Here is a 72089-nt window from a genome sequence, read left to right on the forward strand (position 1 = left end):
TTAATGAAGTCAACTACAAAGCCAAAAGAGGGAAGCATGTAGATACAGAACTTCCAAATAGTCAGGAAGTCAAGTAGATTTCAAAACAAAACAGATGATTTTAAATGGGGAAGAAAAAGACCTAAATTATAGGACATGCTCAAAGAAAATTAATAAACCTTCACATCAAAAGAAAAAATGATCATATTATATTCCTGAGTGTTTTGTGTACATCAAAAAACAAAACAAAACAAAAACAGAGGGACTAGAAGCAAATACTGTTGAATGATGATGCACGGAGGAGACTGTAATCATTGCAATAAAACGGTGAGTGTAGAACTGATGTTCTTCCATGTAAACTATCACTCAATTCACAAAAGTTAAAAAAATAAAAGAATAAACCAGAAAGATTTAGTAAACATTAACAGAAATGAAAATGAAAAGAAAATGCACAAACAAAATGAGCAGTGCAGAAAATTATATGAACAAAGAAACAAGCGGTACCATGAAAAAACACAGCAAAATGACAGCAATCAATTCATAACTATTGAGAATTACCTTGAACGTCAAGGGATTAAATGCACCAGTTGAGAGCCAGAAAGTAGTAGAATGGATAAGAAAAGAGTATCCTTCAATATGCTGTCTACAAGAGACACATCTTATACACAGACAGAAATAGATGAATAATTAAAGAATGGAAAGAAATATATCAACCTAATGGCAATCAAAAATGAGTAGGAATAGCAATTTTAATTTGATAAAATAGACTTTAAGGCAAAAACCAGTATAAGAGACAATGAAGGATAGAATATCATGACTAAAGTGTCAATTGGAGTCCTGGTGTGGTGCTGTGGGTTAATGCACCAGACTGCAAAGCCATTTGAACTGCAAGTTTGGCAGTTCAAGCTCACCAGCCACTCCTTGGAAACCTACAGGGTCGCTGTGGGTCGGAACCAATTCAACAGCACTTGACAACAACAAAAGGGTCAATTGAATAAGAGGAAATACCATAATATCTATGTCCCGACTCAGAGAGCCTCAAAATACATAAATCAAATAGCACTGAAGAAAGAAATACACAACTCTACAATAGTAATGTTGTTGTTTGTTGTTGTTAAGTGCCATCGAGTCGGGTCCGACCCATAGCGACCCTGTACAGGGTTTCCGAGGGTGTAAATCTTTACGGGAGTAGAAAGCCTCATCTTTCTCCCGCGGAGCGGCTGGTAGTTTCGAACCGCTGACCTTAAGGTTCGCAGCCCGATTCGTAACCACTACGCTACCAGAGCAATAGTAATAGGAGATTTTAATACACCACTTTTGATGAAGGACAGAACAACAAGAAAACTCAACAAAGACACAGAACTAAACAACACAATCTACCAACTTGACCTCATAGACATATATAGAAAATTCAACCCAACAATAGCACAGTATATTCTTTTCTAGTATACATGGAACATTCTATGCAATGTTGAAGAATTAACAATGAATCTGCAAAACACTTTACAACATGGATGGACCTGGAGGACTTCATGCTGAACGAAATTATAGTCAATCACAAAAGGGCAAATATTGTAGGAGACCACTGTTGTAAAAAGTTACAAATAGGTTTTCTTGATAAAAGAAACATTCTATGATGGTTACAGTGGGGAGGAGAGGGAAAATTATTCAAGGGCTAGAGGGTAGGCACATGTTAGTGTAGGTGATGGGGCAGGCAATATACAATAAGGAGTTTGGCAAAGATGAAGTTAGTGGGAGACACAGGGAGGAATGCAAGAGTTAAAGTGAATAGAGGTCAACACTGTTAACTTTGGTACATGGAGGGGATTACAATCATTGTAATGAAGCAAAATATATGATTTGTTGAATACAAAACTGGACATTCTCTATAAACCTTCACTCAATTTACAATAAGAAATCATAATAAAAATCTCCAAAGATAACCATACTACAATGCAGGGCTGAAATGAAAATTTACCAACATAGAATACTGCATGTCACATACCAACAATGCAATTGTGGGCAGCAGGAATAGCCATCTCTGAGTGTTCACAGAATATTCAGAGTCCAGGGTCCAACTGACTCAAGAGTGGTTGAGGACGATCATCCAGTTGGAAAACACATATCTCTATTAAAAGCTTCCAGATGACTGACTTTCTAGAGACAGTGTGAAGCTTCCAGGGATATGATAATCAGGTGAGGAAGATATGAAGTAACAGTTTAACCACACGGATCAAAATGCTTATATCCTCGGGTATGACTCAAAATTATCTTAGTTGTAAAAGTGCATATGGGGTGAATCTTGACATCAGTACCCAACTTGTTTCCTTCAGAGCAATTATCACAATTTGTAATTATTTTGTTTGCTTGTCTTTGTCTTTCGCTAGAATTAGGTTCTCTATTCACTGTTGTTTCCCTAGCAACTGGCAGGGCGCCCGCAGCTGAGTAAGCACATAGTGAACACTGAGGCAGAAAAACAGCACGTTTCTGGGGTGTTGTACAGCGACTCACAGGCGAAAGGATTTGAAGTGTTTTTCATTACAGAAATGATTAGACTCAAAACTTGCGATATAGTTATACAAATATAATATGCTACAGTTAGTTTTTAAGAAACAGAATTATGTGATTTTTTTTTTTTCCCTGAGGCAAATAAATCAGATTTACAGATATTATTTGGTGTTTAACTTTTACGATTTGGCAGTCTCTGACTCAATGGCATAACAGAATCAAGGAAATAGTGTAAATGTAAATGATCTATGTTGTTGTTAAGTGCCGTGGAGTCGGTTCCGACTCATAGAGACCCTGCACAGGGTTTCCGAGGATGTAAATCTTTACGGGAGCAGAACACCTCATCTTTCTCCCTCGAACTGCTGGTAGTTTCGAACTGCTGACCTTGCGGTTCACAGCCCGATTCGTAACCACTACGCTACCAAATGATCTATGTATAATTTAAAATTTTATATCAGTTATTTTCATACTTGGGGATTTCGTTGAGTAATTCTCCCATTATCTCCTCTCTAATCCATTAAATGAAAATCCTCACTAGATAATGTGAACTTTTCAAATAATCTTAAAATCACTTTTACATAACTTGTAGACAAGTTATCCCCTGACTAGAAAGTTGTTGTTGCTAAGTGCCATAGAGTTGGTTCAAATGGATTCTCAGCAACTCAGTATAGTGTTTCTAAGGAGCGACTGGTGAGTTTGAACTGCCGACCTTGAGGTCCAGTGCTTATGCTACAGGCCTCTACTCTGGGTGATGAGGAAAGAAAGTAGCCAGCCTGATATGATCAAATGTAGCTCTAATGTGCTACAAGGGGCTGGCCTGGGTGGCCATCTTCCTACATCAATGAGTGTTCGTGGGTAGCATTGGCTTTGGAGGAGTCCCTGGATGGTTGTTTGAAGCGTTATTAACCATGGGCGAGTCCTGCCTACATTTCAGATTCCAGCTTCGTATCTGTAAAGTGAGAAAGATCACTGTTGATGCTTAGGGATTCGGAGCATCTGGTACTATGTCTCATTCTCACCCTCAGTAGGAACCCAGTATGAGGCACCTCTTACTTCCTTCTGGAACTTCTGTACCAACCCTACATCCCTTGGGAGGCTGGGGAGAGCAGCACTGTACCACACTCAGACCCTAACAAAAGCTCTGCCTCGTCCTCTGCTGCTTCTATTCCATCCACACGACTTCACATACCCTTTAGCTAAACTTCGTGCTCTTGCATGTTCTTTTCCTCCCTCAGCATCTTCAGAAGCCTCATTACAACTCCCACAACAAATACCAGGACACAGTCCACACGCAATTAAATTGTAGACACCAATGGGGGCATTTGAGAGGATGTTTAATTCCTGTCCTCATTTTATGCAGGACCATGTTTTTAATTCACTTCCGATCAGGTCTTCCCCCATACTGGGATTCATTTAGAACTGCTGTTTAAAAATGACGTTTTCTCTCAAATATATTTTCCAAACTTTAGGGACTCATCTAAAAAGGGTCATATAAAATTGCAATATATGAAATCCAGGTGAGGGCCTCAATAGCACATCTTGGCTATTCATCTTTGAAGCTGCAGTTTTGGGTGCACATGGGAAGATATTCCATTCCATGGCACACAGAGTACAAGTGTTTGACAGGCCTACTTCAGCAGTACAGCAGGCAACAAAGTGAAAGTCCCAATACAGGCAGTCACGCTAATTTTCAGTTTCCCAATTCATACAAAGGTTCTGTTTATACAATACTGTTGTCTATTAGGTGTGCAATAACATTACTGAAATATTGTGAGGATTATCAAAATGTAACACAGAGACCCAAAGTGAACACATACTGTTAGGAAAATGGTGCTGATAGACTTGCTCAATCCAGGGTTGCCACAAACCTTCTTCAATTTGTAAAAAATATAATTATCTGTGGCATGCAACAAAACAAGATACGCCTGTAATACCTACAAATCAAAACCAGTTGTCATTCAATCGACCCAATGTGTGTCAGAGTAGAACTATATTCCATCAGGTTTTCAGTGTTTGATCTTTGACAGGTAAATCACCAGGCCTCATTTGGAGACATCTCTGGATGGATTTGAATCACCAACGTTTCAGTTAGTTACTGAGTGCTTAACTGTCTGCACCACCCACAGAATCCCTTACTATCTGCAGGATCCTTGATAGTATACACTGTGTGTTTAAATTTGAATCTTATATTATGTGTAGAAACCATACAAGTTGGGCTGCTAAACACAAGGTCAGTAGTTTGGATCTACCAGAAGGTCTTTAGGAGAAAGATGAGGCTTTCTGTACCCATAAAAAATGTGCAGCCTCAGAAACCCTATACAGGGTTGCTGAGTTGGAACTGACTCAGTGACATACTACCACCACCACCTTAAATCAATATTCTGGAAAAATACGTTTCTATGAGAAATTAGGAAGTATGTTACAGTCGTGTCTTGGAATCACAGGATGTCTGAGATAGGAGGGACTGGAACGTTCCTTTATTGTTAAGTGCCATCGAGTCAGTTCCAACGCATAGTGACCCTGTACAGGGTTTCTAAGGGGTGGCTGGTGAGTTTGAACCACCAACCTTGTGGTTAAAACCGACTTTGCGGTCCAGTGCTTATCCTGCAATGCCACAGCAGGACTCCTCCAACATCACAATGGCAAAATTGCATGCCAGTTGTTGCTGTTAACAGATATAACTTATTTCTGAATGACTATAGAAATTTTCATTTTCAATTCATTTTGAGAGGTAACTATATTTAAGACATTCAATTTATCCCTTTTCTTGAGGCATCTGTGTTCCTTACAAAAAGCTGGTATTAACTAGGCTTCAACCAAGGATAATTCACTGGCAATAAATCATTTGTGTTAAGCAATACCATTTCAAATCTGACACAAAATTGACCAATTTGCATTTTCTCCCTTGATCATAGTTACTCTGTAAAGCCATATGCTCAAAGCTTTCTATTTCAATTCCTCATTCAACCTCAGTCATCTAAGCCAAGCATTCACCTCTATTCATAATTGAGGAAACTGAGGGTCAACAGTTAGGAAACTTGTTTGCCATCTGACAGCAGTAACTGGCAAAGCCTTAATTCTAACCATTGGCTATGCTACCTCCAAACATGCACAGCCCCTTCTCATACAGATAGGGGAGGCCTGTTGATGTTCTGGAACAAGTATCCTTTCACCTACCACCCAGTTCTAATCTCAGTTGCTAACCAAAAGGTTGGAGGGTAGAGGTGCCTCTGAAGAAAGACCTGGTGGTCTACTTCAGAAAAATCAGCCACTGAAAACCCTATGGAACTGATTGGAATACCTAAAAGGGGTTCTAGAACTTGCCCAGTGAAATAGGCTTCATGCGGAGCCTTTGCAGTGTATAGGACCTCAGGTGGAATCCTGAGCCCCATCCAGAACTTTCTGAGGTGGGACATTTCCACTTGAAAGGACAAGTAGACCAGCCTGGAACAGCTAGAGGAACAGAAGATACTTCTTGAAAGAAAAACCAGCAGGAAAAATCCAAAAACAAAAATGGCAGTTATGATTGGCTACTACAAGAACAAGCAAATTGTCTGCCAGAAACCCATCAAGGCAAGCAATCAAGTCCCTGCAGGACAAACACCCCTCTCCAAGGGTGGAAACTCAAAGGGAACACATGAACAGGCATGTAAACTTGCTGGTGACCACCTTGGTCTACTGGTGAGTGGAAGAGGGGGAAGGGCAGCAATGAAGATATGGGCTGAGTTCGACCACATTCCATAGACTCCTGTCAACCTGGAGATGAGAGAGAAAAAAGGATGGGCTGGTTGGTCCAAAGCGTGGTGAGACCGGGGACTCCTGAACTTATGGAAAGGTCATAGCCATGGAAGGCTAGAGCTGAGAGTGAAGCATCCAGCTGATATGAAATGAGGGGAAACACACAAGAACACCCAAACTTGTAGATAGTATCCATTTGACCTAGCTTTGATGGCTTGATGATCAGAACTGGACTAGAGAAAGATTAAAAAAAAAGTTTTTTTTTTTTATAAAGGAAACAAATGTAAATTGCTACAATATGATGAAGTGACCTAACTTATGGATGTGGTGGTGGTGGTTATATGCCATGGAGTTGGTTCCAACTCATAGTGACCCTGTACAGGGTTTCTGAGGCTGTAAATCTTTCCAAAAGCAGAAAGTCTCATCGAACAGCTGGTAGTTTTGAACCGTTGACCTTTAGGCTAGCAGCCACTCGTAACCACTACACTACCAGAGCTCCTTAACTTATGGATATTTGTTATGAAGTACCATTGAGTCGGTTCCGACCCACAGCGACCCTGTATAGGGTTTACGAGGAGCAGCTGGTGAGCTTGAACTACCGACCTTGCAGTTGCAGACGGCTTTGCAGTCTGGCACATTAACCCACAGCGCCACACTAGGACTCCACTTACGGATATAGTAGCCCAAAATACCAACTGAGAGGGAAGGAGTCGTCACATCAAGTATCAATCCTAATCCCTCTGTATACACAGTTGATTAGGATTAAACATTGGCTACCTAAAATGGGGGGCTATAAAGGCACAAAGTGACTAGCTTACAAGTTTTCAAGAGAGAGTTTAGTTTCATAGTGTGTAAGGGAAGGTAGAATCCCTAGTGAATAGTTTTCATCGCATCTAGACGGGTCTGGTGAAATGAGATAAGGATAAGATTCTTATGATTCAATAGTATTTGTTTTCACGACTAATTGCAATGTCACAAGTGTAAAGGTATAAGTTTTGTAACAAAAACATGGGAGTAGTTTATCTTACTTTCCTGGAACAGAAGACCCTAGGATCATCAAGGGAGAAGAGCACGAGTGGAATGTGGGGTCCTATCCAGAGAAGCAGATATAACTTTGCCAACACCAGAGATGTAGGCAGAGATGAGGGCATGGAGAGAGAGAGCAGCTGAGGACTCTAGACTCATGGAACAAGAAAGGCTGTGTGCTGGTGGCCAGGTGCTGGTGGCCAGAAGGCAGGCTTGCAGAATGTGCCCTTTGTTTAAGTGATTATATTCCTGAGTGTTTTTGTGTACATCTCCCCTCAAAATAAAAAACAGGGAATAGAAGCAAAAATACTGTTGAATGATGATGCACAGAGGAGACTGTAATCATTGCAAAGAAACACTGAGTATAAAACTGATGTTCTCCCATGTAAATCATCACTCAATTCATAATAAAAACTCAAAAAACAAAACAAAACAAAAAACCCCATGGAGCACAGTTCTACTCTGACACTGTGAGTCAAAATTGCCTCTCAGCAACTGGTTTTTGGAACTTAGCATATTGTTTGAGACCATCCCTATTTCCCTCTTCCCATTCCCTTTAAAACAATTGTGTGTGCTTAGAATTTAAATGTGATAGCTCTAGTTTGGTGTGACTTCTGCCATTGGTCTTTTACAGTTCTCTTAGAGCTCTGCATGAACAGTGAGCAGGGTCTTATTGCAACCACCCGCACGCTCCTTCTAAGAGTAGCTGGGAAGGCAGAACTGAAGGAGGGCATCTGGGCAGGAAGGCAGGCTAAAGCTGAGAATGATTCAGAGTAATTACTGTCTCCCTGGGCACTCTGAATAAGATTTTATCAATGAGAACACTTAGATTCCACCCTCTGGTCAATTTACTGTTTATTTCCACTCACATATCCAATAATTCAAGGGTGTTGTGTCTGTCTCAGCCTCCACATCAAATTTCCTGAACTTGGAACTTCATCCATCTTACTAGATGGTCTTTGAAGGACTGAGAGTCTAGGTTGTTCACAGAGTTTTTAATAACCTGGTTAGAATACTTCTCCCTCTCTGGGCCCTTATAAGGGTTGGCTTATATCAATCAAGTGGCACCCACCATACATTCTATGCTGATGTCATCTATGGATATTTTTGGTCCCCACCCATCAAAGGCTCCTTTGGGGACTGAAGTCATTTCTCACAGATTTGCTCAGTACACTTAGCTCTCAGTCCTCTGTATCAAGCACTTTTCCAGTGCACAGGTGATATTCCTTTAAGCACTGGTCAACACAATCACATCAATGAGCAACCGAGGAGGCACTAGTAAGCATCATTCAGAATCAATATTAACTAGGAAAGGCGACCGTCACTGACAAGCACGTGACTGGACCTCTATATCCAACATCATCCATTTACTGGGTCCAACTCTGCTTGTTTCTATAACTTCCACCCAAAAGCCCAGGTAGATTTCCAAACCTGAGCCCAGACATCCCATGTCAACTATGGCAAAATTGTCACTGTAACTTCCACCTTTCAGATGAGTGGTGCAGACCCACCTAAGACAGAAGGTAACTCTCCCAACCCCACCCAAAGGTCAAGCATGACAAAAAAATGTTATAAGTCGATGTCTGGAGGAAGAAGTAATGGCTGATGGTGTACAGTGACAAAGAGACCAGAGTGCAGGCAAAACTACTGAACCCCTATTTTGGTCTCTTCTTTTCCAATGAGGGCACTTACCTCCAAATAAAAAGGTGGAGCAATATCTGTTTAGGATTTAAGTCCAAGACTGGAGACATCTACCTGTTTTAAATGAGTTCACATGAAAAAGAACTCAAGGACAACCACCTTTGGATGTGACTGCATGCCAGAATCCTGGAAAAAAACAAAGATAAACATGGACAAACAGTACCCTACTTTTCAGAGTCCTTGGGTGGCAAAATAGTTCAAATGTTCGTCTACTATCCAAAGGGTTGGAATTCCGAGTCCACCATAAAGTGCCTCAGAAGAAAGAAGACTGGCAGTCTACTTCTGATGGAATTAAAATTCAGTCATTAAAAACCCCACGGATTACGTTCTACTCGGACGAGGTCACCATCAGTTGGAGCTGGACAGCCACTGGAACTAGGCTGTTCACCTGTCCAGCATTCTCCGTAAGAGATGAACGATTTTGATTTCCACTGGTCTGATTTCTGTATCTTATTTTTCCAATTTGTTCTAGACTTAGAAGGGAAAGACAAAGTATGATTGCCACCACAAATACCCAACAATCCTCTCTGCACTTTTCAAATTATATCTCAAATATGAAATGCAGTTTCCATTGTCATAATTTCAAGATGATATGGACAAACTGGAAGTTATCCAAGACCAGCCTATGCTGACATCATCTGAGTGTACTTTTGGTACAGGTACACCCTAAAGGACAATGAAGAATGAAGACCAGAAGGAAGGAGGGCGGGCTGTCCATGTCATTGCTTGTGAAGTGGTTGGACCCAAGTCAAACGGATAGGTGGGCTGGGAAGGGCTTGAATCTGGGATCTGACCTAATTTTGGCAAAGAAAGTAATAGAGCAAGGTAGGAACTCATTATTCCATAAGTCAGCAAACTCGAGTCTCAGGAGACCTACATTTTTTTTTTTTAAAAAAACATTTTTTATTGTGAATTGAGTGACGGTTTACAGAGCAGATCATCAGTTTTACATTCAACAAAGCAAACACTGTTTCATCTCAGCGACTGCAATCCCCTCCGTGTAGCGACAGTTAACCAAGTCCTCCTTGTGGTTCTTATTTCCAATTCTATCTGCCTTCCCATCTCTCCTTACCTTTGTCCTTAAGTTGCCCCTTTTATCTCGAATGACTGACCACTCCATGGTAAGCACACCTTACTAGTGATGTTGTCCCTACTATATACCTAGCTATTGCTTAGCTGAAAACTGGTCCACAAGGGTGAGTTCCATTCCAGACCTGAAGGGTGGTCGAGGGCCATAGTCTCAGGTTTCTCTAGTCTCTTCCTGACCAGTAAGCCCAGCCATTTAAAAAATATATATAATTTTGAATTTTGTTCCACATTTCCCCCCACTCTATCCAGGACCTTCTAACATCAGAGCAGTTGTAGTTCTTCTGGTTTTAGTGTTGTGGAGACTGATTTTCACATGTTCCACTGGACTACTTGATTCCATGCATTTTCAATTTTCATTGCTCCTCTTTCCTGAACACATGGAGTGACCAACAGATGCACCTTAGATGGCCACTCATAAACTTTTAAGATCCTAGTGGCTACTAATCAAAGTAGAGAGTAGGACATTGTCTTTGTGGACTACACTATGTCAATTGATCATGGTGTCCTGAGACAATGGTCCTGAGCCTCAAGCCCCAAGAATTCATTGCTGTAAAATGTCTGATGATATCTAAGAAGTTTTCATCATTTGCCCTCTGTATGCTCCACCACATTCATAGGTGTTTTTGCAACAAAGATAAATTCCCATGTACAAATACCCTTCTGTCAAACTCTTATCCATCTGTGGACACACTCCCACTCTTCTTCCCATACCTGTTCAGCCTGTGTATCTGTCCAAGTATCTTCCCATAGAACACTGATGTTCCAGGATTGTATATATAACACTATTTATCTCTATCTCTTTTAACCCTTGCGTACTTCCCGGTGAAGAGATCTGTTTTCAAAAGTAAAGTTTTATTGGAACACTGTCATACTCATTTATACACTGTTTGCGGCTACATCTATATGTTCCAATGGCAGGGTTGAATAGTTGCCATAGAGACCATGTGGTCCACTAAACTTCAGTGTATTTTTACAGAAAAAGTTTGCCAACCTTTTCATCTAGACCTAAGGAAGTAACTCTACTAGCTGAGGGGTGGGTGAGGATGGTTGGGAGGAAAAAAAAGAGCATCCTCAGACTGGAACTTCAGTGGAGGAAGTGAGGATATGAGTAGGGGAACCGCTACCAGGCCTTATTGTTTATTCCTCATGTGAACTGGGCAACAGAGGGGGCTTCAAGAAGTTCATGGAAACATCCCATTATTTTCCACAAACTTTTTGAAGCACCCCTCCTATAATCTTTTAAACCTTTTAAACATCTATTTGGGCGAGTTCCTAGAGGGTAAAGAGAGTAGATTTTTCTCCAGTCTTTTAGAATTGGCAGTATATAAACAATGTAATTCACAAGCACAGATAATCAAAAAATGTTTTAATGATTAATGTTTAGACATTATTTAACAGTGTGGGTATATGCAGATGAGTTAAGCACATTTGACAGCACACTACTAAATGTTATAGTTTCTGTATTGACATAGGTAAGGTCATTTTCAAACTAGTACCTAGGAATGAAGACAGACATTTACAAATATACACAATCTAGGGCTGATAAGGTAAATGTAAACAGATGCTGTGACTCCTTCCAAAAAGAACACCCACAAGACTAATAAGAGAACCGGTGGCTCCCTACAGTATGAATGTGCAAAATTAAAGCATGGTAAACTGATATTTACACACATATCAAACCAACAACTAGTTTATACATTGTCAATGACTTCCTAAACTGTGTCATGAGTGGTTCGATGTTTATGCTTTTCAATGAAGAAGGTTCTCAGAGGCTAAATTCCAACACTTTAAAATGACAAACGATAGTTCGTATCTGTTTGACCACTGCCTCAAACATGTGAGACATGATTTTACAATAAACAGTGTATTATTTATGAACAAGCAGTTCTAAACAATCTTTAGATTTTAAGCAGAAAGACACGACAATTACATTTAAATTACATTAAAACAAATGACCTCCATCCAATCCTGGTTCTCTTATGCTGTGGCTATCTGTTTAATTTTACCTTAAAAATTCTAATATCCCTCTTTCCCTCCTTTAATTCATTTTGGTAAACTAGGCACATTTCAAAATGAAGTCTGTGTAAATACAGATAACAGTACAGAAATCCATATGTATTTGGACCTTGGCAACCAGCTCCTCATTGCTCATTAATTGGACTCTGTCAAATAATACATATTCAAACACCATCTTTGAAAAGTACATATCTCCTCTCTCTCCACACTTTGGAAAGCAAAATGGGCTTTGTTTCTTGTATAAAAACACTTAGCACTTCAGAAATTAAAAACCGCCTAGTCACCCTACTTTCTAAAATCTGAAAAGACAAGGAATATATATTTAAAGTTTCATCAAGACCACTTTAGAGTCCCCCTCAAACTTTTCTTTTCTTACATTATTAATAGTGGCACTCAAAATAAAAAAATAAGATCTGTTAAAAAGTTAAAACTGACTGTTCCACTAGATTTGAGCTTGCTTGATTTAAAAGCCAATATTACAAAACAGACAGTGCCATTCTGACTTCACATTACAAAGTCACTTGAGACTAGATGCCACGCACTGGTTGTTCCACAAATCATGGTCTTTGATGTTTCTAAACAGAGCTATTAAAAAAAGGAATACAAACTTGAAACATACCCTAAGTTGAACTAATAAGCTTTGGGCCCTGCTTTTTAAATTTTAAGGCATGTGTGTTTCTCTACGGTAACATTGTACAAATTTACATTTACAATCACATGCAAGATCTACAGTTAAAAAAAAAAAAGTTTGGATTACAGTGTTCATAAATTGTGAACCACAATTCAGCACCTATCATGTTAAAACTAATAAGGCAACAGCAGTGTCGTATACTACAATAATACTCCCTTTTCCACAGTCAAGCGCAGGGGTCGGTGAGAGCCCAGAAATGTTAAAAATCTTATGCCTACTTGTATAATCAGTATACATTTTCTAGGGGTTTGGAACTGATGAAAGAGGTCCTACATGAATCACACTATTGTAGGCCAACTAGTTACAGCAGCTGTTAACGAGCATCGGGGGGCACAACTCATTACTGTGCTTACAATCAGACGCGTGGTTTGGAGGTTTTCAACTCTTGGTCTTCAATCCTTCCGTTGTTTCCTTGGTTTCACGTGGTTTTCCAGGGAAGTAAAGCTGTTAGTATGTCCGTTCACAGCCGCCGCGGATCCATTCTGATGGTCCTTCAGGTGGTCTTTCCTCCGGGAGGTCCCCTTCTTGTTGTAAGTCTGAAAAAAATTGGGAAGGTGAGAACCATATCTGCACAGGGCTGGTTTCTGTACTGGGAATGACACTCTACCTGTAGCTAGGATTAATTCCCTTTTATAAGTAAATTCTAACAAGAAAGAACTTCAGTGGTCAGGTAATCAAGCTATATATATATATATTCACAACAGAAAATTCACCAATCCAACATTTTTTAGATACACGATTCAGTGACACTGATTACATTCTTCGACTTGTGCAGCCATTGTCATCCTTCTTTTAGAAGTTGTTCTTCCCTATTAAACAGAAACCTACCGACCTCTAAGTTTCCTACCAGATCTTTAGAACCAGACTGTTGTCAATCTGGTCCCACAGAAAGAGTTCTTCAAAAGACCACAACACACGGGGCAGGCATTCTTTACTAATTAAGCTAAACCACTGTTTGGTTTTAAGAAGACTTCAGGGGGTATTTCTGGTTTAGAGTTCAAAAGAGTATCTTGGGGCAATAGTTTCAGGGATTCAGGTAGCCTTCATGGCTCCATGGGATGTTGAGGCAATACAGAAATTCTGTTCTGCATTTTCCCCCTTTATGAAATAAAATGAAAATTTGACACTGGTTTTAATCATTCTTCTATTTAGTAAGCCTGAGATTAGTTTTTACTAAAACTCCTGGAGTTATAATGTAAATAAAATTAAAAATATATATATACAGCTAAAAAATTCAACATAGGCTTTACTCTACTCTGCCTCTGGAGTCTGTGGCTCTATGGTTTAATGTGCTGGATGTAAAGTTGGTTTGAACTGCAAGATTGATGGTTTCAGGCTCACAAGTCGTTCCTCGGAAACACTATACCGCATTGCTATGGGTTGGAACCGACTCAGTGTTACTTAACAACACCACCACCCTCTGCCTTCAACTCAGTATGTTGAAGGAAAGGACACAGGTTCTGTGACCAAACTGGTTTCTGCCATCTGGTAGCACCTCTCCACCCACCCTCATCCCTTGCTTGTCATCAGTGGGTTCTCCTCATTTCATCGCTGACACCAGCCTCACGGACAAAGTGCTGGCTGTACTGCTGTGTGCAGTTACACAATAAAGATGAATGACTTCAGCTTCCTCACTAGGTCCTGTCCTTTAACTTCCTAAGTCCTGATGGGTGTGGCAAAGTGTAGCCAGGAGTAGTGCTTAACTGCAAGACGAGCTCACCACAGTTCCCAGTGGCTGCTTGACACTACCAGGCTTACACCCTCGGGATCAGCGGCCTCTTCCCGTGTTCCTGAGCTTCTATATCTTCCCCCTGAACGGCAGGCAGTACAGCTACCAGGCAATGTCTGAGGGGCAGGTGGAGAGAACAACACCTCCACCATTCGGTGGTGACAGGCAGAAAACCAGCAGTGGTGCAGAGGGAACAGATTCCACTGGAGGTAACCTATCCTGAAAGGCCTCTTCTGTGAGCAGTTGGAGCAGGACTGAGGCTGACTGAAAACCAACGCTCACACTGCTGCTGCAGGTCAGGAGGGAGAGCTATGGGAATCGGTTCAATGGTTCTGCATTTACTACATGAGTCCCAAGCAAAGCATCTAGAACTGTGCCTGTCTGAGACAGACTGCAAAGCCTTCGACAGGCCTCTGTGGATGAGAAGTGCACCGGCTGGGAAAATCCCCTATAAGCAACCACCCGAGGAGAGGGAGATTTACCTGAATGTAGAAATTTGTGAAGAGAGTAATCAGAGAAATCATGTATCCAATCTGGAAATATAACCAGCCAAGAGGGAACGTGCAGGGCCAGATGACCCCGCAGCTGGTCTGGATGATTGTCAGCACAAACTGGATCTGGTGAAAAGAGCAGAGACACACCTGAGCAGGAGCAGGGCAGGGACCAGGTCTCATGGTAGAAGAACTTTTCACCTAGCACTCCCATTCCCCAGTTTTTGAATTAACATTAATCATTTTGTAGGCAAACAAGTCATTTCTAGATCACAACACATATGCTACAATATCTGAAAACCATACATTTATCCACAAACCAAACCCACTGACATCAAGTCCATTCCGATGCATAGCAACCCTATGTAGGGCTTTCAAACTGTTAAGTCTTTAATGGTACAGATAGCCTCATCTTTCTCCCAAAGAGCAGCAGGTGGATTTGAACCTCCAGTCTTGCAGTTAGCAACTCAAGGTCTAACCCATAGCACCACCAGGGCCCCTATAAACTGATGTTATGTATGTGTGCTTGTTTTTACATTTACCTGCCATCCCCATTGCTACTTATACCATAGCCCATAAAATTTAGGGACAGTATAGAGATGTAAGGTTGTTTTGATTTTTAAAGGGGGTGGGGTAGGGTAGGAGGATGTAGGGGTATGTTTAGAGTACCCCAGGAAGCAATCAGATTGGATACCTTTCCCATTCCTTATCTGTGTTCTCTTTCGGTTTGGTGCAGGCTGATGACTAGATTTAAAGGCATTGGGAAAAAATGCCCAGCTCATAGGCTCGCTCTTGAAAAGCACAGGGCCTCTCTTAGAGGAATAGTTAAAAGATGTTACAATAAGGTGGTTTCCGGAGGGTGCATCTTCAGGAAGAATGACAGCTGGGGACTGCATTCTGCCCACTGCTGTTTCTGACCCACTCAACGGTGTTACCAAAGACAGCACGGTTCTTTCTTTAGGTTGAGAAACAGTTAGAGAAAGGGCATTTTAATAAATTTTTAATAAACTGGGTGCAATCTTCTACCTCAAAAGACTAAGCCCAGCAGTGACCCACTTCCCCAGTCTGTTCTTGAAAATGCTGCCTCTGCCAGAGCACAGCTGTGGGTTATAAAGCAATCTGCACCCTGTCTGGAGTGTAACAAGGAGGTTATCGAACAATTATCCTTCTTCACAGGTGGGTGAGAAAAATGAACAAGGACTGCAAAGCAGCTGGCAAAGAGGTGATAATGAAATATTAAACATGTAAGCAACTCAAGAGATTTTCCCAGATTGTTATTTTAATATCGAAAAATAACAATGGACTTGGAGGGTCTGACTCATTTGAGTTTGTTTTGAGAAGCTGTTGATAAGGAAGGCCAAGGTTAAGGGTTTAATGTCCACATTCCACAGTCAGCTAGCTTTGGCCTATTGCCTCAGTGTTCCTCATCTATAAAATGGGGCTAATAATCTGAGCTTGGGCTACTGGAACAATCCATGTGAGCAGCTTATTATTATTAGCACATCTGCCTGACATACAATCAAGGTCAGCATTTAGCAGTTTTTCAGTTCCTTCAAATTACTTCTGACTCCTAACAAACCCTGTATAGGGTTTCTGAGGCTGTAAATTTTTCTTCTGCGGTCCAGTGCTTCACTGGACCTTCACAGCCCAGTGCTTATCCTACCGATCCACTGTGCTCTATTTTGATTATTAATTAGCTTACAAAAGAGGAGAGGTTGCACCAAGTGTTTAACCATTGCACCATCAGAGCTCCTGGGGAAAGGCACGCACTGCCAACTGGGAAATGTTGAGAAATAACCACCATGTGCCAACAGTTGACTGAGTGTGAAAGGGCCCATTACCAGGTGCTAATCTTATAGCAACAGGTGCTCCATTAAGCATGGGCAGAGTTCAGAGGTCATTTGGCATTTGCCTTAGCAAACATCCTTATTGCTGAATGAGCTAGACACATACTGGATTCAGGTAACTTCATAGCTCCTTCTGAAATTCTTCAATACAGATCAAGTTTTTACCTCGGAATCTAGATTATACAACTAGAAAACACACATACACACACATGTACAAATTAAGGGCCAAAGAAATGGCTTTGAAAGTCAGGTAATATGATTTCCATTTTTACTGTGCAATTCGTCTGGCCAAGGGCATAGTTTCCTCATTAATAAAATTAACAAAGTTTCCTGCTCTATTTTCACAGATATGATAATTGGATCAAATGAGAAGGGGTAGGAAGGCACATTTTAGATGCTAGTCAACAACCGTTGGGAGGCAGCAAGACGTCTTCACTCAGGAAGAGGTTTGTGTCCACCAGGAAGCATGTCCTGGGGGAGAGAGAAGCTGGGTCACTTACCAGCTGCCCCTGAGTGATGTACTTCTTCCACCAGAGATATGGACGCATGGAAGGGACAGACGACAGGCCATAGTATGAGTACATGAGGACGTGGATGAAACTGTTGAGTGTGGCACCAAAGTAAGCTGCAGGAACAGAGGAGGTTTGGGAAGGAGGACACATCAGTGTCTTATGCATAACAGGCAAGAAAAAAAAAAAAAATCAGAAAGAAAGACACATTTCTGATCAGTGGTTGGCAGATACTGCAGCAGTGGGCACTGCACGAATGTGTAACCAGAATGCAACTTCCACTCAGCAGGCAGGCTGCCATTAGGATGCTTTAAGCCAGGGGTCAGCAGAGCTGTGGCTCCACTGTATTCCACCTGCCTGGCTCGAGCACCTGCAGGCTTTGTTTCTAGCCCCCACTGATGCCCCGAGGTGGTTGCTTTTATTTACCACCTGTCTTTTGTGTTGCTTTGAAAGCTTTGGACAGCAAATGGACAACATGTTTCTACAAATGTGCTGAGGTTTGGAGATCCCTTCGAAGTCACCTCCTCCTAACTACCTCCCAGGAGAGCAGTGCTGAGGCTGTGCCAGGCCAGGGTCTTAGGGCAAAAAACGACATTTAATCTCTGGATCCTCACATTTCCAGTAAGACCACTAGTTATTTTTCAGACTTTCTTTTCCTCCTGGCTGCACAGATGGTATTATTAAGTGTCATCAAGTTGCTTCTGACTCATTGAGACCCTGGTACAGGTTTGCAAGGAACAGCTGGTAGGTTTGAACCGCAAACCTTGTGGTTAGCTTATCTTAACGCACCACATCAGGATTCCAGCCACACAGTAAACCACCACAAAATGCCATGTGCAGTCAAAGCCTTGGACACAAGGCTGGGTCAGGGAAAGAATTTCTACTCTTAACGTAGCTAGATAGTAACTGGCCAGGTGAGCTATTATCTGGTTCCGTTTCTCAGGTACAAGGTACAAAAAAATCTGCCATGCTGCAAGTTTCCTGAAGAGCCAATGCAGTCTCCTAATGTAAACAGGTGCTGTCTCTACTGTTGTTAAGTGCTGTTGAGTCGCTTCTGATTCACAGAGACCCTGTATATGACTTCTGAAGCTTTAAATCTTTGCGGGAGCAGAAAGCCTCATCTTTCTCCTGCAGGGGGGCCAGTGGGCTCAAACTGCTGACCTTGTGGCATATGCAGTCTAATGCTTATCCTGTGGAGACACTGTCCTCCCCACTTTTAGAAAGGTCAGTTAATCTACACTCTCACGGTGGGATGGTGACAAAAAACATTATGAAAGGAGCTGGAGGCTGATTATCACTGACCACTCAGAGTCAGTTTTCTCGGGTGTACATCTAAGGAGCACATCTTGCATGTCCTTTCTAGTTCTAAATTCTGTGACTGTGTGAACCTTAGTGGTCCTAGTTAACCAAGGGCAGTGTGATCCTAGGAAGAAAGCCATGCACGATCAAACCCAGACTCTTTAGAGTCAGGATGACAGGAATTCTGCCTGACACACTTGTTAAAACTCCAAGCTGAGTCTGGCAGCGACAACGGAATCTCTGAAAATGGTAAGAGAGCCCAAACCATAAGCTTTCCAAAAGATAAACATGTCTTCCTTAGAGAATTTACTTCAAATTTCAGTACTTGTCACAGAAGACATCCTGATAAACGTGCTTCAGGAATGTGACGGTCAACTGATGAAGACATGTGGAAACTTCCTAATAGAGTAATAGCTACAACTCTCTCTCATAATTATGTTGCATGAAACTCACTCAATGGCACTGCCCTGTCCCTGTTCGGCAAACACATTCCAAATCTCACAGAAATAAGGATAAGACACAGCCTGGGGGAAGGTGCCCTCCAGGGCAGAGAACATTATCCTTATTTTTTAATATGCCTCCCAAGCTGGGAAGCTGTTACATCCTTTATCTTGCCAAATCAGTCATTTACTAAACTAGAAAAAAAAAAGTGATGTCAGCTTACTGATTCGCATAGGCCATACAAATGATCACTGTATGCAGCTAAGACACAAAGTTCAAATGCCTGACTTCAGAGCACCCATAAAGACAGCACTTTTTCATTTCAGTTTAGCCTCCATGCTCATACCTAGACCCAAGCCAGCACCCATAACACTTACAGTGGCCACAGGGCACCCAGTTCATCACAAACCACCAGATGTTCAGCATCGAGGCGTGGTGGTACACATGCAGGACCGTGATCTGATGGTTGTTCTTGCGTAAGATGAAGAAGAAGGTGTCCATGAATTCTATGAGTTTGGAGAAGTAATACCACCAGAGGACACGAATGATCTAGAAGGAAGGTGTTGAAAGGCTTAGGCTGTTTTTCCAATGGGCCTGCTCTGAAATTTTACCTGCGACATGTTTTACTGGCATCCCAGAGTCCGACACTAACTCAGGGAAGCCCGAGTGCCCCACTGGCTCCTAACACCCTTCCGCTGTGAGGAGCTGGGGTTCCTCTAGGAGGTGATTTAAAAAGAATACTCTAGGGGAAATTGGCAATGACAACATGGAAAGTTTTAAAAGGGTCCACCTTCCAGATGACACAAAATCAGGAGGCTCAGGGTTCAAAACTCTGGAAGTGGTCTGTGCAGTTATCAGTATACAGAAACCAGCCAGAGGACACCTTTGAGGTCAGGACTGGCACGGGGCAGGTAACACAATACGAGATAAAGAGGAAAAGCAATCAGATGTGTCAGGCAGCTGACAAATTAATAAGTCAGCCCTATGACTGCACATCTCCTGCCTGCCTTTTATTTAAAACACAAAACAAAGAAGCCTCACCTACAGTGGAAGCCAGGTCCTGTCTTTAACACCAGCATTCGGAGGCAACTTAGAAGAACGATTTCCAATTTTAGGACATTATCCGTATGAACTCATTTATATTAAACCCACTGCCCTGGAGTTGGTTCCGACTCCTGAGACCCTACCGAGGGTTTCTGAGATCACCTATCTTTACAGGAGCAGACAGCCTCAGCTTTCTCCCAGCACCTGGCCCTCAGCGCCACCAAGGCTTCTTCATTTGTTATGTTAATGCAGCATGTTGTTGTTAAGTGCCGTCGGGTTGATTCCAACCCATGAAGACCCTATATAGGGTTTCTGAGGAGCAGCTGGTGAACTTGAACCGCTGACCTTGTAGTTCAAACAACTTTGCAGTCTGGTGCATTAACCCACAGCGCCACACCAGGACTCCTAATGCAGCACAAATACTGACAAATGCATGCAGTCTGCCCTTGCTGCCGAAATTATTAACAATAGTTTTGCAGAGAGGGAAACCTTACTTTTCATACCATGTGTATATACTGCTTTTATTATTATTTCTTTTTACTGTTCAGAGATTACCTAGACAGTAGGTTATGGGCTACCTTTGTCTTTTGTACACCTTCCTTATTAAAAACAGAAAACAACTACATAATAAATGCTATAAATGAAAAGAAAGTAGTAGTAGTACAATACCTTCATGTCTGATTCTCCTGCGTTGCGTGTTCCCTGACAGAAGAAATTGTATTTGCCTTCCCATACTCCTGTCACTAACTGAAAGAAAAGAAAAGGCCATTCACCAACAGTAACAGAACCGTGTAAAGATGTATAAAAGTTAAAACTGATTTCACAAACGGGGTAAAACACAGCTATAGATTAAATGGTGGGGCTGAGAGTCATTCCTGGTTGCCTGCCATCAGACCTTCTCTCTTCTGAAGCTTCGGTTCCTCGTCCCCTTGGCATCAGCATAAGGTGCCTTGCCAATTCTAAGGCCCAAAATCACCTGAACACAGGCTCTAACCTTAATTTTTTTTTTTAAATGTTTTAATGTGAATTATGTGATAGTTTACATGGGAGAACATTAGTTTTACATTCATCGTATCGTATATCGTTTCATTGCCATGGTTACAATCCCCTCCTCCATGCATCATCAACCCACCAAAGGGTATATACTACAAGCCTTCCCCCCTTCCCCCGGTCATCAGCACACAGCCCCTCTCCCTCTCTGTGTCTAAAGTCCCTAGCCGCTCCATCTCTCCACGTCTCATCCTCTCTGTCTCCATCTCAGGCATCACTGCTTCTCTGGATAGGGTCCCACTCTCTGCTCTTCTCCCTTGATGGTCCCAGGGACCTCTGCTCCTAGACTGCAAAGTTAACCATTCCCCTCCTTGCTACAAAACGTCTACCTTTACATTCCCAACCCTCAAATCAATCCTGGTAACAATTATTCACTATTGTATCACAAGAGATCTAGCAGCATTTCCTTTCATCAGCCCCGCCTACACAGATTGGATACAACTACTCAGTAGAGATTCTACCTTCCTCCACGCCCTCTGGAAAGCTTGTAACCCAGTCACTTCTTGCCTTTGTAGCCCCCGCATTTTGTCTACCCTCACTCTTGCCCCCCAGCAGCCTCAGGGGACAACACTGTCTCCCTCCAAATGTTGACACTGTAATAATGGGTTATCAACTTGAGTCAAAGTCATCACTATTATATAACAGTGGTTTTCAGCACTTCCTAAAACCCACAGTTGAGCACAAAAAGCATCACTATATGGCTTCCTTAAAGCTTGAAGGGATTTCAGAGCTGACCTATTCTTGGGCTGACAGAGAGGCCTGGATGGAAGAGGAAGAGGGATGTGAGTAGTAAGCTCAAGCTCCGGGGAGAAAGTGCACCAAGACCAATGTTCCTGCCAGCCTGGGTGGGGGTTAGGAGGACCTGGGATTGCCGTGTCTTATCTATTTTATAGAGCTGTAATTTTTTTAAAATTGTGGTAAAATAAACATAATGTAAAATGTATCATTTTAAACCATTTTTAAGTGTACAATTATTGGCATTAAGCATATTCGCAATGTGGTGCAGCCACCACTATTTCCAGAAGTTTTTCATCACCCTAAACAGGAATTCTGTACTCAGTAGGCAATAGCTTCTCCTTCCACACAAACTTCCCAACGCCTGGTAACTTCTATTATACTTTCTGTCTCCAAGCATTTGCCTATTTGAGATACCTCATAAAAGGGGGATCATATAATATTGCCCTTTATATCTGACTTATTTGAGAGTAATGTTTTCAAAGTTGATCAAAACTTTCTTTCCTTTTTATGACCGAAGGAAGTATACAGCAAGGATGTATCATATTGTTAATCCAGCTGTTAGCAGACACTTGGGTTGTTTCCACCTTGGGTGCTCTGGACATCAGCAGACTTCCTTTTTATACACATGGTAATAGAGGCCCCTAGTTTTTCAGCATGTGAGTGGCACAGCTGAAATCAGAACCAGATCACATTCTGAACAAAGCACCCCTAAGTGTTATTCTATAACCCACGATGGCTAGCCAAACCACCAGATTCTGATACTGAGCATAAACCCAATGCCAGTGAGCCATTTCCGTCTCATAGTGAGCCTATGGACAGAACAGAATTGCCCCTGAGTTGTAATTTTTACAGAAGCAGACTGCCATATCTTTCTCCAGTGGACTGGTCAGTGAGTTCAAACTGCTGACCTTTCAGTTAGCACTCAAACATTTGACCACTGTACCACTAGGGTGTACCACATATTAAGGGGAATGCACCAAAAGGAAAAGATATTCAATGTTTAAAAAATTTTCTTGTAGGCAATTAGCGGCTTTATTCAATCAGGCTTTCCCTAAGCCAGTGTTTCTCAACATCAGAGTCAGCTGGAGAGCAGTTTACAATGCAGATTGCTGGGCCCAACTCCAGGCCTTTGGGTATGACTGGGCTGGGGTGGGCCCCAAGAAGACTGCATTTGTAGTAACTTCCCAAGTGACGTTGAGGCTTCTGGTCCAGCCGTTATACTTCGAGAAACACTGCTGTAAATCTAAGGATAATTTAGCCCAACCTCATAATCTTAACTATTTCCTGTGGTTGCACCATCCCCTAGACCCCATGAGTGACTTCTGCAGACTGAAGAATGCTCGTCCATGCCTCAAGACTCAGCTGCAGCTGAGTAGGGAACTGTGGCACTACGGAAAGATCCGTAATACGGTAATTACAGACCTGGCTGTATCACCACTTCAGTGTGGGACCTCCATTCCCTCATGTGTACAAGAAGCACAGCTAGCCTAGATGAGGCCCAAGGGCCACTCTCACTGTTCTGAGGGAAAGTTTAATTTATCACCCTGTATTTTCCAAGTTGTCCACTCTGCTCCAAACAGAGAGTTGCTCACTGCTTAGTTCCTTGGAAAACCTCCCCTTTTCCTGTGACCTTCCTTCCCCTTAGTGGTCAAGTGGTATGGATGGTGGTGAGGGAGCAATTCGAGGTGGTCTGCCTCATGTCTGATCTCATCCCATTATCTAGCATAAGCAATTGTTGGCCACTGGTAGTGGTTTACAGCAATGGTTCTCAAAGTGTGTTCTTCATTCCAGACTAGTTAGCTCATGGGAACTAACACGACCGGGCAGTGGTTTGCTCTGTTCTGTGCAGGGTCATTATGAGTCAGAGCCAACTTAATGGCATTTAATAACAATAATAACAACAACAAGTCAGGCCTTATGCCAGACCCAGTGAGCCAGAAACTCAGGGCTTGAAGACCAGCAGTGTGTGTTTTCACAAGCCCTCCTAGTGATTCTGATGCACTGAAGTTTGAGACCCACAAGGCTGAATGAAGCTCTGATTCTCATTTCGGCTGCATAATACGGAGCATTACAAACCTTACCAAAGTTTGGCCTTACCCCTGACCATAAATTTGAGCAGCTTGTTAAAAAGCTCTCATGGCAATTCCAGGGTTGCACAGAGAGGTGGGAACCATGAGTTTCGTGCTACTCAACCTTAATAAGAAATGGTTCTGCCTATCAGTAGGGATTGGGGAACTAAGTCACTGAGAACATAGGACACAAGGGACTCAGCTACACACCTCACTGTCCCTGAAGGAACTAAGACAGGAATATATACTGGTAAGCAACAGCAATTCCCTCCAGGGAACATCAGGTGACTGGGCGAGTCTGAAGGCACATTGTTTCACTTCCCCCCAGTGTGACCTCAGAAACAAAAGCCTGCAGTGGGTGCAGTCACCGCATTCACACCAAGCACCCTGCTTAGTGTAGGGTTTTTTTTTTTTTTTTTCTATTAACTTCCTTTTGGCCTGTTTCTTTTTATTTTGTCATCTTCTACACTTCACAACAAATGAAAAACTACCATTGTTTTTCATAGCCAAAACAGCACAGAGCTTCCGAGGGCTTATGTGGGGAAGCACTATTTCATATGAACAGAGCACTGGATCAGGAAGGGAAGACTTGAGCCTGACCACAATCATCTACAGCTCCTTGTGCCCCAGGAACTGGGTGATTCCTCAGCACTTTGGTTCTTGTTAATTTGAAAAAGGTGAGGTCGGATTAACTTTATCCCTAATGGTACAGTTCTCATTTTCTATCATTTTTATATTAAGATTATATATATATATATATATGTGTGTGTGTGTGTGTGTGTGTGTGTTATGTATGTATCAGTCCACACACAAACTATACTACACTACCTTTGAAAGACTAGCACCACATGGTAACTGATTAGAAGGGCTATTAGCCTTTTGGTCTTATACTAACTACTCTCTCTGCAGTCCTGGCCAGTCACATGCAGACGGATCACACATTCAAGGCATCAAGATGTAAAGCCCAGGTCCACATGGAGCTGGGAGGGAGACTGGTGTCCTCAGGAGACCTTAGGCAGAGAAGGAAGTACCATTCGGACATGGTGTTCTTCTCTGCCCTTTCTTCTATCTCATAAGGAAACTGATAAACTATCTTTCTATGGTTTTAGGGAACAGATGGGGAACTGCTGATTCCTGAGGAAATGTCCACAGAACTACCACCGAGAGAAAACATAGGACAATTCGTTTTTTTGTTAAGATAAATTTGTGCAAATTAAAATCATAGCCTTACATGGCAAACAAAATTAAAAGTTAACATGATTGCCATATATAACATATGAATGCCATGTATATGGAGTGAGATGGCGCTACTGGACTGGGAACCGCAAGACAGCTGCTCTGTAGGAAGAGGCCTTCTGCTCCCATAAAAATTGGCAGCCTTGGCAATCTGATGTAGGGTTGAGAGGAGTATGAACCGACTTGACCGGACTTCACAACAAAACATTAAAATGATCAGACTCTCATTTTACTTGGATCCACAGTCAATGCTCCTGGAAGCAGGAGTCAAGAAACCAAGGATGGGGGACGGGGAGAAGAAATCAAGGATGTATTGGATCTGCTGTAAAAACACCACTTTAAAGTATTAAAAAGCAAAGATGTCACTTTGAGGACTAAAGTATGCCTGATCCAAGCATGGCATTTTCAATTGCCTCAGATGCATGTGAAAGCTAGACAATGAATCAGGCAGACCAGCAAAGAATTGATGCATATGAGTTATAGTGTTGGAGAAGAATACTGAAAATACCATAGAATGCCAGAAGAATGAACAAATCTGTCTTAGAAGAAGGACAGCCAGAATGTTCCTTAGAAGGGGGTGAGACTGGCAAGTTATCAGGAGGGACTGGAGTCCTGGTGTGATGCTGTGGGTTAATTTGCTATATGGGTCAGAACCAACTCAAAGGCACTTAACAACAATAACCACATCAGGAGGAACCAGCCACTGGAGGACATCATACTTGGTAAATTACAGGGTCAGTGAAAAAGAGGAAAACCCCACAGGACATGGATTAGCACTGGTTGCAAGAATTGTACAACGGTAGACAGTGTTTCGTTCTGTTGAACATGGGGTTAAAATGAGTCAGAAACAATTCGATGGCAAGGTTGGTCTGAACTGCAGGGCTGGTGGTTCAAACTTACTAGCCGCTCCTCAGAAACGCTATACAGGGTTGTTAGGAGTCTGAACCAACTTGATGGCATCTAACAACAAATACACACACACATTTTATTAATCTGAAACTCTAGAACCTACATGACTGTTTCCAGATAACTATTTGGTTTATGGTGCCTCGAGATCCTAAGTTGGTTTTCTTGACAATTTTAGAATAGGATGGAAATCAAGGGAAGGTAGTATGTGAAGGGATGTGTGCATGCATGCGTGTGTGCGTGTGTGTGAAATAGAGAGAAGTAGTACAGATGTCTCGTATTATTTGCTCAGCATACAGGTTACGAGAAGCTGGGTTCTATGAAGAAAAACGTGGCATCAGGATTGGAGGAAGACTCATTAACAACCTGCGATATGCAGATGATACAACCTTGATCGCTGAAAGTGAAGAGGACTTGAAACATTTACTTATGAAGATTAAAGAGCACAGCCTTCGATATGGATTACATCGCAATGTCAAGAAAACAAAAATCCTCACCACTGGACCAATAAACAACATTCTTATCAATGGAGAAAAGATTGAAGTTGTCAAGGACTTCATTCTTCTTGGATCAACTATCAACACTCGCGGAAGTAGCAGTCAAGAGATCAGACGACGTATTGCACTGGGCAAATCTGCTGCACAGGAACTTTTTAAAGTGTTGAAGAGCAGAGATGTCAGCTTGAGGACTAAGGTACGCCTGGACCCAGGCAATTGTATTTTCAATAGCCTCATATGGATGCGAAAGCTGGACAGTGAATAAGGAGGATCGTAGAAGAATTGATGCCTTTGAGTTGTGGTGTTGGAGGAGAGTACTGAAAGTGCCATAGACTGCCCAAAGAACCAATAGATCTGTTTTGGAAGAAGTGCAGCCAGAGTGCTCCTTGGAGGCCAGGATGGCTAAGCTTCGTCTCTCATACTTTGGACATATTGTCTGGAGGAAACAATCGTTGGAGAAGGATGTCATGCTGGGTAGGGTGGAGGGTGAGAGAAAAAGAGGAAGACCCCTAACAAGATGGATTGGCCAGGTGGCATCATTGATGGACTCAAGTGTGGCAGCGGTAGTGAGGTTGGCCCAGGATCGGACATTGTTTTGTTCTGCTGTGCATGGGGTCGCTATGAGTCGGTTCCGACTCGATGGCACCTGACTACAACAACAACAACAGTACAGATGTCTGGAATCATAAATGTCTACTTTGGCAGAGAAGAAGGTGACAAACTCTCTCTCTTCTAATCCCAATCCTGTAGGCACTTTATCCTCAATGGTGGGCACAGATGAAGAGGGCTTACTAACTCTCATAACCAAACTCCTGATACAGCCTCCTTGTGTATCTCGTGGGCTGCAGTCACACTACTCGGATGTTTCTTTTTAAAAATGTCTTTCTGAAGGGATCCAGTTGGAACTGCCTTTACTCTCTACACTAATTAACGAGATAATTCCATTTAGCCTCAGTACGTTTTAAAAAATATTATATAACACCCCATTGCTTCAGAGCATAAAAAACTCAAACTGGGTCCTTGGTTATAAACCTTAATAACGAAGCCTAAACCTGCTACAGATCAGAGGCTGTGTCTCCACTTGTCCTGAACCCACCACACCTTTTCTACCTATAGCAGCTCTACCAGGAGCACTGCCAGCCTCAACTGCTGCTGCTCAGTGATGATACTGGGTTTTCCATGCCGCTCAACCACTAACTTCTGCCTTTAAATCCTTTCAATGACTCATCATTATCTTCAAAAGAAAACCCTAAGTCTTAGGCACTGTATTTAGGTATTCAGAGTCTTCTACAATGAAACCTCAAGATTATCTTTCATTCCCTCTTCACCTACAGTCAAACTGGACCCCTTCTCATTCTCCAAACATGCCTGCCTACTACTCAATGGCCAATGGGAAAGAGGTCAGGTTTGAGCATTAGCCGGAATGCGATGTAATTTCTCCCTTTTATCCACTTTTTGGAGTCACTGGTTTGTGCAAATGGTTTTAAAACATTTGACTGCTAACTGAAAGGCTGGAGGTTTGAGTTCACTCAGGGAAAGAAGGGCCTAGCAATCTACTTCTAAAAAATCATCCACTGAAAACCAAGTGGAGGAGAACAGTTCTTCTCTGATATACAGGGTGTTGCCATGAGTCAGAACTGAATTGATGACAACTGGTCAGTCCCTCTACCCTGTTTAGCTCTGTGGCTTAGGCAAGGTACTTCAATCCCTTACTCCTCCACTTTCTCATTTTGTCAAATGGGATAAAAACAGTACTGGACTCAAGGTAGCTGTGAGAAGTTAGTGAGAGGAAGCACGTGAACCTGGCTAGGAGGTAGGACAAGCACAGTAAATGTTAGCAATCACCATTAATTTATTCTCTCCAATTAGTATACTCTCTGTAACCCTGCACTCCCTTCCCCAGCTCTCAAAATCCTATTTATCCTTCAAAGTTCAATTAAATTCTATTTTCTTCATGAATGCTCCCTGAGTGCTACAGGCTGGAGTCTACTCTCCTTCCTTCAGCTTGCCTGCCTTGTTGGTTCAGGTGCTCTCTTTCGGCCCTTGGTCAGTGGGTTGGTTTTAAGCTTCTCTGTAACTTGGTCCAATGACGGGTAAGGAGACACTACAGCATAGGAAGCCCTGTGAAGCTCGTGAGAGCTGATCCCTAGAGGTGAGGAATGGAAAGTTAGGGCAGGCTATATGGTTTCTACCTTGGGCTTCTGGGCAGCAGATGCAAAGAGGTCATGACTATACTACATGAATGGCAGGCCACAAGAACACTACTAACGTGGCTCCCGATTATCATCAACTACGTAGTGGTTACAAATCTAGCTGCTAACCTCAGGGTCAGCAGTTTGAAACTATCAGCTGTTCCGCGGCAGAAAGATGAGACTTTCTGGTCCTGTATAGATTTACAGCCTTGGAAACCCTGTACAGGGTCGCTATGAGTCAGAACCGACTCCACGGCACATAACAACAACAACAACAACAACTCCAAGAGCAAGCAAGGGACTGTTATTTGCGCAGCTTTTCTCAAGTATCCAAGATACAAACTCATTTGAGCTCTCTTTCTTTGGAGTAAAACAAAGTTTAATTAGGGCAAGAACATTTGCTATAATTAATGTCTTGCCAGAATCCTTCTTTCCTCTTTATCAGACAAATTAAATAACCAATGGTGGTTTCATGCATTAAAAAATGAAAATTTAGGCTAGTATCACAGCAGGCTCTGGGTGACGTAGTTCATGGAGTAAGTCATTCCTAAAGGTGAGAGTTGGCGTCCCCCATCTAACCGCAAATGAGGTATAACTTTTAATGTGAATAATCCATGCGCTTTCTGGAATGCAGTCACATTATCTCAGGAAACAAGGTCATTTTAAAAAATTAAAGAAGTGGAAACATCCACCTAGGTGGCACATTGATCAACATGCTCAACTGCTAAAGGTTGGAGGTTCAAGTCCACACAGAGGTACCACGGAAGAAAGGCCTGGCATTCTACTTCTGAAATATCAGCCAATGAAAACTCTTTGAAGCACAGTTTACGCTGATACGCAAGGGGCTGCCATGAGTTGGAACTGATCTGACAACAACTGATGGTGGGCTGGCCCTTTACCTATCACCAATGGTAACCCCTTTCTAAAGGGGGTTAGCTGCATTTAGTGATAAGAGCTGAATGGTGGTTGGTGGTTATGTGCCGTGGAGTCAGAACCGACCCATAACGACCCTGTACAGGGTTTCCGAGGCTGTAAATCTTTACGGGAGCAGAAAGCCTCATCTTTCTCCCTTGGAACAGCTGGCAGTTTCCAACTGCTGACCTTAAGGTTTGCAGCCCGATTTGTAACCACTACGCTACCAGAATGCCTTAAAATTGACCATAGTGACTTCAAAATTAAAAGCACCTATTTCCTTTAGGGTTCAGATTGCCAATCTTGGCATCATCACTATGGAATAATCAGGGCAAAACACGTTGGTTTTGAATTTCAAATCTTTCACATCCAGCCCCATTAGGATGCCCATTAAGATAATTTCACAGCCGTGACCTCCAGGAGTAAATCTCTTCATGACCAGAACAACCTCACATTACAGCTGAACGCTGTACTCTTGGTTTAGTCATAACGACAGGTTCTGTACACCTGAGAATTTAGAACAAAGCACAAAGAAACAGCTTGTCCTCAGCCCAGCCTGTAACAAGTATGCCTGGCATTTCCCTGACCTCCTGCTCTGCCCTCTTGTGCTGGCAGGCCTCTTCCCACACTGTTAAGGCTTCTTGGGAAGCAGCCATTGAGTCGATTCCGACCCATAGCGACCCTGTATAGGGTTTCCAAGGAGCAGCTGGTGAGCTTGAACCACCAACCTTGCAGGTTCAAACAACTTTGCAGTTTGACGCATCAGCCCACAGTACCACACCAGGACTCCGTATAATGGTTAGGAGAACAGAATTAAGTCCCAGCTTCACCTTGGAACTTTCCCATCTGTAGGAAGGGGACATTAATAAAACATCTAATTCGTAGGGGCGCAAAAACATTAAATGGGGTAGCCCAGCATCTGACACAAGGCAGGTATTATATCACTTTGCTGATTCTATACAAAATACAAATGTTCCATGTTTCTGATTCTAACATTTAAAAGCCCATGACTAGGCCTGAAGACATGTTGCAACTGTGTAAGGAAGCCCCAGTCAGAGCATCCGTTGCATGATTAAGGAACTGCCTCTAGCTTTGGAGAGTAAGTCTGGCTTAGTTGAGAATTTGCACAGTGGCATGCTCCTTGTTATACCAGCCGCAAAGCCAAGTTACCAAAGGTTTCAACAGTCAGTTGAAAAGTCGGTGTGGCCTTCCTCTCTTGGAAGACACACTACTTTCCCTTCCCCTGGGACGGGAGGTAGTTGTCTGGACTGCATCCTTCTCTGCATTCCCTGCCGTAAATCATTCTTTCCAGGCAGGTAATAACTGTGCGGGCTGTTTCCACTCCCAGAGAAAAGGGAAGCTTTTTCTGAGCAAGGAATTTCACTTGTAAGAGAAGTATTTCAGGAAATGTCCGGCTTTTCTTATAAGCATGAAGCTCATCAGACTTTTCAACTTTTCTATAAAACCCCACCACTGCCATCGAGTTGATTCGACTCACAGCAATCCTATAGGACAGGGCAGAATTCCTCTGTAGGGTTTCCAAGACTGCAGAGCTTTATGGGAACAGACTGCGTCCTCATTCCATTGTGGGTTGAACCAGCAACCTTGTGGTTAGTAGACAAATGCTTAGCCCACTGCGCCACCAGGATAACTTCTCTACACTTCTGTTAAATGGGAAACAGCAGACTAGCAAATACCTTTTTCAAAGTATCCTGGTTCACAAAACAATTATTTAAAATAAAATTCAATAATCAATTGCCAGGTCTTTCAAGTGTTTTTCCAAAAATCGTTTTTTCCCACAATAACATATCTATTTTAGGAAAGCCTGAAGGGAAAGAAAAACAACAAGACCGTTTAGAATATAATGTTTCCAAAGCAACTGCTCTTGGTTCTGTCAGAAGACCTTCAAAGCCAGAGCCCGGGGGAGAGGGTCAGCTTGCCTGCCAGGTGCCCTGGAAGAGACTTAACAGTCCAGTCCCACAGTAACAGAAAGGTTAGAAAGGACACACAAAACACCCATCCCATCAACTGCTGAATTTCTTTCATCTTCTCAATAAAGCAGCATCAGAAATCTTCAAAAGATTCTGAGAAAATGGACTTCTGTTCTGGCAACAGAGTAAATGGAACAAAAGACACGCCCATGATACACACACACATACAGAGAACTGTTACACAGAGCACACCAGAACAATCCCAACACCATCAATGCCATAACAGGTGATGAGGGGTTTTCCCCCTCACCAAAAATTATTCTTCCGAAAGAGCAAGCTAGCTTACATTGAGTCCTTCTAAAATACTCCTTTCATTTGGGGAAGCCATGCTGAAACCACCCCAGCAATAATGGTTTGGGATGCTTACATAGGACACCTGGTTAAGAGGTAAACACTTAACTTTACCAAAGACTTATCTGACCTCTAGATGCAGCAAACTTTTCCAAGACAACTTAAAAAAAATAAGTCCGGAGATCACTGCCGTAAATCTGCAGTATTGAGGGAAAAAAACAACAACAATGCTTCCGTGTTATGCAATGAAAAAAAAAAAAAGCAGTATTGGGAACATCTAATGTGAACCTTTAGAAATAAAAAAAAGCCTAGTCATTTAAACTAACAAACAAAATAATGAGTTAAACAGCAGATAAGACATAACTGAAACCGGTATGCGTTAACTAGAAGAATACAGCCGAGAGAACAGAGGTGAAGGTGGAGAAAATACAAAGGACAGGACACAGAAAGGGTAGATGTAGAATGTCCAATCTAAGACAAACAGGAGCTCCAGAGGAAGAATGCGGATAGGCGAAGAGAGGTCACAGACAAGGAGATGATGTCTAAGTAACTTTGCTGAGAAATAAAGGCACACAAGTCCTGTTAGAGACAGAAAAATAAATCTCTAACCAAGGTACCTAGGCTGTCTTAGTTTTGAACAATATTTTAAAAGTACCTAGGCAGAAACGTGGTAACAGTAGTGAGATTGGCCTAGGATTGGGCAGTGTTTTGTTCTGCTGTGCATAAGATCGCTATGGATCGGTACCAACTCGATGGCACCTAACAACAACAACAATAGGAAGAAAAAGATTACTCACAACTGGGACAGACAACAGACTTCTCAATAATTGAGGCCAGGAGACAATGCAGTAAATCTTCAAAGTGCTGAAGAAAATAACTTGTCATCTAAAATTCTATGCCCTGCTATAGTATTATTCAAATGCAAAGGCAAATAAAATGATGCTCAGAGATGAAAAGCTTACCCCTCATAGAAAGAACTTGTTTAGAAGAAAACTGAACCTCAAAGGAAACACTGGAGCAAAGGAACACCTGGAGATCACAGACTCATAATGAAAGCAGAAGAGCAGCAAGCTTTGCTGGAAATAATCACAAGTGTTTAAGAGCTTTAAGAAATGGTGAAACAATTAACAACATGGAAGATGGGGGATCAGAGCTAAAATTTCCTAAGGTCCCTGTACTATACGGGCAAACAGAAATCCTGGTTTACTTTAGATTTTTAATTATTAAGTCAAAGATGCATGTCAGAAATTTATGAATACCAATAAAAGTAGAATTCAAATGAATAGCTTTCAAGTCAGTTAAATAAAAAAGTAATGAAAATAAAAATCCAACAGAAAGCTATAAAATAGAGGAAAAAAGGGGGGGGCGGTATGTGTGTGGAAATGAAAGCACATATTCAAAAAAAATAAAGCACATATTCATAAAACGTATCTCTTGTGCTAATGAAAAAGGATTCAATTTGCCCGTTAAGAGACAAGCCACTGTCTGTCATTCCATTCCTACGTGTAAACGTGGCCAAAAGATTAACTTTTTTTGTGCCAGGAGATATGGCCAAGACCATTAGCGCTGTTAAGTGGAAACATCTTGCATTTCTATTCATAACAAAATAATTTCAAAAGTCATAGTAAATTCTAGGTATTTACTATGTATTTCATTACATTTGTAATGAAATGTAGAACATATCAAATTAATGAGTGAAATCTGTAAGATTCAGCATGGATTCATCTTAATACGTGTGCTGATTAAAGAAATGCTATTTGAAAAAAGAATATAAATAGCATACCCATTATGTGAATTTTTAAAAACCTCTCTTAGAATATACTATTATTTTGTCATGGATACACGCATATGTAGTAAAAGTATCAAAACAGATCCAGCGAAGCTGGGAAGGGGCTATATACTTCAGGTGCATTTTGTCATGTTTTATATTTTAAACAAAAAGCTTCAAACCCACTTTATTTTCAACATGTGGAAAAAGTTCTTAAGTTAAAATATAACGTAAAAATTGCAAAGGGATGAAAAGAGAAAGTTCTAGAGCTATGTGAATCCACATTGCTCTCTTGAACACTGTATAAGTGACTGTTTATTTTAATTGCATTTTAAATATACTGAACATTTGAGAGGAAGATAATTTCCTTACACTATGAGCTCTGGTAGCGTAGTGGTTACAAATTGGTCTGCTAATCTCACGGTTAGCAGTTTGAAACTACTAGCTGTTCTGCGGGAGAAAGATGAAGCTTTCTGCTCCTGTAAAGATTTACAGCCTCGGAAACCCTGTACAGGGTCGCTATGAGTCGGAACCAACTCCACGGCACATAACAACAACAACTGCAACAATCCAGGACACGGGAGTCCTGGTGTGGCACTGTGGGATAATGCACTAGACCACAAGGTTGGTTTTAACTGCAAGGCCAGTAGTTCAAACTGACCAGCAGCTCCTTGGAAACTCTATATAGGGTGGCTATGAATCAGCACTGACTCAGACGGCACTTAACAAAAACAACATCCAGGACATACAATTCTAACTACAAGGGGATAAATATGGACAAATACTAAAAAAAAAAAATAAATAATCTTGTAATCTGTGAATAGCTGTTACACAATCTAAATATGTGGTTTCTGACATTTGCTTCTTTCTATCCTAATACCCCACATACAATTTAATAATCAGCAATAGTTACAAAGAAAACCAAAAGAGGTGAAAGACATTTTAGATACAGGTGGTCCTGGTCCCACAATGCGGTTCCTCCCAATGACTCCATCATTTACTGGTTCTGATGGAAGCTGAATACCTCTTTTTTTTTTGTATCACTGATTTTTATTATCAGTATCTTGATAAATCTGATCTTTATATTTGTCTTTCATGTTTGAAAACATTACATCTGAGAATGTTAACAGCAGCAAATTATACACTGAAATGTTTTATGTGATTGAAATGTTTTATGTGATGCATGTTATTAACAATATTAGCTTTTTTTTTTTTTTTTAAAAAAAAGGACCGTCATGAATGTGTAAGTGTGTTTCATTGTAACCTGAAGATACTGTTGTTAAGTTGGGGACTATCTGTACTGGCATCTTGTAAGCCAGTGATGTGTGTGTGTGTGTGGGGGGGGGGGGGGGGGTGGTGAGGACACGTTAATGGAAAGAAAGGCATGTATCATATTCCTTGGGAACAACAGGGAGGTGAGAAACTGGAAAAATCACGGAATCTTCTCAGTTGGTACTCTCATGACTTCATGGAAGGACTGGCCCTTAAGCAGAGTCTCAAGACAGGCTATGAAAGCTCTAAGCTCCACCACTTCCTTCTAAGGCAAGGCCCCAGCAGTTCCTTCACCACAGTGTTCCTGGGCTGTCCACAGCCATGTGGCCTGCCCAACACTGACCCTCCTCTCTGGCAGCTACTGGTGAGTATAAGCTTCAGTGTTTGAGAAACATGGGTTGAGCAGCAGGGACTTCCCCTTTTAGACTGTAACAAATCATTAGATCTTCTCTACTTTGGGTACTAAAAGGTAAGAAGCACAGGGTGTAAGAGCATACACATCTACAAGGCTCCACAGCACCATAGAGCAGCTGTCTAGGTGGGAAAGCCAGGTTTCATACTCTACCAGCAGAGGTAGAAGCTGCTTTGTTAGCCAGCTGCAGTATATATATAGTAAAATGAGGAAAAGTCACAATTTGGTGTCATGTAAGCAGGGATTCTCAATTTGGGGATTAGGGGAAAGACATGGGGATAGTTTAATTTAAAAACAAAACAAAACAAAAAAACAACTCCACAAAAACAGTTTCTATTTAGAAGAAATATGCCCTGAATCTTGAAGAGCACCCAAGACTTCGTCTGCTCTGAGGGCATAAGTTTTACAAAGTTGAGTGAGTGATACAAATTATGTTCTCTTCTACAACTTGAAATTTTATTTCTGATCCTTCGCCATAATTTAAAAAATAGATTAAATTAGACAGCATTCAATTTAATAAGCAAAGGCTAAAAAGCTTGTCCTAAAGTCCTATACATTCAACTGAAACATACTATGTTGTTGTTGTTGCTAACTGCTGTTGAGTCAGTTTTGACTCAAAGCAATCCCAGGTGACCGAATAGAACAGCACCATAGGGTCCCAGTGTTCACATACACTGTAAATCAAGGATCCACAGCCTCTTTCTTGGAAAGAAACAGTAGTTAATGAAATAATTCTAAGTTATGTCACTTCAAAATGTGTAAACTATGAACATTTTAAACTCAGTTCGAGTTTGGAAATCAGTTTTTTTGTATCATCCAAAAATTTTTAAGTTTTAGTACCCTCTCTTTGATTTCCTTTTTATTTTCCTTCACAACTTCTGGTTCTTCTAAGTAGGTGTTGATTTATCTTAACCTATAACTTGTCAAGGCAGCTGTAAATTCATGCCACAAAATTAAATAGCCAAAAAATATCAATGACTACACATCTTTATTAAAATATTTTTACAGATCCAAGTAAGTGCATCAGCAAGGTCAATAAAGTCCACTAATCATGGTCACATGAAGACTGTGGTCACAGATGCAAATGGCTCTACGTCTTAGTGCATTTCTCTACAATCATCTCCTTGGGTTGGTCTGTTATAAAACGACATGCCTGCTCTCCTTCTGTGTTGCAGTTTTGAAAAAAATATGAATGCTAAGTTAAAAAAAAAAAAACAACAGCTGGAGTTAAAATGAAATTCAAAACTTGACCTAGGACATGTTTCAATGGTTTCAAAAAACATTCGTGGGAAAATTCCATTATCTTATATTTCCATGAACTTTTTGAAGCCTCAAAGTATTAAATGATGGTATATATAAGAACAGGGGGAGTAAAAAAAAAATAGGGTTTATTCTCAACTCAGGCACTGACTAAGTTCTAGGTACATTTTTTTAAAAGATGATGTCATTTTAGACCTATTGCCTCCTTACATATTGTCTATGTATTCTAAACTGTGGATTAAAATGTTTCCTCCTTTGTGTATTTCTTAAACCTCTATATTCAGTGCTTAGACACTGCTCAAAATCATCTATTGTTCTCACCAAGGTTCCAGAGGAAAATTCGTACTTCCTATAATGTTGTTGTTAAGTGCTGTCTGCTCAGTTGGTTCCAACTCATAGTGACCCTATACAGGATTTTGAAGGAGTGGCTGGTGGGTGTAAACCACTGACTTTGTGGTTAAAAGTTCAATGCTTATCCTATAGTGCCACACCAGGACTCCATCCACTTCCTATTACATAGTGCATTGAGAATCTCTCAGTCACTCAGATGTATGTACACAAAAGCAATTTATATAGTGATTTTCTTCCCTCCTACCAGTTTTGGTAAGAAGCTCTAGTAGCATAGTGGTTATGAGTCAGGCTGCTAACCTCAAGGTCGGCAGTTCAAAACTACCAGCTCTTCTGCAGGAGAAAGATAAGGCTTTCTGCTCCCGTAAAGATTTACAGCCTTGGGAACCCTATATAGGATCTCTATGAGTCTGAATCAACTCCATGGCACACCACCACCACCACCACCAGTCCTGGTGTGGCCTTGTAGGATAAATATTGGACTGCTAACTGAAGGGCTGGTGGTTCAAACTCACCAGTTGTTCCTCAGAAACCCTATACAGGATTGCTATGAGTTGGAACCAACTAGACGGCACTTAACTACAACCACCAGTGAATGAACTGTTTAAGAGAGACTAACTTATGCAGTAAGTATAGCTTTATTTCTATGGCTTGAGAAACATTAGGCAAATGCTTACTTAGGCTCTATAAGACTTAATCATAAATATCCTTCCTCTAGACTTAAAGAGCCCTGGTAGCGTAGCGGTTACGAATAGGGATGCGAACCTTAAATTCGCAGATATGCTTTTCATTTGAAACTATCAGCTGTTCCGTGGGAGAAAGATGAGGCTTTCTGCTCCCATAAAGATTTATAGCCTCGGAGACTCTGTACAGGGTCACTATTGAGTCGGAACTGGTTCCACGGCACATAACCACCACCACCAGAGGCTACTGCTATGTGTAATAATAACTCTATGAATGTTTCCTTAAGGAATTGGCTCTATGGTCTATCAATTATGGGAAAGTATCTGAAAAACCTGACAGCTTGCTGCAGTTTTGTCCCTTGAACAATGAGAGAGCTGCATAGTGCTGGGGCCAGGAGTCATTGCTGTGTGCTCCCCTGCCTCCAGTCCTGCAATATCCATCTTTGTGGCTAATTAAACTGCCTTCATTCTAGAACAGGGCAAAAAAAAAAAGGAGTTGTGAATATTTCAGAGAACAACAAGTTTCAAATAGCCAATGACAGTAGCATCTATTATCTTGGGCTTATAAAGCAAACACATAAGAACACTATATAAACCCACCCACATCCCTAGATGTCACACCTCCACCAATTCAATACAGTGTTCTCCATGAGTTTTATACACCCACACATACATACACAACTACATGCAAACAGGGAGACACTGTACACCTTTTAGCGGATAGAAAACTCGTCTTTTCCTTCAAACACTGATTTTAGGATTCAAATGGATTTCTTACCTCCCTATGCCCCCTATAATCGCTTCCTTACTACTCTTTGGAAAACTAAAGCCATACTAAAAGAGGCCAAAAATCTAATAAAAGTGAGTGCTTGAAAAAGATCATTTTATGTCTGATTTAATTCTTCAGCCCAGAGATTAAGCAGTAGGTCAGTGTTGTCAGGTTGTTGTCGTCCCCCTGAAAATGCAAACTGTGCTTATTGGTGGGCAGCAGTTTCACTAACCCTTTCAACTTTAGAGACTGCATCCTTCCACCTTGTGAAACAATAGGGAGAGCACAGAAGTGTTGATTCAGATATTCTTTACGCTACCTCTGCCTATGAGATGATCACATGCGACTTTCAACATTCCAGCTTTATGAAAGGAAATGATGAACTTACAGACCATTTAAAATCTAAAGCAGATCTCACGATCCATTCTTCTGAACTTTATATATTAAAAAAATAAACAAAAAACAGAAAACCTGACTTGTCAAAATCTCAGAACTATTCAATTACCAGTGCAGAACAGAGAGACCGACTTACCACAAACCTACCAAACACAAGTACCATCTACTTCCTGCCTCCCCACCCACTACTCCTTACCCCCAAACAACAATCAAGCTCTGAATTCAATGCTTACTCATAAAATGCAAAATGTTCAGATTTGTTTTCCAGTTTCCCTTCATTCTCACCCTGTCTTATCCTTGTAATAAAGCATGCCTGAAAAAACTTATTTCAATTCAACAATCTAATATAAAACATAAGTAACAAAAGAATCAATAGCAAAGGTTTCTTCTTTTAGGCATTATAGAAGGCTTATTTCCACAAAACAACTCTGGCATTTTGTAAAATCAACTTTAAAACATACTCAAAATGCATTAATATACTTGATCTCTCAGTTCTCTCCCCACCCCAAACTGTTGACTTTCTTTAAAGAACACAATTCGGAACACCAATGTGCACACAGTTAAGAGAGAGGAAGCCCAAGCTAATGTCTGTCTTACCTCAAAGAACATATAGAGGGACAGTAATGTAAGTCCAAGGTTATACAGCACTAGAATGCCCCGACAAGAGAATGGTTGTCTATTCTTCATGTATTTAGGTCCCAGCCATACTATTAATAAGTATATGCTTGAGCAGATAAATGTAGGTATATAATTGTCCAGAAGAAACCATCCTTTCACTCTGGTATCTGGGGGGGAAAAAAAATTAGTGATAAATAAGGCAGATGTAAACAGAGTCTCAACTTTTCAAACATTAAAATATTTCTCTATGATTGTAAAATAGTCAACCTAATATTCAGGTTCTCAAACCCAGGCAAGCAAGCAGAGGATAAGGCATGGGTTTCCGGCACTATCATACCAGATGAACTCCTTATGGTAGGTTCTAAATAACAATGCACATTATTCAGGGCTTTTGCTAAGGGAAATGAAAAAAGGAAAAAAAAAAAAAAGTCTTCCAAAGAAATTCAAAGAAAACAAGATGCTAAAATTTCCTGAGACTAGATTTATTAATCAGATTTACTGAATTATGCATGGGGTGATGAAATCCAAGAAGTGCAAGACTCTGAATTCTGAAGTTCTCCTTCATTCTCAGTCAAGTGTCACCCAATGCCCAGCAATGAGCAGACCCGAGAAAAACATGCCACGTAGCCAGATTAGGAGCATTGCCACTGAATATAAAGGTAGCATCTGCTGTACATGTAATGATTCATTTGAAAAAGTGTGAAGGTGAAACAGCAATAATCAGGAAAAACAATCTCTGCAAGAAGCTGCCAGCCCTGTCCCTGATGCTGCCCAATGGGCTCCACCTGACTGGGGACAGCCAGCTACCCTAGGTAACTGTCTGTCCTCTACATGACTCAGCTTCACCTTCTGGCTGCCTCCTATCTCTGCTGAATGTTTTTCCCTTTGCATTCTGCTGGGGTGATCCCCAAAAGCCTGTGCTCCTTAACTTTATCTTTTATCTAAGACCCCCAACTCTGGAGCTCAGAGGTGCATGAAGGATTCAACTCCTGCATCTTCAAGAAGCAGCAGCTAGTTGGAGCAGTGCTTGTGCCTTTTTTGAGTCCCTGGCTATACCATCTTGCTACTCCTCCCAGTATTCTGTCCCTTGCTGTCATAGGACAAGCCCAAGTTAAATAAAGCACATGTCCACTTGGGGAATCAACCATTAGTCTTCCCTTCTTGCAAACATTCTAAGCATTCCTAGTGTTTCTCTCGTGGCTTTCTTCCCATGGCTGCAGAGAGCAATACTCGCTGCCCCATTGCCACTAGATATTCTACTGTGGTGAACTATGTTACTGTCAACTCTGCTGAACACCATGGTGGTTCTTAGAAGTCCTTCAAGGAAGTGGTTGGCTCCGTGAACCTAAGGGGATTCTTAAGGTCTCTGTTCTTAGCTGGCTGCCAATTCTGTGAAAATCAAGTACTCACTCAGCTCCCAATTAGACTGTTACATACATTTGTGTGTACATAAATATCACATGCAAACATTCACAGTAAGTACACATAAAAAACTTTCCATTTCTTTTACTTCAAACTTTGGTTTGCACCCTACTTTTTTCATTTTATAACAATCTTCATCTTTCCATATCTGCAAGTATCCATCCTCCTTATAATCAATTATCTGCCTCCAGGGTTGCTGGTCCCAGCCACAGATGGTGAACCCTATGGATCTAGTTCATCACAGAGATTCTAATTCTAACTCCTCTCTGGTGACTAGTTCAAATGTGGGCATGTGAAATCATTCTGGACACTAAGTTTTAAGGGGATATCAGGTGTTTAGGGACCTTTAGGAAGAGTTTCCTTGTTCTTAAAACCATGCACATGAACAGATTTCTTCCTCCTCCTATGGATGTGTTGGCTGGAGCATCTGCAGCCATCCAGTAACCATGAAAGAGGACAAAGATACTGAGGATGGTAAATGAAACGACATGAACAAGAGTCCTTGTTAAGACTTAAGAGCTCCCGAAATAGCAAGAGTTGCCCTACCTTATAATGTAATTTAATAATTTTATTATTATTTCAACCATTTAAAAGATATATTTTTAACCATTTGTGGATTTTGTGTCCCCTGAAGCTGAAGTTAAGACATCATTCTTATACAAAAAAAAGCACACACACATAGATCTAACACATTATTTTCAATGCTCATACACTAATTCATTTAACTTATTATTCCCCTCTACTGAAGAGCATTTATATTATTTCCAGTCTTGACAAACCGTGCTATCATGAGCATCATTAAACATATCTTTGCATGATCAAGATTAGCTCTAGGATAAAGTCTTAGTAGTAAAATAGTTGAATTAAAGAGTTGTACATTTCAGTGCCAATAGAAGACACACTACCCTCCACAGAGGTTGCACCAATTTAGACGAGTCGTGGTGTGGCGCTGTGGGTAAATGCACCAGACTGCAAGGTTGGTGGTTCAAGCTCACCAGCTGCTCCTTGGAAACCCTATACAAGGTCGCTATGGGTCGGAATCGACTCGACGGCACTTCACAATGACCCAACCTCACTATTAGCAAAGATGGTATCAGATTATTTATCTCTGCCGTACTAAAAGGTGAAGTGCGTCTTCAAAAACACTAGAGAAACTGTGACCATAAGAACTTCCTTCTTTATAGATATTAACATTACAAAGAGGCAATATGGAGGTGATATACTTTTCTAAAACATAGCACTAGATTGAAAGACATTTTAAAAAATGAGTTCAGGGTGTCTATTTACCCCGTGACATGGACACACAGTAAACGGATGTTTAAAAGCCTGTAACACTGTATGAAGGGAAACGTTTTAAACACCTATGGCTGTAGTGAATTTTGAAAACCAGTTTCAGAGACTCACAAGATACACCACACACCTCCACTGACAATGATGAAACCTGCAGTCCTCCCAGGTTGAGAGATTTACAGCATAATGTGATCTCCAGACAAAGTCAGGGAAAGGGTCACTGCAGCTATATGTCTGCCCCAATTGCCAGGGGAAACTGTACAATCTCAAGGACTGTCAGAGGTCCCCACACTGTAGGTATTTAGGATGAGGTTTTATCTTACCATAGAAAACGCTAGTATTTTCTAGAATTCCTTCATGCAATATTTATAAGTGGCTATTAAAAAAAAGGGGGTGGGGGGAGCCAAGCAAAACCAAAAACCACCTTACCTCGGGGGCCCAGTAATGCCCTAAAATAGGTACTTTGTGATGCATCAAAATGCTCCATTTTAAAACCTATTAAGAAAAAAAAAAGACATAAATTAGTCCCTACTCTCACAACAGCTGTTTTTCTTAAATATATAGACAGTATTTTTTTAAATAAAAGAAAAAGAACACACTTTTTTCAAAGAATAAGCTATAGTTCTAAGGTTAAGTTCCTCACAATTAAAACACAAACGTTTAAACTCACAAAAGTAACTTATTTACTGTCAAAATGAAGAAGAAGAAAAAAAAAAGTAACATGCAAAAAACAAAAACACAATCCTGTGAATTCGCATTATAATCAAGTGCCCGTTTTCTCAATATCATTTCTCAATTCCATAAAATCTCTTTTTGTGAAGCTAAAGTCTCAGTAGGAGAAAAGTGAAGCTTGGACTGGAAGGTGGCAGACAGGAGCAGATCCGTCTGGGCAAGAAAGGAGACGAGGTAAGATGTCCTATCAGGGACCAGAACGCTATTATGAAAAGATGGTTTTCTTTGCTTGTTACCTTTATCATTTCTTTAAAATGCTTCGTGTTCACAGTAAAAATTCAAACATTAAAAATGAAAAAGAGAGAAAAGGTAAAACCTCATCACTTTCTTCCAACCACAACCCCTAGGCATCATACAGAGCCTAACGTTAACATTCTGTGGATGTACTTCCCGAGATTTCCCCTCTTTGGACACAAAGGAAGTGATTTTATAAATATGGATTGCAACCCACTAGTGGAGCATCAAATCAATGTGGGATTTAAAAAATAGGCTCATAATCGAGAATCAGAACGCTCTGCCCTTAGTGAGAAGAAATCTTTTTCCATAAAATGCTAACTTACTAGGATCATATTTGCAAGTATGATGTACTTGCTTTGTTGTTAGATGCCATCAAATCGGGACCAATTCATAGCGACCCTATGCACAACTGAACAAAACACTGCCAATGTACTAGGTTATGATAAAAAATATTTTTACTGGTGAGAGGTCAGACTCAAAAAAGTTAGAAAACACTTATATATAAGTATATATTGCTTTTCATTTATTAAAATATTTTGGAGATAGTTTCAAATGCATAGTTACAGATTTACCTCAATCTTCTAAGAGTCTATGTTGTTGTTAAGTGCTGTCGAGTTGGTACTGACTCATAGGGGCCCTGTATAGGTTCTGAGGGGAAGTTGGTAAGTTTGAACTGCCAACCTTCCAGTTCAAACCAACCATACGGTGAAGTGCTTTCCTACAGGGTCATACCAGGTATCTATATAAATATTTCAAAATGTCCATTAGGCTCATGAGGAAAATAATAGCTATAATGTTGAAACTCAAGATTAAAAGTATATGCTTTTTTTAAAGGCATAGTAACATTCATGGAAGCAAGTTAACAAATCAAATGACTTATTATTGCATTAGACAAATCTGTTGCACAAGACATCTTACAAGAGCTCAAGAGCAAAGATGTCAGTTTGAAGACTAAACTGCACCTGACCTAAGCCATGGTATTTTCAACAGGCTCATATGCATGTGACAATGAATACGAAAGGCTGTAGAAGAATTGATGCATTTGAGTTATGGCACTGGAGAAGAATATTGAAAATATCATGAACTTTCAGAAGATCAAACAAAATCTATGTTGGAAGAAGTACAACCAGAATGCTTCTTCAGAAGCCAAAATGGCCAGACTTTGTCTCTCATACTTTTGGACAAGTTATCAGGAAGGACCAGTCCCTGGAGAAGCACATCATGCTGGGTAAAATGGAAGGTCTGCGAAAAAGAGGGGGACCTCAAGAATATGGATTGGCACAGTGGAAGCAACAATGGGCTCAAGTGTAGCAATGATTGTGAGGATGGCGCAGGACTGGGCAGTGTTTCTCTCTGTTGTACATGGGTCTACTATGGGTCGGAACTGATTCGATGGTACCTAATAATAACAGATTTTCTATATTAAAGTTAAGAAGTATAGATGAGGGAGCTTCAAAAATTTATTGAATAATGAACTAGGAAGATAGTGGATTTTTTTCAGAGTTTCTTGAAACAGTGTGCATTTTCAACTTTCAGGGTCATTAACCAGTTGCCAAATCAACACTTACATATTCTCTTGCTAGTTTTCAGGATGAGCTATTTTATCCATGAAATTACTGAATGGCTTTGGTGGTTACAGTTAAGTCAATCCAGGCAGCTGTGAGACAGACAGAAGGAGCCATCACTGACACCTTGAAAGTAAAAATGACAGGGTTCTGTCCTGACATCTTTCCTGCCCCAAGGTGAGTTATGTGTGTATAAGGGGCATCAGAAAGCATACTGACTCCCTCAACCCATAGCTGGAAACTGAAAAGGTGCTGGCTTCCTGGATCTCAGTCTCTGGTCAAGAGCTAACATGGCAACATAGACAGGAGTTCTCATAAACTCAAGGGCCAACAACTAGGTACATCAACTGTATCCCTCAAAGAATTCACACCCTTGGCTCAAGGTCACTTCTTAACATACTATATTCCCAAGACCATTTTGGTCCTGAGTCATTTTTTTCTCCCTCTCTCTTCAGGGGACGCAAATTTCCTGGTGTTGTGGTGTTAAAGAGAACGTGTTTAAGAACGATTTCTTAAACGGAATTCCTCTGAAAATGGATTCTATAGATACATAAATCTTGTTTAATTATAAAGGCTATTAGAAATCCTACAGGAGAGCTGTTGGTTAATGCACCAGACTGCAAAGCTGTTTGAATACAAGGTCGGTAATTTGAGCTTACCAGCAGCTCCTCGGAAACCCTAACAGGGTCGCTATAGATTGGAACCAACGCAACGAGACTTTTAACAACAACATTTAAAAATATCTAGAAAATCCAAGCTTTAGAGAACAACCATTATGTTTCTGTGAAATGTACTTAACACTTTACACAATTTAATGTCACCTAAGATGAATGTGCTGACTCCACAGCATATAACAACAACAACAACAAGATGAATGTGTATAGGGATTTCCACATCTCACATCTCAAACAGACAACCCAAAGCAGAAAAGACGTTATAAAGACTATAACTCCTGTTGAACAAACTGTCTACTGGGGACAGAGTTACCGTCCTCCAAGGCATTGTTGGAGTCCTAGTTGGTGCTGTAGGATAGGCATTGGGCTGTTAACTGTAAGGTCATTTATATAAGGCTGCTATGCATCATAATCGACTCAATAGCACTTGATAACAACAACATGATATTTAAAATCTAAATCCTGCTATAACTTGATGAGTATATAACTTACTAATTGTTGTTGTTGTTAAGTGCCGTCGAGTAGGTTCCGACCCATAGCGACCCTATATAGAGTTTCCGCGGAGCAGCCGTGAGCTTGAACCGCCGACCTTGCAGTTCAGATGGCTTTGTAGTCCGGCGCCTTAGCCCACAGAGCCATTAAATCGGTCACATTAAAATAGATTAACTGGGCATTAAGCACAAAGGGTCTAAGAGCAGGTACCAAGGCTTAACTTAGACCGGCATTTGATACAGTGGTCCAATGCGGAGTCTTTATCACACAACTTGGTTTTGAAACCACCACACCACCACCACCAGCACTGTGACTATGGCAAATGATTTAACCTCTCGGTGCCTTAGTTTCTAATCTGTAAAATGAGGAAATAGTGAAGCCACTGCCTGTGAGGCTGTCAGGATAAAACCCAAAATGCACTGCGGCAATGCCTGGCATGTAGCGAACCCTCAACCAACGTTTCCTACTGTGTGTTTGGCACCAGATCAACACCACCTTGAGAATGGTCAACTATCAGTGGCTGTCTGCCTCTCTCGTGGAACCAGTGTCCTGTACACTATAACTGTTAGTCATGCCTGGCCTCTGCCCACTAAATGCCATCAATGAGTTTCCTCATCATTGCGACAACCCCAAATGCCCAATTATGTATCCTAGCATCTCTGGGGGGATAGCAGCAGAAGGCTGGAAGAGTGGGTAACATCTTAGCAGAGAGGAACTTTCCAAACGCAGACATCTGAACATGAGAGACACGGGAGAAATGAATGTGTTAACTCATTACACAAACATCAAGCACCTACTGTGTGCAATGGATTGCTGATAGGGATAAACCTAAAGAGCTAACTTGGTGAACTAGAACTAACTAGAGATTCACAATGGGGGAAGTAAACGAGAAAAACAAAAACCCAAACCCACAAAAAAATCCCAGTTTGCAAAGTGAGTAGACATTTAGAATGACTATGCATACTAAAACAAGATGTACCAAACATTCAACACTACACAGTAAAAAAATTCAAACAACAGTGCTCTGAAGCCTATCATACCTAAGAAAAGTCATTAGGGAATCACTTCATTTTAAAGTAAGAGGCCTTTCAGAGTGCTGTAACCGGTTTTGGTTTTTATGTAAGGAGGATGTGGATAAGCTGGAAATAAGAGGAAATGATTTAAAATGATAGAAAACAGACCTCTGGGGTGTTAGTAGAGGGTGGAGGAGGTAATTCACAGACCTGGAAAATAATGAGGCCCAGGAATTGTTACAAACCATCTATTACCACAAGGACAATGCCTAGGACGTAGTTCTAGGCTAACACATCACAGCAACAGAAACACAGCTTGATTAAGCATAGGTAAAATTTCAGTCCAAGAACACTGAACCCAACAGCAGGCTACCAGGAGAGATTGTAGAATTTTCTATTTGAAAATGTTGAGGGATCCTGTTACAATCCATCTGTCCTGAATGATCAGAGTCCAAACCCATCTCGAATAGAGCCCCACTGGAAGCTGCTAGATAGAAGGCACAGGAATTTGTAAAATGGAGTATCTTTTCTACAGAAGCACAAGAGGTGATTTTGTAAATAACTACATATCTGTTCTTAGACTGCACTGCTTGTCAACTTGAGAATTCTCCTCTTAAGTTTGCAGAACTTTCCACAAACGTGTGAACATAAGAAATCACCATCCAACTATGCAAACATTCTCTAAAAAGAACAAATGTAGAAAACAGCTTCCAACACTCATTCTAGTTCAAACCCTGCTGAGAACACATCTTTCCACCCTAGAGGCACTGAGTTAGAATCTACACTTTAACAAGGGCTCCAGGTGAGTCTTACACACACATCTTGTGAAAATGTAGGCTCTGATTCAGTATATATCTGAGGTAGGAAAGGCAGATTCTCACTGGGGGCCAAGACAGAAAGAACCTGTTCCAAGTCCTGGTGCTCGCTTTTCCTGAAACATCTAAATTTAAAAGGGAGAAGACTCAGTTGAGGTGTTCCCTGGAAAAGGGGCCCTCAATCAGTCGAGTCCTGATCCTTGACTCATAGGCCCCTACCATGCTGACGACATGCCCTGCACCTTCTCAGACAGAGCTGTTTTCACCAAAGGTTTACTTTCATTATTTACTGTGCACAGGGTTATGCATCTAGCCAACCATATATCTAGTGTCCCTCAATACCATGCATTAACTGTTTCATTCACAAAATACATTTACCACGTTCCGACTATGTACCAGACACAGTTCTAGGCTAGGCAGGAAACATAACAAATGCAGACTTGGGGAGAAAGACCATAAAACAGTAATACAGATTTAAACAGACACACGCCACAGGCAGAAAAACCATCAGTATGAAAACTAAAGCAGGGAAGCCAAGTGAAGGGGATAGACTCAGAGCGGAGATTTACTTTAGAAAATGTAGTTAGAGAAGGCCACCCAGAGAAGAAGGTGACAACAGATTAGAGACCTGAATGAAGCCACCAAGTCAAGGCTAAGTCTAGTGTATCAAAAGAAACAGTCTTCTGGTTAGAGGGGCTGGTTAGGACATTTACCCTGAGGCCAGGATGTGCTTGTCAGGTTTAAGGGTCAGAGGCCGAGAGAGAAGTGGGCAGCGAGACAGAAAGCATTCTGTGCTCCTCAATTCGCCACCCAGGCCTTGCTCAAGCAATGACCCCCAAGAGGTCAGTCACATGGCTTATCTTGCAAACAGCATGTGGCCAGCAGCCTGGGAGCGGGAGAAGGTGCCAATTCCTGAATTGCTTACCCTGTTACAGCTCTCTGAGCTCCCTCACTCTCCTGACTGCAGAGTGCCTGCCAGCAATGAGCCCTTTTCATTTTCATCTCCCTTGCTGAGCTTCATCTGCTGTGCGGCATGAACAGTACAAAAGGTCTCAGCAAATGAATTCTTCACCGCCAGGCTGGGCTGGCCCGCCCTGCTGGGTAAATTGGACACTTGCTGAGTGGCCTGTGGGCTGAGCTTTTCTCTTTTGTACTTTCCTAAAGCAATTGGGAGGCATGGGCCCCTGCAAAACCCTTGATACTTTGTCTGGTGGTCTAGAAATATGGGAATGGGAATCTGCATGACCCACTTTGCACACTGTCAGTTCTGCAGCCATGTTCCAAACTGCACATGGGCCAGTGAGTGACGCTGCTTCTCAATCACCCCAGTCACTCTTGAGGCAGCTTGGAGAGGCGGGGCCCAATGGGAACACAGTTACTCTGTACAACTTGTACTAGCATGGACCAAACCCAGGCACTGGGTCCATGCAAGAGGAACTCTGGCCTGAAACACAGCAAAAGAATAAGCGATTCTTTGATGTGGTCAGTACCCGACACAATGACAGGAAGAGTGTGCTTCTGTAAGTGGGTACTTAGCACCTCCCAGAAACCAGACCTGGCCGACGCCCACTCAAACCTTTACTTCCCTTGTCACCTTTTCAACCAGGCTCCCCCAAATGACAAGCCTCAACAGGGCGTCATTATTGTTGTTGTTAAGTGTCATCGAGTCTGTGTGGACTCACAGTGACCCTATACACAACAGAATAAAACACTGCCCGGTCCTGGGCCAACCTCACAATCATTGCTATGCTGCCACTTTGCCAATCCATCTTGCTGGGGGTCTTCCTCTTTTTCTCTGATCCTCCACCTTACCAAACATGTTATCCTTCTCCAGTGACTGATCCCTCCTGACAATACATCTGAAGTATTAGAGATAAAGTGTGACCATCTAGGCCTCCAAGGAGCATTCTGGCTGCACTGCTTTTAACACAGATCTGTTTGTTCTTTTAGCAGTCCATGGTACTTTCCAATATTCTCCTCCAACACTATAGCGCAAATAAAAACATGAATTCTTCTATGGTCTTCCTTATTCACTCTCCAACTTTTGCATGCATATGAGGTTATTGAAAATACCAAGGCTTGGGTCAGGTGCATCCTATCCCTCAAACTGACATCTTTGTTCTTTGACACTTTAAAGAGGTCTTGTGCACCAGAGTTGTTGTTAAGTACCCTGCACAGTGACCCTGCACAGGGTTTCCAAGGCTACAAATCTTTACGGGAGCAGAAAGCCTCATCTTTCTCCCTCAGAACAGCTGGTAGCTTCGAACTGTGGACCTTGAGGTTAGCAGCCCGATTCGTAACCACTACGCTACCAGAGTAGCCCAATGCAAAAATTTGATTTCTTGACAGCTGCTTCCATGAGTGCTGATGGTTGATCCCAGCAAAATGAAGTCATTGACAACTTCAATTTTTACTCCATTTATATGGATGTTATTTATTGGTCCAGTGGTGAGGATTTTTGTTTTCTTTACATTGAGTCACATGTACTAGCAAGTATTTTACAACTGAGGTGGTCAAATCCATAGGCTTGAATTCAGGAGAAAGACTGGAATTATCAGAGCATGAAATACAGACACCTGGAAATATTGACACCAACACAACACAAAAGGGCACAAACTAAATTCTGCCCAGAGAGCCCTGCTCATGTGGAAAATCCATCTGTCTAATCATTAGCTCCTCAGGAAACCCAGGTGAATCATCTGTGTGAGGTTAAATAAGTATCTGTGTATACTTTGATCTAATACCACATAGAGCTGCTAGAAGCAGATTTAAAAGATGCAACAACAAGCCTTGCTGTGAAGCAGTCAGTCCTCTTCCTCCTTCACACTTCACTCCCAAGAGAGACAATAAAATGTGAGAATGGGGATGGGTGGTAACACTGGGTGGCGCCTGATCCAAGCCTTGGTATTTTCAATAACCTCACATGCATGAAAAAGTTGGAGAGTGACTAAGGAAGACTGTAGAAGACTGCTGTAGTTAGTAAGTTGTTTCCATCACAAGCCTCAAGAAGAAGTATCTGTCTTATAGAGTGTAAATGCCAATAATCGTAGCCATTAGTATCTAAACCCCGAAAAAGCAAGAAGGCGGGTCAGCAAATGAGAAAGTATTGTGATTTTAAAAACAAATGTTTTAAAAGTTGCATCAAGATTTAAAAAAAAAAAAAAAAATGTTACTGATGTTAAGTGCTGTTGAGTAGGTATAGACTCATAGTGACCCTGTATAGTATAGGATTTCCAAGCAGCAGCTGGTGGGTTTGAACTGCTGACCTTGTAGTTTGCAATCTAGTATTGATCCTGCAGCACCATACCAGGAGTTTGGTATAGTACAGGGTTAAAGGTAACTGGTAAGTATGAGGGGGCTTCAAAATTTTTCCATGAAAAAAATTCCACGACCTTTTCATTCAATTTTTCCATGAACTTTTGAAGCACAATCCTGTAATAACAATAATCTATGAGTGGATGCCTAGTCAAAACACACAGACGAACAGGTGTGGGAAGGAGAATGGACCTATACCACAAATATATAGGGTGTGACTGAAGATACTTACATATATATATATTATATATATATGCATACACACACATATATAATTACTTATATATATGGAAAAAAGGTGATCTATTTATTTTAATAAAGAAAGTTCATTTCGTAAACCCTCAACCTGGCAACTTGCTGACTCTAAAGTGATGTTAGCAGTTAAAGATCTTTAGGGTCAATGTTCGGTTTACCTTGCGGCTAATGGTATGCTACAGGATCAGCACTGGACTGAGAACCACAAAGTCAGAGTTCAAACCCACTAGCCACTCCTCAGAAACCGTATACAGGGTTGCTATGAGTCGGAACCAATTCAACGGCACTTAACAAGTGTTAACACTGTAAAATAAGCATTCGACTGACAGATTAGCCTGAATTGCAAGGTCAGTGGTTCAAACTCACCAGCTGCTCCCTGAAAACCCTATACAGGATTGCTATGAGTCAGAACCACTCAACGGCACTTGATGACAACAAAGGTAAAGGTAACAACTTAATTTGTAAGTCCCCTTCCACTGAAACCTGTCAAATCTAATTCCTTTTGGTTTAAAATTGTGTTTATTGAAGTTTAATGATCGTCTAGCACAACTTCCTCATCATGTTCTTTATTTTGAATAGTCATGGTTCACTTAATAATTCGTCAAACTTAGCTGAGCATTCAATGAACTGGGGGTGGGATTCCATTTTCTTCCTCTCTTATACATTCACTATTAAATAGTTAGATTACATTAGCAGACATGGGGCTATTCTTCAAACTGGCGGCCACCAGCACCATACAATTTAATGGTGTGGTGTTTTTACTTATAATGCTGCTTCTTGAAGATTTTTTCTACTAGGTTGGGATAATCAGCTCTTGTATGAAAGAAGGAAAATAACCACCTTTTGTTCAGAAATGTTAAAATATAAAATACTGTCATAAAAGGAAAGAGCATCCAAGTACTAACTAGCTTTCAGATATGAAAGTAAACTGACAAAAGAGTCCCTCTAGAATGTTGACATTTAAAGAGATAATTCTGGATTAAATCTTGGCTCAATGGTGGCACCTGATTATATACTGTCATTGTGACAATCCAGGAATTTATGCTTGCTTACCCAGCCCACCACAGATTCTTAAGCATTCCAACCTTCATTCTGAGGGAATAATAAAGTCATTTGTTTCTACCATACATCACTCATCGTTCAAAAAGAAAGTTCTTGAAGGATAAAACGACCTGCAAACTGAAGGCACCGATACATACAACAAACTGCTGTTCTAAGTTAGCTCCGTGATGAAATGATAACGATCTTATTCTGGTGGTGTTGTTGGTGTGAAGTGCCGTCGAGTCGGTTCCGACCCACAGCGACCCTGTATAGGGTTTTCAAGGAGCAGCTGCTAAGCTTGAACCACTGACCCTGCAGTTCAAACGGCTTTGCAATCCAGTGCATTAGTTCACAGCACCACACCAGGACTCCTATGCTGGTATAATAAGGGAAATTTTTTCTTTAATGGGATTAAAAAGTACTGCAAAATCAGCTTTCCCTTGTACAAAAAAACAAAATTAAACAGGTTAAACGAGAAGCTTCCATACCTCTTGCTCTTGGCTTATCACCAGGTACTGTACTTTAACATAAGTAACACGCACATTACACATTTTTTTTTCCCCAATCGCGCAGCTATCATCTGCTCGTCCCCTACTATACCAGAATGGCTAAAGCTAATTTTGCCATTTCATCAGCATTACATGTGTGGGCACATATTTACATGTGCACTTTACTTGTGGGGAAAATACGTTATTAAAAGCATAACCTTAACCATTGCTGAAGGACACTGTTCTATGGCAGCAAAGAGTCACCCCAGGGGCTTTCAGTGTCCTTAAGTGCATCACCCCGGTCCTTCTGTCCTCCCTCCTTCTCAACTTTCTTCTGCAAGAGCAAGACTATCTGCAGCACTCCAAGAGCACAGCTCTATAAGACCAGCTGCACTGGCCTCAAGTGCTTCACGGTCTGGACAACCAACTGACCTATAGCAACTTCAACTCTTAGGGGCCCTGGGTGATACAACTAATGCACTTGGCTACCAACCAAAACACTGAAGGTCCGAGTCCACCTACAGGTGTCTTGGAAGAAAGACCTCATCGTCTACTTCAGAAAAGTCAGTCATTGAAACCCCCTTGGATGGAGCACAGTTCTACTCTGACACACATGGGGCTGTCAGAACTGGAAATTGACTCAACAGTGCCTAATTATGTTTAAGTCTTAAGTCATTATAACGTCCACCAAACTACTCTATTCCTGATGAGTCTGGTTAAGAGAAGGTGGGAAAAGACACTGATGGGATGACATGATTCAGCTGTGGCTGTTAACAAGTTCATTGTAATCATAAAGACTGGAAACTCTACCAGGGGCATAAAATGAACCATGGCAGAAGCAAGGAGGGAGGATCTCACAAATCAAAGAAGAAGAGCATGTTCTTTGGACCTGGAGAGTTCTTCGACAGAACCTCCTAGACCCAGGAGCAGAAAGCTGTGACATGGGAGGAATGGCACAGCAGCAGCAAATCCAAGAACCAGAGCATGCGCCAGGCCACACAGCAGGTACAGCTGAGTGATGTGGCGCAAGAGGCTTGCTTGCAGAGTGGGGTGCCTCCAGGAACTTAACTGGGGGAGCTGTTCCATAGTTGTTGTTGTTGTCAGGTGCCATCGAGTCAGAACCGACTCATAGCGACGCCATGCACAGCAGAACGAAACAATGTCTGATCCTGGGCCAACCTCACTAACGCTGCCACACTTGAGTCCATCAATGATGCCACCTGGCTGATCCATCTCATCAGGGGTCTTCCTCTTTTTCTCCAACCCTCCACCTTACCCAGCATGACATCCTTCTCCAGCGACTGTTTCCTCCGGACAATATGTTCAAAGTATGAGAGACGAAGTTTAGCCATCCTGGCCTCCAAGGAGCACTCTGGCTGCACTTCTTCCAAAACAGATCTATTGGTTCTTTTGGCAGTCCATGGCACTTTCAGTATTCTCCTCCAACACCACAACTCAAAGGCATCAATTCTTCTATGATCTTCCTTATTCACTGTCCAGCTTTCGCATCCATATGAGGCTATTGAAAACACCATGGCCTGGGTCAGGTGCACCTTAGTCCTCAAGCTGACATCTCTGCTCTTCAATACTTTAAAAAGTTCCTGTGCAGCAGATTTGCCCAGTGCAATACGTCGTCTGATCTCTTGACTGCTGCTTCCGCGAGTGTTGATAGTTGATCCAAGAAGAATGAAGTCCTTGACAACTTCAATCTTTTCTCGGTTGAGAAGAATGCTGTTTATTGGTCCAGTGGTGAGGATTTTTGTTTTCTTGACATTGAGATGTAATCCATATCGAAGACTGTGCTCTTTGATCTTCTTAAGTAAACGTTTCAAGTCCTCTTCATTTTCAGCAAGCAAGGTTGTATCATCTGCATATCGCTGGTTGTTAATGAGTCTTCCTCCAATCCTGATGCCACATTTTTCTTCATAGAACCCAGCTTCTCGTATTATTTGCTCAGCATACAGGTTGAATAAGTATGGCGAAAGAACACAACCCTGTCGCACACCTTTCCCAATTTTAAAACATTCAGTGTTCCCATGCTCTGTTCGAACAACTGCTTCTTGGTCTAGGTACAGATTTCTCAGAAGTACAATTAAGTGTTCTGGAATACTCATACTTCTCAATGCTGTCCATAGCTTGTCATGATCCACACAATCGAAAGCCTTTGCGTAGTAAATAAAGCACAGGTAAACATCCTTCCACAGAGTTAGAGCCAAATGCCTTCAGGCTGAGCTTATGGTGGAGTGGTGAGTCCTGCGGGCATTTATCAGCAGAGCCCTAAAGGAACTTTGTAACATTGGCCAGAGTTACAAACTTTGTAACTTTGTAACAGAGAGGCCGTGGCCATGGCTGAGGCGAGGCTTTGGGTATTTCTGACCTGAACTATACCCAGCTAACTTCTCTAATAAAGCTGATAATATGAGTACACAGTGTCTGAGTTCTGTGTTGCTGTCACAATGAATAATTGAACTCAGTTGAGTAGAGAATGCTGTGGGAGGAATGTTTCAGACATTGTTTTTGCAGATGGCAACTGGTTAACTTCAATGTTTACATGCCTTGGGTAATTTAATGTTTTGGGGTACTATGAGAACAACTCATTTAAACCAAACCCTTCAAGGACAAGTAGTCTGACTTGTTATATTTGTACAAATCAGTATCTACTGGTGATTCTATAAACATACTATTACTATAAAATGAGATAAACTCAGTGTGACAAAATACCTACCCAGTGCCATCGAGTCAAATCCGACTTACAGCTATCTGTAACTAGGGTTTCCAAGGCTGTAAATCTTGGAAAAGCAGACAGACTCATCTTTCTCCTGGAACGGCTGGTAGGTTTGTCTCTCCAGCCCTGAGGTTAGCAGCCCAGCACCTAACCCACAGCACTACCAGGGCTCCTTGCTACAGAATAAAAAGGAGGGGAAACGGCATCAAGTACAGACACATACGAGTTCCTAATGGAAGTTCCTAAAACACACACTGTTGTTGTTGTTAAGTGCCATCCACTCGGTTTCAACTCATAGCTACCCTGTACAAGATTTCCAATGGGCAGATGTGGGTTTAAACTGCTGACCTTGTGGTTCACAGTCTGTTGCTTTTCCTAGTTATAGAAAGCATTTGCTCAACACTAGTGATTCAGAACTCTAACAGGTGCTATCCTCTTTGAAAATCATCAATAAAGTCATTGTATTAGGAGCCCTGGTGGTGCAGTGGTTAAGTGCTCAAAAGGTTAATGGTTTGAACCCATCACCAGTCACTCCAGGGGAGAAAGATGTTGCAGTCTGCTTCAGTAAACCTTACAGCTTTGGAAATCCTATGATTCAGTTCTGCTCCATCCTATAGGGTTGCTATGAGTGGGAATTGATTCTATGGCAACAGGTTTTTGGCTTTCAAGTCATTATACAATGATACAACAATAATACACACACACATTTGAAACACTCAAATGAATTCCCTTCTCTCTCTGAGATCCATTTTTCTAGTCTTAACAGCAATATAATTTATCTTAGAACACATCGATGAAGATCCTTTTTTTCAGCAGAGGGAAGAGAGATAGTAAGTGATCTTAGAACTTTATTTCCAGGAGAAATTTTTCACAGCTAAAAATTGTACACAGCAGAGTGTACAATCAGGTTCAGTGTTCTTCCCCCAGTTCTTAATAGGGTTTAACCTTTAGGATAACACCAACCCAGTTATGTAACAAGCATTTGGAGAGGGATTCACAATGGAAGAAAATTACTTGTATCGAGTTTTGTTACCTGAATTTTCATCAGAAACTAGAAGAACAAGAACGGGTGGTAAGTTCTGCTTGGGTAAAGCACACGCTGTCATTTGGAAAAAGACAACGCTAATCCTAGCACAGAATGCCCTTTGCTGGAGTATGAAGGCCAGATGCTGCAGATGGACTTAGAACTCGGTTCTCACAAAGAGCTTTGCTGACAGTAACTAATTAATCCCGAAAAGACTGCAGTGAAGCAGTAAATGATCCTAGAGTACTGGGGTTGGCTCATCCCTGTAACTGGGTTGATTTCTGTGTTCCCAATGATTCTCAGTGTGGCTGTTGTTATTGTTAAGTGCCATTGACTCGGTTCTGACTCATAGCTACCCTATACAAGGTATCTGAGTGGCAGCTGACTCACTGAGCTAACAAGTGCTGAGTGTATACGACACTATAGGATAAGCACTGGACTGCTATTTGCAAGGTCATCAGTTTAAGACCACCAGCTGCTCCTTGGAAATCCTAAAATGCAGGGGTAGGGAACGTCCAGTCTGTGGGCCATATAAGACTCCAGAAATGATAGGGTCTGGCCGACAAGGCAACTACAGTTCTAGCCATTACATTATAGTAAACTAATTCTTAAGTTGCTAATTTTGTATGGCCCACTAATGGTGTTATAAATATCCAAATGTCTCTTGGCAGAGAAAGGTCCCCCACCCTTGCTCCAGGGTTGCCATGACTTAGAACTAAGTTGACAGCACTTACCAACAACTGTGTAGTGCAGTGAATTAAGCACTGGGCTGCTAACTTAAAGGTTGGTGGTTCAAATCCACCAGTTACTCCAAAGGAGAAAGAAATTATCTGCTTCTGTATAGATTTGTAGCCTTGGAAACCCGAAGGAGCAAGTTCTACTCTGTCTTATAGGATCATTAAGAGTTGGAATCAACTTGAGAGCAATGGGTTGGTTTTTGGTTTTAAATCTATGCCAAGCAGTGTACTACTTTTTAGGAAAATGACAGAGAGAGTTATGATGTCTGTAGTAAGCAGTGTGTAAAAGCAACAATGGGCCAATCACTTCTGGGTACTAATTAGTGCTTAGGGACATGAATCCTGGAGCCAGACAGCCTGGTTTCAAATTCCTGCTCCACACTTAATAGCTGTGTGACTCTGGCCAAGTTAACCTTTCTGTGCCTCAGTTTCCTCAACTGTAAGAGTGATAATAGTACCTGCCTCATGTTATTAAATAAGTTAATATATGCAAAATGGATGGATCTTGGCTGAAAGCAGAGAATTACCAGAAAGATGTTTACCTGTGCTTTACTGACTACGCAAAGGCTTTCGATTGTGTGGATCATGACAAGCTATGGACAACATTGCCAAGTATGAATATTCCTGAACACTTAATTGTGTTCATGTAGAATCATGGACCAAGAAGCACTTGTTCGAACAGAACATGGGAACACTGAATGGTTTAAAATTAAGAAAGGTGTGTGACAGGGTTGTATTCTTTCACCATACTTATTCAACCTGTATGCTGAGCAAATAATCCAAGAAGCTAGGATATATGAAGCAAAACGTGGCAGAAGACTCATGAACAACCTGCGATATGCAGATGATACAACGTTGCTTGCTGAAAGTGAAGAGGACTTAAAACATTTACTGATAAAGATCAAAGAGCACAGCCTTCAGTATGGATTACATCTCAATGTAAAAAAAAAAAAATCCTCACCACTGGAGCAATAAACAACATTCTTATTAATGGAGAAAAGATTGAAGTTGTCAAGGACTTCATTCTTCTTGGATTAACTATCAACACTCGGAAGCAGCAATCAAGAAATTAAATGATATATTGCACTAGGCAAATGTGCTGCACAAGACCTTTTTAAAGTGCTGAAGAGCAAAGATGTCAGTTTAAGGACTAAGGTGTGCCTGACTCAAGCCATGGTATTTTTAATAACCTCATCATATGCATGCGAAAGCTGGACAGTGAATAAGGAAGACCATAGGAAGACCGTAGAAGAATTGATGTTTTTGAATTATGGTGTTGGAGGAGAATATTCAAAGTGCCATGGGCTGCCAAAAGAACCAACATATCTGTATTGGAAGAAGTGCAGCCAGAATGACCAAACTTCATCTCTCATACTTTGAACATATTGTCAGGAGGCCCCAGTCACTGAATAAGGATATCATGTTTGGTAGGGTGGAGGGTCAGAGGAAAAGAGCAAGACCCCCAGCAAGATGGATTGGCAAAGTGGCAGCATCAATGGGCTCAAGCATAACAACAATTGTGAAGTTGGCCCAGGATAGGGCAGTGTTTCATTCTGATGTGCATAGGGTCATTATGCGTAGTATCAATGACTTGATGGCACCCAACAACAACAACAATATGCAAAATGTTTAAAATAGTGCATTGCTAAGTCCTCCAAGAATGACTGAATTATCATCAGCATTACTAAGGTCTCCGGCACTGGCCAATTTCCCATTCAGTGCTCATGACAGAGTCCACCTTAAATCCGAGCTCCTGCAAGGTCTATACAGGGCCTATTTTCTTCATACCTAACTGCTCTGTTACTCTCTATTTTGAATGGAATGAAACACCACAATGAAAATTGTGAAGCTAGGGATTCAAAAGAATCTCTAGATGGACTCCTCTGGAATGTTAAAAGGGATGCTAATCAATGACTTCCATGCCAGCAAGTGAGGTGCTAGTGGTGGTGGTGGTTGTGTGTCACCAAGTCGGTTCCAACTCATAGTGACCCCGTATAGGGTTTTTAAGGCTGTAAATCTTTATTGGAGCAGAAAGCCTCTTCGTTCTCTATTGAGCACCTGGAGGACTTGAATGGCTGACCTTGCAGTTAGCAGCCCAGCTCATAATCCACTAGGCTACCGGGGATCCTTGGAAGAAAGGATCATTGTTTATATTATCCTTAGTACAGTCTGTGGAGTGCTGGTGTGGTGCTCACTGTAGTGTAAGCACGGGACCACAAGGTCGGTTTGAACTGCAAGGCTGGTGGTTCAAACCCACCAGCCGCTTCTTTCAGAAACCCTATACAGGATGACTATGAGTTGATGGCGCTTAGCAACAACAAGAAGATGCTTTTGGTAATAGGAGCCTTAGCAGTCTCTATAATTAAGACCTAGATAGAGAGGTGATCAAAACAGGAGCAAGGTACAGCAGTTCTCTTTAACCTCATCTTTACATCCCATCATCAATTTCACTGTATCTGTCATTGATGAAATTACACGTATATTTTTTAGGTGGTGTGATTATTGGTTATCCATCTTTTTGAACAGCTCCTAGGTGATTCTGTATAACAGTACAATTGGGAACCACAGATTTAGGCATAAACTGAGCTTTGCCCTCTAACACAATTCTGTGAAGCTCGGGAAGTTTTGTCACCCAAACAGTATTCATATATTGAATTACACTGAGAGAGCCTAGACCAGAATGGTGTTCTCAAGGACAGACTGTTTTGAACAAATTCTGTTACAAATTCTCTGCTTGTATCTCCGCCAGTCAGGAAAGAAGAAGAAAATAACGTCCTTTCAAACAATCTCTCAAGCTCAGATAAAGCCCTATGCAGTTAGAGATCAGTCCTCATAATCTTCAAGCACTGTATTCCATGGCACACATCACATCAGCACACATGATGTGAAAACCCTCTCCCCACTCTGCTAAGTTACTGTAATAGATCCCACTGTCAGCAGAGGAGACCCTACATGGGTGGCCACATCTGTAAAGCTCACTGAGGACAGGGAACATACCTTGTTCTGTGTAATCCCCAGCTTTGGCACACAGAAGGAATTTAGTAACTATGTTTAACCACACTGAACTGAGGCATTGTGGGCCACTGCTGCCTGGTTGATGGAACCAGAAATCATGACACAACCGTAACTGCAGCCAATTGTGTACATTCTTTGGAAGGAGGCAAGGTAGGCAATAGGACAAGCCTGTTAAGTGTCCAGTTGGTTCCGACACATAACGAACCTGTATAATGTTTTCAAGAAGTGACTGGTGGGTCTGAATAGTTAATCTTACTATTCTACTGCGCCATACCAAGACTCCAGAAAGAGCCTAGACACTGGCTAAGAGAAGTGGGCTCTGGTCTGCCTAAATTCTAAATCCTACACTCAGTCCTAAATTGAGTCTCTTTTTAATGGTTTCAGTACCTGCATTATTAAGTGCAGTCAAGTCAGTATTGACTCATAGCGACCTTGCAGAGTGGTCGGTGAACATTGGTGGGTGGTCGGTGAACCACTGACCATGCGATTATTAGTCAAGTGCTTACCCTGCAGCACCACATTAGGACTCCAAACATACCTGCACTTGTCAGGTATGTTTGCTCAAAGTCAAAGGGAATTGGCATCTGTGGAAGGTGGCTTCTAAATGATCCCATCCTCTTAGCATTCACACCTTCTCCCTCAGTGAACCTGGGCTGTGTATGACCAATTTAATACAGTAAAAGTTATGGTGTGTTTTACTTCTGAGATTAGGTTATAAAAAGTCACTGTGGCTGTAAAACGCATGCGGCTTTCTTCTTGGTCAGTTGGCATGTCTCTGTCTCTAGTTGACTAGCTCCAGTAGAAGGCAGGTGCAGTATCAGGAGCAGCATTTTTGGAGAGCCCAATGTGGCAAGGAGCTGAAACCTTCTGCTAATGGCCTCACGGAGTTTGGAAGCAGTCCTCTAGCTCCCATGGATTTAAGTGACTGTCGCTCTGACTGAAGTCTCATGAAAAGTCCCAAGTCGAAACCACCTAGCTAAACCTCTCTGGGATTCATAACTCTTAAGAAATAATAAGTGTTTGCTGGTTTAAAAGGTTAAATTTTGGTATAATTTGTTATTCAGCAATAGAGTGCAAGCTTAAATTAACAAGGTCACTAGTGTTGGGTTAATGGGAGGTTCTTAAAAGTCAACTTTCTCTTTCCTTCCCTCCAGAACTTTCCTTGAGACCACTGGACAGAATCAAGGTATCAATTTTAAGTACATTGTTGTTAAGTGCTGTCAAGTAAATTCTGACTCACAGTAACCCTGTGTGGGATTTCTGAGGCTATAAATCTTCACAAGAACAGAAAACCTCATTCCCCCACAAATTAGACACAGAACCCTGAATTAAAAAATAATAATAATAAATTTTGATATATTTACATTAGGCTCCCTCTTGAATTAACTAGAACTGGGAAGAGGAATGACAAGACTTATTAAAATTACTAAAATAGAGAATTTGGTTATGAAACAAACATAATACTTTTAAATTACTAGCCTGAAGGTTGGCAGATAAAGAATCTATAATTTATTGCTTCCACTTGGTCACAGCCTTAATACTATGGAGCAACACATGGGGTTGCCATGAACCAGAAGAGATTCAATGGCAAAGAGTTTGCTTACTGTGTGCCCAGATTTTCAAAAACTCAATACAAAATTAACTGCTTCCATTTCCCAGATGAGACAAAAGTTTTGAGCTTTTGTGTAAGTTGGGCAAAGTCATGTAATGATGAACACAGCCGTATAGTTAATTTCACATCTGCCTGACATAGTGTGGCTGCTACCCTGGTGTGTCAGGCCACAGAGCTTTAAGGGTAACATCAGGGAAGTCCCAGGCAAACTGAAAGAGTTGGTCACCCTACTCTGTCCAAAATGTGCACTCTTAGCAAATTACCACAGTAGATTTTTAAAGTACATTTTAAGGCTGTTCTTTTGGCAGTTTATGTAATGAATTTTGAAATGTTACCTGTTAAAATGAAATCACAAACTTCGTTAGTCTTACTTATCTCACAGTAACCAAAAAGATTTTTTTTTTCTGTGAAATAAAACCTAAAACAATTACCATTTTCTTATGATACATACCAGCATGGAAAACTTACAATTTAAGAGTTTCTGCAAACTTCTGCTACAAAATAGCATCTCAGTCCAACAAGGACCCCACTGATCCACTAGGAGCCCTGGCACACAGATGCTCCCATAGCTCAAAGGGCTAACAGAACAACATTGTGCACCTCACAGAATTATAAAAGCCAAATTTCATTTTATAGTCCCTTAGACGAGTCAGCAAGGATAACTGGGGAAAATCTATAAATCTACTCTGACTTTATGGTTTTATATAATAGGTTCCTGCAATCAGTTATGTTTCCTTGGCACTTTCCTTTCTTGCAAATGGAACGTGGACGACTTTTTGATACATCCATAGTTTGGGGTTGTCAGATTTTACATTTTTTTTTAAATAATGAAAACTATTAGTGGAAGCTTATGTTTTGAAAAACAAAAATGGTGCTTCCTTCCCATTTACCTTTTAGATCGTTTTCTTGTCAGTTCACTAAAATCCAAAAACTGATTCAGAAGTCTTTCATAATGCAGAGCGGTCCCAGAGACCCCAAAGAGCAATGGGTGCACCTGTGTAGGAGTCAGGCTGGTGCTCTGCGGTGGGCTTCCTGCTGCCTGTCACAGCAAGGAGTCATCGGATTTCTACAGCTCTGCTGAGAACTGCCAACCCGGACGCCTTCCAGAAAAGCCTGAGGAGACTTGCCATCTCGGGAAATTCTCCAGCAAGATGAGAGCTCTTCCTTTTCTTGTTTCACCAAGTGCCTACTTTCAACAAATGTGCTACTGTCTGTAAACCTCCCCTGACAACCATTAAAAGTGAAATACTGTGAATTAACTTCATTTTGGTAGAACTGCAAATATTTCAGCAAGTCATAGTAATGTAATTAAATATTCTGACTGGCTAATGACCAGATTCTTCCCTTCTTTTTAATTCTCCCCCAAGTACCAATATTCAACCCTCAGCTGCTTTGAAAGCCATTGTGTTATAATAAAGCAAGGGAAGCCCAGTAATCTAATTAACTAAGCCAGTTAATTACATTAACTGATCAACTCTAGCCAGGAATACCAAAGTTCTAGTTCAAAACTGAAACTCACAAACTTAGGTAAATAAAAAAAGAAAAGAAACGCCTACTTGTATAGAGGAGTCCTGGTGTGGTGCTGTAGGATAAGCACTGGACTGGTAACCACAAGGTTGAAGATTCAAATCTACCAGCCACTCCCCGGAAACCCTATGCAGGGTCACTATGAGTCAGAACTGACTCGACAGCATTGAACAACTTGTACAGAATTCAAGGAGCCCTACAGGATAAGCACTGAACTGCTAACCACAAGGTCAGCAGTTCAAACCCACCAGCTAATCCTCAGGAGGAACGATGGGGCTTTCTGCTTCTGTAAAGATTTACAGCCTTGGAAACCTTACACAGGGTTGCTATGAGTCAGAATTTTTAAAATTTGGTTTTTTGAGTTTGCATGTAATTTTAAATAAAAACTTTCCTGAAGAAGTCAATCAGGTATAAATTTTAGAAAAGAATTCAGATTGTAAAATTGTACAATTACATGTATTGTTAACAATATACCTTTATTAAGCACTAAATGTGTATAAAGCTTCATCTTTCTCCTGCAGAGTGGCTGATAGTGCTGATCTCAAGATTAGCAGCCCAATGCATAACCCACTACGCTACCAGGGCTCCTTCCAATTTAGACCCCTGTTTTCAGTTCTTACATAAAAACACAAAAATTCAGCACAAATCAACAATAACTTAACACACACACACAAAAGGCAAGAACATTAAATGATGGGAGACAGAGGAGTATGTTACACAAATGTTGTTTAGTTGTTACGTGACTGCTGTTGAGTCCATTCCAAACTCATAAGGAACCTGTATAGAACCTTGTGGTTAGCAGTCCAGTGCCACAATTCAGTGCAAAGCTATATTTTCCTGTGCAGAATGAAATGAAAACAACGTGTGAAGAAAATTCATGGGACACCAGAAGCAGCGTCATGTTTAAAATGTATAAACTGTTTTTTTCCGATGGCACTATTTATATACATGACCAATTTCATATATGGCACCAGTTCACAGAAGGGAGAGGTAGTTTTCCATTTAAGAGGAAATGGGAATGATTACAGACATTCAAGAAAATGATTACTTTTTAAAGACTTCATCTCTAAATCATTTTCTTTCATTATCAAACCCCAAAATCTCCACTTTATGAAAGGGATGTTTTCCAGATTTGGCAAACTATTTCCTATAGATATCAAGTTATGTTGCTGTTAGGTGCAGGCTGTCATTTTCAATTTATATTGCTTACATGAGGCAGAGCACTACTTGTCTCATAGGGTTTTCTTGGCTGTAATCTTTATGGAAGCAAATGGCCAGATCTCTCTTCCTTAGGGCCTGTTTTCAGCTCTTGTATCAAAACACAAAATTTAGCACATATCAACAGTAGCTTAGGGCCTTAGGGCCACTGGATGTGTTCAAACCGTCAAAAACCGCTAAGTGGTTAACAGTGCGAGGCCACCAGGGCTCAAGTTTTTAAATTTTCGAGAGTACTCTGGTGGTATAATAGTTGCGCACTGGTCTGCTAACTGAAAGGTCAGTAGTTCAAATCTACCAGCTACTCCGTGCATACGGAAGATAAGGCTTTCTGTTTCTGTAAAGTGCCCGCTGAGGGTTTCCGCGGAATGTGGTGAGTTTGAACCGCCAACCTGTAGTTCAAACTGACCTTGTGGGTCCAGTGCATTATCCTTCAGCACCACAGCCTAAAAGGCCCTACAAAGGGTCGCTGTGAGTCAGAACCTACTCAATGACACACCACCAACACACCAATAATGAAAATTTGATTAAAGCAAAGGTAACCTTTCCTTATCCCCAAATGATAGAGACTGGATAAAAAATGATTGATGTTTGTTGTTACTGTTAAGTGCCATCGAGTTCATTCTGACTCATAGAGACCCTGTATAGGGTGGTTTCCAATGAGTGACTGGTGAGTTTGAACAACTGAGCCTGTGGTTCAAACAGACTTCACAGTCCAGTGCTTATCCTACAGAGTCACACCCAAACCCTAGAGATCCATAGTCCCCCAACTGGGGAATAGAGAAAGTTTCACCAACCTAAAAAAGTACTTATATGCCACTAATTTTATTAATCAAAGATTGATTTACAGTTTCCTATTTGTATGTTTTACAACCTGTTCAATTAGGAGATGTGTCACATAGTGTAGTCAGGTGTCACCAAGTCAGTTCCAACTCATCTTAACCCTATGGACAACATAACATAATACTGCCCCAGTCTGTTGCATTGAGCCCATTTTTCGCAGCCACTTTAACAATTCCTCTCACTGAGTCTTCCTCATGTTTGCTGACCCTTCACTTTAACAAGCATGATGTCCTTAAGTGGAGTACAAATCAGTGAAGATTGACTGTACTGACAAGTTTCCTTATTGGGAAAAGCACCGAAGATAAACTACACATTGAGTTCATAATATTAAGTATAAGAAGTTCAAGCTTAGCTAGGATCTACACTGCACATTTGTATAAGGATTTACATACTCTTGTTCTAAGTAAACATTACGCTAGCTATATACTACCAGAATTACATACTTTGGGAGGTTGAATTATTTAGCAAATTGCTATTTCTCTTCCCTAAATGGTATGGTAATGACTGAGCACTACAGGGAAGGCTTTCCAAAGTGCTTTCTCCCATCACATAAGCATCCATCCAGAAGAATCTGGTAACCATTTAGAACCTAACAAGACCACTGTTACAAACAATGTACAATGGTAATGATATTAACAGCAACTAATTTATGAGTCAATCATCCTGGATCCTCTTACATACCCCTCATAGCAGCTCTAATGTTGTGTGCTGGAGGGAACTCACTCACAGAGACCCTCTATAACAGTGTAGGATTTCCTAGGTTGTAATCTTCATAGGGGAGTTCCGGTGTGGTGGTGTGGGTTAACTCACTGGACTGCAAAGTTGGTTTGAACCGCAAGGTCCGCAGTTTAAGCTCACTAGTTGCTCCTTGGAAACTATGCAGGCTCACTATGAGTCAGAACCAACTCGGTGACACTTAACAACAACAATCTTGATAGGAGCAGATTTCCTCTGTGGAATGGCTGGTGGGTTCCAAGTGCCAACCTTTTGGTTAGCAGCAGCACACTTAGCCACTGAGCCGCAAGGCAGATACTATTAATATCTGTCCTTCACAGATGAATGCACCGAGGCAAGGTGTGTGTTGAGGTCATTTCTTCAAAGTCACACAGCTAGCAATAGCAGAGCCAGGATTCAAACCCTGGCTGACTTTGCTGTTGCTGTTTTTTAAGCACTATGCTCAACTGTGGTTACGAATCGGGCTGCGAACCTTAAGGTCAGCGGTTCAAAACTACCAGCTGCTCCGCGGGAGAAAGATGAGGCTTTCTACTCCCGTAAAGATTTACACCCTCGGAAACCCTATACAGGGTCGCTATGGGTCGGAACCGACTCGATGGCACATAACAACAACAACAACAATGCTCAACTGGTGTGGTGCTGTAGTATCAGCATTGGACTGCTAACCGCAGTATCAATAGTTCAAGCCACCAGCTACTCTTAAGTGCCGTTGAATCAATTCTGACTCATAGCAACCCTGTATAGGGCTTCCAAAGAAAGTTGGTGAGCTTGAAAAGCCGACCTTGCGGTTCAAAACAACTGTGCAGTCCTATGCATTAACCCACAGTGCCACCCTCTACAGGGTTACTATGAGCCAGAACCGACTCCCCAGCAGTTAATAACAGCAACACTCTACTAATGCCTGATATAAAATCATAAAAGGATATGCTTATTGTAGAGAAAAGTTAGAGAAAAGTTCTGCTGTTTTGTCTCCAAGTAGAAAGCAAAAAGTAACCAAAGGCATGGAAGAATCCATGTTCCCTTTCTACCACTTACAAATGGAGTCATCTTGGCCAAATGAATCTTGGAAAGCCTCAGTCTCCATGCCTTCAAATGGAGATAACACCACCACTTGTCTAATCAGGTGACATGGTTCATGTAGTGCACTTACCATCAAGGCAGGCACACAATGCTGAATTAATCTTGGCTATAATGATATTATATAGCCAAACCAATCTGTGTTAGAACAAGTACAGCCACACTGCTCCTTGGAAGTAAGGATGGCCAGACTTCATCTGTCATACTTCAGACATATTATCAAGAGGGGTCTGTCCCTGGAAAAGGATATATTTGGTAAAGTGGAGGGTTGGAGAAAAAGAGGAAGACCCTCAATGAGATGGACTTGGCACATGGACAGGAGTAATGAGCTCAGGCTTAGCAACATTGTGATGTTGGCAATGGCCTGGGCAGTATTTCGTTGTGTGTAGAGTCACTATGTTGGTACCGGCTTGATGGCACCTAACCATGACAACAACAGTAATGATAATATAGGAGCCCTGGGTGCACTGTGTGTTAGGCATTGGGCTGTTGAGCCCAAGGTCGGTGGTTCAAACCCACCAGATGCTCTGCTAGAGAAACATGGAACTATCCTTCCCTGTACAGATCTGCCGTCTCAGAAACCCAATACAGGGTCACTCTCGACAGTAGATCTGGTTTGAACCCAAATGATGATATTCATTCTACTTTTCCCCCTATTTCATACAAAAATCTCAATGGCTGGTGGGGTGGGAGGAGGAGGATTGAAAATACATATTAAAAATTCACGTAGATAGGCTTGACTTTTAACTAACACACATAACAGAAAAATTAATCCGCTATGTTCTTTGCATTCAAAAGGAGTAATCTGTGAATATAAACTGGGATTTGTTAACTAGTCATTTACCTTTAAGAGTCTTTCTTTCTCTCATGTTATTAGTAAATGAGATTGTCTGAATTCTACAAAAATTCTCCCTCAACCCAAAAGCTAGGTCTTGTTTCCATTTATTTAAACCTCTTAGAAACATTGTTGTTGTTAAAATGCTATCAAGTAGATGCTGACACATAACAACCCTGTAGAGTGTTTTCGAGGAACAGCTGGTGAGTTTGAACTGCTGACCTTGCAGTTTAAACCAACCTTGCAGTCTAGTGCTTATCCTACAGCACCACATCAGGACTCTTAGAAGCATTAGGTCTTACATAAAAAACAGTGATTCTTAGGGAAGAAAAAAAAAAAAGATTAGGAAAAAAAAACAGTTCAAGCATTCTATTTTGTCTAGGGACATTGGTTGTTTTCATTAAAAAAAAAAGTAATCTACAAAATCAATCATAAAGGTGCTCTTTAAAAACAAAAGTAAATTCAATTTTAGTAGACAGAATCTACTAAAACTAAAAAACAACGTAGTGTATTAGGCAAATCCGCTTGCTGCAGAAGACCTCTTTAGAGTGTTCACGAGGACCGGTAACAGTTTGAGGACTGAGGTGCGCCTGACCCAAGCCATGGCATTCTCAGCAACCTCATATGCATGTGGAAGTTGGGCAGTGAACACGGAAGACCATAGACTTGATGGCCTTGAGTTATGATGTTGGAGGAAAATATTAAAAGTACCATGGACTGTCAGAACAACGAACAAATCTGTGTTGGAAGAAGTCACATCAGAATGCTCCTTAGAAGCCCAGATGGAGAGACTTTAGTCTCTCATACTTCAGAAACATTATCTGGAGGGACTAGACTCTGGAGAAAGGCATCATCCTTGGTAAAGTGGAGGTTCAGCAAAAAAGAGGAAGACACCCCCCCCCCCTCGAGGAGATGGACTGGCACAGTGGCAGTAGCAATGGGTTCAAGTAGCGGTGAGGATGGCGCAGGACTGGACAGTGTTTTGTTCTGTTGTGCACAGGCTCACTAAGAGTCGGAGCTGAATCCACAGTATCTAACAACAGACTCATCAAACTATCTGAAAAATTTCAAGTGTTTCAAGTATTTATGAATTTTAAGTAAGAAGATGCTTCCACTTGGCTTTTTAACCGTGTACATAACATTTTGCAGGAGATAAAACGCTTTTTGCTAATCAGTAGCTTAGTTAGCCAAATTCGGTTTATATCATTAGCATTACTGTCAATGAAGCAGCGTAAAACAGCTTGATTTCTCCAATCTCATGTGGAGGCACTGAGTGAGCAGTTAGAAAAATATCTTGACTTAGTCACAAATATCATATGGATTTCATGTGACACACATGGACTTTTGGGCTTAATTACCACCCACATTTGGATAAATAAATAGCATACAACCTGACAGCTTCCATTTAGAGTCAGCCAACTCCTACCTGGGTCATGAAACTCCTGACAATGATAAGTGACCCATTAGCCAAGAATGCAGTCACACTGAAAGGAAAATAGGATCAGTAAAATACCCAGTAAACAATGTGACAAGCTAGCCAAGGTTTAATAGGATGAAATGCCATAACTCCTAATTTGTTCCCGCATCAAACATCAAACAAATCTTGCATCATTATGGATTGTAACAACTCACTAATGAGTTACGAGGATTTCATTATGAAACCATAATATTCTTCCTTTAAGAATCTCTGCCTTCAGGATGGTGGTGTTGTTAAATGCTGTTGAGCTGGTTCTGACTCCTAGTGACCCTATATAGGGTTTCCGAGGAGCAGTTAGTGGATTTGACCTTGTGGTTCCCAGTCCAGTGCTGATCCTATAGCACTACACCGAGAGTCCAGGATGGGAACATCATTAAAAATAGAAAACATACTATAAAATAACAGCAGCTAACACTGAAAACTCTGTGCTAACATCATACCATGCATCTCACATGCATTAACCACTCAATCACCCTGTAAGGGCTTATTATTCCCATTTTACAGAGGGGAAAATGGAGCTTCACACCCTAGAAGGTACTGTACACCATTACAAAGCACGGAATGGTGGAAATGGGATTCAAATCCTGGCTCTCTGGCTCCACAACCTGAGCGCTTGTCACTATTTTTCAGGGTTAGAAATTGGACTAAATTAACCTTCGTCTAGTAGGAAAACACAAAAGTGCATCAAAGCCTAGCAACTTACAAATACCTATAGCATGTTTTATTGTTGTTAAGTGCTGTCATATGGTCCCGACTCACAGCAACTCTGTATAGGGTTTCCAAGGAGCAGTTGGTTGGGTTTGAACTGTTGACTTTGTGGTTCAGTCCAGTGCTGACCCTACAGCACCACACCAGGAGCCCTAAAACATGCTACTGGGTCCTAACTAGTAAATAATGCAAGTTTTTGTGAAAAACAGTTTATGCCCAAGACAACCTAAAGCCCAAGACAATGGTATACAGACTGGAGATATCAGTGAGTCAATGGTTACAGTATTTATGTATCACACACTTGAGGTTTCTTTCCCACTCACAAGACTCATCAGATCCATTTTGGTGTCCTATAGACAGACCTCAAGCAGCAAGCCTGCTAAGAAATGACATCACATCAAATACAGTGATATCAGGACATCAATGAGACTACGACTGAAATAATATAAATTGGTCATGGTGTGGCACTACTGGATAAGCATTGGACTGCCACCATAAAATTGGCAATTCAAACTCACTAGCTACTCCTTGGAAACCCTGTACAGGGTCACATGAATTGGAACCAACTCAACAGCACTTAACAACATTGTTAAGTGCTGAGGAATGAGTAAGCATTAAAAAGTCAAATTTTCAACATCCAAACAACATTGTTAAGTGCTGAGGAATGAGTAAGCATTAAAAAAAATCAAATTTTTCAACATCCAATGTTGTTAAGTGCTGTCCAGTTGGTTCACACTAACAGTGTCGCTGTATAGGGTTTCTGAGGCTATAAATCCTGTGGGGGAGCAGAAAGTCTCATCTTTCTCCTGAAGAGCAGCAGCTGCTGGTGGGTTTGAACCACTGATCTTGTGGTTCACAGTCCAGTGCTTATCCTACAGAGCACCACAGCGCCATATAAGAATGTCTTTATGTATATCTATGTTGTTGTTAAGTGCTTTCAAGTCAGTTCTGACTCACAGCACCCTATACAGATTTTCCAAGAAGCAGCTGCTGAGTTTGAACTGCTGACCTTGTGGTTCACAGTCCAATGCTGATCCATAGTGCCACTCCAGAAGTCCAGGTATATCTATGTTGTTGCTAAGTGCTGTTGAGTCAATTCCGACCCATAGCAACCGTGTATACGGTTTCTGAGGAGCAGCTGGTGAGCTTGAACCGCCGACCTTGCAGTTCAAATGGCTTTGCAGTCTGGCACATTAACCCACAGCGTCACACTGGAACTCCAGGTATATCTATAAGTATGACTACAGAGGATTTCAGCAGTCTTGGTGTGGTGCTGCAAGATAATGCACTAGACTACAAGGTCAGTTTTAACTGCACAAGGCTGGCAGTTCAAACCCACCAGCTGTTCTTCAGAAACCCTATACAAGGTTGCTATCAATTGGAATAGCCTCAATAGCACTTAACAACAACAACATATAGGACTCTTGGTGTGGCACTGTAGGATCAATACTAACCTGAGAACCGCAAGGTCAGTGGTTCAAACTTACCAGCTGCTCTTTGGAAACCCCATATGGGTCACTACGAGTCGGAACCAACTCAGTGGTACTTAAGAACAACATATCTATGTAGAGAAAAAGACCGACAATATAGTGAGCAAAATAAAACACGTAGCAACTTCTGGATATAATTTTATTGCCTTTTAATGTGCATTGTTTTATGTATGTTTCCAAAGGAACATACATTATCTCTGTGTAGAATTAAGGC

The 72089-nt window shown here is 41.4% G+C and overlaps 1 protein-coding gene across 1 annotated transcript; it reads right to left on the reverse strand.

Moving 5' to 3' along the window:
• Window positions 1–11392: 11392 nt before the first annotated feature.
• Window positions 11393–42720, reverse strand: ELOVL5 (ELOVL fatty acid elongase 5). Its single transcript, XM_006835719.1, has 7 exons — window positions 42658–42720; window positions 39496–39683; window positions 20778–20855; window positions 19442–19613; window positions 17316–17440; window positions 14960–15094; window positions 11393–13284 (listed from the first exon to the last, which is right to left on the reverse strand). Exons 1-7 carry the CDS (start codon window positions 42713–42715, stop codon window positions 13141–13143), a joined length of 900 nt encoding a protein of 299 aa, XP_006835782.1. The 5' UTR covers window positions 42716–42720; the 3' UTR covers window positions 11393–13140.
• Window positions 42721–72089: the final 29369 nt, after the last annotated feature.

The sequence above is a fragment of the Chrysochloris asiatica genome, unplaced genomic scaffold (assembly GCF_000296735.1).
Source record: "Chrysochloris asiatica unplaced genomic scaffold, ChrAsi1.0 scaffold00019, whole genome shotgun sequence".
NCBI lineage: Eukaryota > Metazoa > Chordata > Mammalia > Afrosoricida > Chrysochloridae > Chrysochloris > Chrysochloris asiatica.

Coding starts and splice junctions, on each gene's coding strand:
- ELOVL5 (XM_006835719.1), bottom strand. CDS start 42,715: ATGGAGCATTTTGATGCATCACAAAGTACCTATTTTAGGGCATTACTG. Junction 20,856..39,495: donor CCCTCTATATGTTCTTTGAG/GTAAGACAGACA, acceptor CTTTTCTTTCAG/TTAGTGACAGGAGTATGGGA. Junction 17,441..19,441: donor CTGGGTGCCCTGTGGCCACT/GTAAGTGTTATG, acceptor CTGTTCCTGCAG/CTTACTTTGGTGCCACACTC.